Source organism: Leptodactylus fuscus, chromosome 1 (assembly GCF_031893055.1).
Source record: "Leptodactylus fuscus isolate aLepFus1 chromosome 1, aLepFus1.hap2, whole genome shotgun sequence".
NCBI lineage: Eukaryota > Metazoa > Chordata > Amphibia > Anura > Leptodactylidae > Leptodactylus > Leptodactylus fuscus.
This window is the reverse complement of record NC_134265.1, coordinates 366898796-366968633: the sequence shown is the minus strand read 5'-3', so window position 1 is coordinate 366968633 and position 69838 is coordinate 366898796. Positions and strand designations below refer to the sequence as shown.

Genomic DNA, 69838 nt, shown 5'->3' with positions numbered 1-69838 from the left:
AAGGGATATATAGGAGATATATAAGGGACATATAAGAGATATATAAGGGACATATAAGAGATATATAAGGGACATATAGGAGATATATAAGAGATATATAGGATATATGTAAGAGATATATAGGAGATATGTAAGGGATATATAGGAGATATGTAAGGGATATATAAGGGATATATAAGGGATATATAAGGGGATATATAAGGGGATATATAGGGGATATATAGGGGATATATAAGGGATATATAAGGGATATATAGGGGATATATAAGGTATATATAGGAGATATATAAGGGGTATATAAGAGATATATAAGGGATATATAAGGAATATATAGGAGATATATAAGGGATATATAGTAGATATATAGGAGATATATAAGGGATATATAGGAGATATATAGGAGATATATAAGGGGTATATAAGAGGTATATAAGGGATATATAAGGAATATATAGGAGATATATAAGGGATATATAGGAGATATATAGGAGATATATAAGGGATATATAGGAGATATATAGGAGATATATAAGGGGTATATAAGAGGTATATAAGGGATATATAAGGGATATATAAGGGATATATAGGAGATATATAAGGGATATATATGGGATATATAGGAGATATATAAGGGATATATAAGAGATATATAAGGGATATATAAGGAATATATAGGAGATATATAAGGGATATATAAGAGATATATAAGGGATATATAAGGAATATATAGGAGATATATAAGGGATATATAGGAGATATATATGAGATATATAAGGGATATATAGGAGTTATATAAGGGATATATAAGGGATATATAGGAGATATATAATGGATATATAGGAGATATATAAGGGATATATAAGAGATATACAGTATAAGGGATATATAAGGGATATATAGGAGATATATAAGGGATATATAAGGGATATATAAGGGATATATAAGGGATATATAAGGGGATATATAGGGGATATATAGGAGATATATAAGGGATATATAAGGGACATATAAGAGATATATAGGAGATATATAAGGGATATAGAAGAGCTATATAAGGGATATATAAGGGATATATAGGAGATATATAAGGGATATATAAGGGATATATAGGAGATATATAAGGGATATATAAGGGATATATAAGGGATATATAAGGGATATATAAGAGATATATAAGTGATATATAAGGGATATATATAGGGGATATATAAGGTATATATAGGAGATATATAAGGGATATATAGGAGATATATAAGGGATATATAAGGGATATATAAGGGATATATAAGGGATATATAAGGGGATATATAGGGGATATATAGGAGATATATAAGGGATATATAAGGGACATATAAGAGATATATAGGAGATATATAAGGGATATATAAGAGCTATATAAGGGATATATAAGGGATATATAGGAGATATATAAGGGATATATAAGGGATATATAGGAGATATATAAGTGATATATAAGGGATATATATAGGGGATATATAAGGTATATATAGGAGATATATAAGGGGTATATAGTAGATATATAGGAGATATATAAGGGATATATAGGAGATATATAGGAGATATATAAGGGATATATAGGAGATATATAATGGATATATAGGAGATATATAAGGGATATATAGGAGATATATAAGGGATATATAGTAGATATATAGGAGATATATAAGGGATATATAGGAGATATATAGGAGATATATAAGGGATATATAGGAGATATATAATGGATATATAGGAGATATATAAGGGATATATAGGAGATATATAAGGGATATATAAGGGATATGTAGGAGATATATAAGGGATATATAGGAGATATATAAGGGATATATAAGAGATATACAGTACAAGGGATATATAAGGGATATATAGGAGATATATAAGGGATATATAAGGGATATATAAGGAATATATAGGAGATATATAAGGGATATATAAGAGATATATAAGGGATATATAAGGAATATATAGGAGATATATAAGGGATATATAAGGGATATATAAGGGATATATAGGAGATATATAAGTGATATATAAGGGATATATATAGGGGATATATAAGGTATATATAGGAGATATATAAGGGGTATATAAGAGATATATAAGGAATATATAGGAGATATATAATGGATATATAAGGGATATGTAGGAGATATATAAGGGATATATAGGAGATATATAAGGGATATATAAGAGATATACAGTACAAGGGATATATAAGGGATATATAGGAGATATATAAGGGATATATAAGGGATATATAAGAGATATATAAGGGATATATAAGGGATATATAAGAGATATACAGTATAAGGGATATATAAGGGATATATAAGAGATATATAAGGGATATATAGGAGATATATAAGGGATATATAGGAGATATATAGGAGATATATAAGGGATATATAAGAGGTATATAAGAGATATATAAGGGATATATAAGGGATATATAAGAGATATATAAGTGATATATAAGGGATATATATGGGATATATAGGAGTTATATAAGGGATATAAAAGGGGTATATAAGAGATATATAAGGGATATATAGGAGATATATAAGGGATATATAAGAGATATATATGAGATATATAAGGAATATATAAGGGATATATAAGAGATATATAGGAGCTATATAAGGGATATATAAGGGATATATAGGAGATATATAATGGATATATAGGAGATATATAAGGGATATATAGGAGATATATAAGGGATATATAGGAGTTATATAAGGGATATATAAGAGATATATAAGGGATATATAAGAGATATATAAGGGATATATAAGGGATATATAAGGGATATACAGTATAAGGGATATATAAGGGATATATAGGAGATATATAAGGGATACATAAGAGATATATAAGGGATATATAAGGGATATGTAGGAGATATATAAGGGATATATAAGGGATATGTAGGAGATATATAAGGGATATATAGGAGATATATAAGGGATACATAAGGGATATAAGGGATATATAAGAGATATATAAGGGATATATAAGGGATATATAAGAGATATACATTATAAGGGATATATAAGGGATATATAAGAGATATATAAGGGATATATAGGAGATATATAAGGGATATATAGGAGATATATAGGAGATATATAAGGGATATATAGGAGATATATAGGAGATATATAAGGTATATATAGGAGATATATAAGGGATATATAAGGGATATATATGGGATATATAGGAGTTATAGAAGGGATATAAAAGGGGTATATAAGAGTTATATAAGGGATATATAGGAGATATATAAGGGATATATAGGAGATATATAAGGGATATATAAAGGATATATATGGGATATATAGGAGTTATAGAAGGGATATAAAAGGGGTATATAAGAGATATATAAGGGATTTATAAGGGGTGTATAGGAGATATATAAGGGATATATAAGGGATATATAAGAGATATATAAGGGATATATAAGGTATGTTAAAGGGATATATAAGAGATATATAAGGGATATATAGGAGATATATAAGGGATATATAGGAGTTATATAAGGGATATATAGGAGATATATAAGAGATATATAAGGGATATATAGGAGATATATAAGATATATAGGAAATTTACCATCAATCTATACTAAAACTATGTGTTTGATCTATATTTGAGCTATCACTCACCTCTTCAGCTTGGCTTTGTATCCAGGGTCCGCCTGTTCCGGGGTGTTACAGGTCTGTTCTGTTGACTATTCTGGGTACATTCAGTTCTGTTCTGTTGCTCTGTATCACAGAAAGAGCAAATCTAAAATATTACACGTAAATCACAGCACCAGCACCATATTACGCTTACTACGCTGGAGGATCCACCCATTGCACAATCATTGTACCCACAGCAAAACACTGGTAATAACCCTACAATGCTAGCGACAATCCCTGAAACAGATAAAAGCATAGCCGCTCAAGACAACACCAGTAAGGAACAAGTCATAAATTCTAACTATAATCGGGTTTGTCACAATCAACTTTAATCAAACACTCATTCACACACCACACCTACACCACATAGTGAATGTTTACCAACTTGTCATCAGCAAGAGTGGCAGCGAGAATCGCTGAACACATTATGCGTGATCGCTGGCGTATGCATCTATTTATCCAATTTGAGAAATGGGCTGAGGTATTTAGTAAATACTCATTCAGAATTGGGTTTCTCTATGTCAGACAAGGATACAATTAGTCAATTGTCTGAGCTGAAACAAAATATCACCTCTCTGTTTGCTACAACCCTGAGAAGGCCTCTGAGCCGGTTCCTGAGGACACATAAAAGTCCAGGCTGATGATCACAATCAAACACTCATTCACACAGCACACCTATATCATGTAGTGAATGGTCACCATCTGATAACCAGGGCTAGTGGCTGTGAGTGTTGTTGGGTAGGCAGCCTGGCATATGTCTATTTATTTTGATACTGGGGAAAGGCTACAGGGAGAATTGTGTATATCTTGTATCATGGCTGTCATTACTACGGAATCAAAAATATGAAGTGTTTTAATGGTGAGACAGTGAAAAGTGCAGTTCAGTGTTTCACTACAAAGACAACCAGTCGTGCCAATGTTTCTGCAGAGCCTGACAAAGAGACAATTGTGGTGAGAGTGTTGACCGACCACCTTGATGCCCCACTTGTCGTGTGTTTTGTCGTTCGGAGGCCTGTTTAGACTGTCACATCCTCTTAGTCAGAGATAAGCCTGAGTTTTTTAGACTTAAAACGATTTTGATTGTTGTTGATTTATGTACAATAGAGATGAAGAGCACAAATGTGGCGGTTTACATTGTAGTATTTGCGGTGCCCCCATGTATGAATTTGATGGGGATATTTGCTATATAAGCCTTACAAAGTAAAGAGACGGATCAATATGTTTTTATGACTCTAAGTGCATGCAGGAGACAGGGACGCACTAACCCAATGACAGTTATGCCACAACGTTGTACAGTGCTAATTTTGAGGGCAAAAAATGTACAAAGGAGTTTGTTAGCTTCTTTACCAGCGGTAAATTTGCCGGGTATACTTTGATTGTCCATAATGCCAGTAGGTATGACGGGTACTTTATTGTTAAGTAGTTGATTATGGAGAAGGTATGAGTAAAATTGATTAAAAAATATGCAAATCTATTCTCCAGGGTGTAATTAGGAGAACAGTGCCTCTGTATGCTACACTCTAGGGACAGGTTATTCAAGGTGGGTGACTCTTCTGTGTGACGCTACCTGACTTGAAATCATGGAAGATAGACTTGAACATTCTCAGTGAGCGCCCTCTATTGGTGTGCATGCTTGAGGCACTGACTTCCTAATTACATCATGGAAGTCAGATTTGCATATTCTTCCCATGTTCCTTTGCACAGTGGAACACTCATGGCTTAATAAAACTCCACACACCTAAATGGTGGTCTCTCCCTATGGAGTGACGATATCCCCTCAACCCTGTCTAAGCCTCTCACCTCTGCCAGGTCAGTCCTCTCTGCGCCAAGCTGACGAGATGCAAGAACATTGAAACAGCTGTCCTTGGCTGAGACACTGTACCTGGTAAAATCCCAACATCATTGCAAACAAAGGCCTCTGAGAAGGTCGGCATGATGGTAAAGGGAGCGCCCTCTATTGGTGTGCATGCTTGAGGCACTGGCTTCTTAATTACATCATGGAAGTCAGATTTGCATATTCTTCCCACGTTGAAATTAAGGTTCATAGATTCCCTTAACTTCCTGCCAATGAGATTAAGTCAGATACCAGAAGCGTTAGGCTTCTCGGGTTTAAAGGGTCATTTCCCCCATTTCTTCAACATGGAAGAAAATCAAAACTATGTGGGCCCTGAACATAACGGGGCTGACTATATGATGCCTAGTGACAAAAAGGATTTCTTGGAGTGGTACGAGATGCAGAAAGGATGTACTTTTGATTTTAAGGAGTTAAAAGTGTAGTGTAAGCAAGACGTTGATGTTTTTAGCAGCAAAACTCAGGGGGTCTCGTGCCCCCAACAGAAATTGTCACTCAACGTGAGGGCATCGATGATCGTTTGATGTGCAACCAATAGTGTACTGACCCACGCATCGACCGACTTGGAGAGGGGCCCGGAGGACCTCAGATGAATAAAACAGCGCTGGAGGTAAGTGTTTGATTTACCAAATGATTAATCTGAGTTCCTACGTGTCCCAGATCCTGTGTGTCGATAAGTGAGGTTAGTATTGCATATTCCATAAACAACCGATGCCATTTGTTTATATAGTATGGAAGAACCTAAAAGAGTATGTTGTCTGTAAAGGGGGTGGGAATGTTATATCTCATTCTTCGTATACTGTCCATGCTGTCATTTGATTGATACATCTGTTATAAAGTGTGTAGGGAGGCATAGAAGGGAGAGTCAGTCTCCATCCTTAGTCTCAGAGAAAAAGGGGGGTCTGTGTAGCCCTAGAGGGACAGAGATTAGTTCAGTGAAAACAGTAGTGACTGTTTGGGAGTTCCCACTAAGAGAGGTCGGTATGACCCCCAGAGCGATCTGTGTGACCCTGGGGAGAAATATGTATGACCCTCGAGTAGTCAAGACTGACCCTCTATTGTCTTAATAGAGGGGTGGGAAGCTCATAGCTGACTGGCCATCAGCGAAAATGGGGAGAAATCTGTGTGACCCCCAGATAGGTCTGTGTGGCCTTAGAGAAATATACCCCATATGAACTAATAGGGAGAGAGAGAGAGAGAGATGCCACCCAAGTAAGAAAAAAAAAGAAGAAGAAAAGAAAAAGGGAAAAATAAATAAATAAACAAAAATCCTTAAGAGAGCAGGGGTTCCTAAGAACAGGACTGTTTGATAGTAAATTTTGGAACCAATGGAGATTAGATCATATAGGACAGATACAGGAGCATAAGTTACAAAGGGGAATATATGCTCTGATTGAAGAACAGAATGGGAGGAGTGGAGAGTCAGCCGGTATGGAAATCAGCCCAAGAGATAGTTTAAAGAAAGAGCAGTTGGAAAAGGAGGTAATAAACTGTTGATAAGATGTTGGACAGTTGGATAAAATTAAGTAAGGGTATAGGAAAGAATAGTTACAGAAATAAGGTATTAAGTGTTTGTATATTTTCCTTAGTGTAAGGAAATGCATAGTGAGCACCCACTCAATCCAGTTAAAGGATCAATGCGGAATGCACATAGCATTGTGTTGTTAGTGCCATGTGAATGATGATGAAGGTCAGGCCCCACCCCCCCTCCCAGTGTGACTCGTATATCTCTACCAGAGGTATACAGGATACAGGTTTTGTTAGAATTCAGCAAGAAGGGGGAGGGAAGACACAGCAGGTAACTAAGATGTCAGCTATAAGTGATAAATTGTAACATCACTGGTATAATGTATGGAAAATTATGAATATATGGTTTAATAATTTGTAACTGTATAGTGTAAGCTAGCAAATTTTGACTTGCAAGTGATGTGTTACAGTGGTAAAACTTTGATTGGAATCTCATAAAGAAAAATGTTAAAAGTCTGGCAGTCGGCCCTTAAGGCAAACCTCAAATATAGTGTAAGAGGTTCTGAACATCCGTGGTAATTAGATGAGTGGAGTTTGCCATGGAAATATTCAAAAACTTCACAGAAATATTAATATGTAATGTTTGTGTCAGTATTGGCTGTTTAAATCATATTTAATGTCTGTAGAATTGGATTATTGCCATAAATGTTAGATAATCATTATTATGTTTATTTTACAGTGATATACACATTGATGAGAAGATGAAGGCATCTACTTACATGTTTTGTTTATTTTTCCTCAATATTCAGCTGTGCAGGAATTATAACTAACCCTGTGATTATTTGTAGGAAAAGAAGAATAAGATTTGGCCATCCTGAGACAATAAGTGATATCACTGTACAAAATATATGAAAATTTGATAAGTTCTTTATGAAATTAATGGATGTGTGTATGTCTGGAGCTCCAGTGTGAAGTTTGCATGGAAAGTGAATGGGCCCATATGTGTGTCAATTATATGTACATGTTCTGTTTTGTTACATTTTTAGTCTCCACAGCGAGCAGATGAAGATATTGACTGCTGATAACTAGAGATGAGCGAACACTAACATGTTTGAGGTTCGAAATCCGATTCGAACAGCCGCTCACTGTTCGAGTGTTCCAACGGGTATCGAACCCCATTATAGTCTATGGGGAACATATACTCGTTAAGGGGGAAACCCAAATCCGTCTCAGGAGGGTCACCAAGTCCATTATGACACCCCAGGAAATGATGCCAACACCTCTGGAATGACACTGGGACAGTAGGGGAAGCATGCCTGGGAGCATCTAACACACCAAAGACCCTCTATTACCCCAACATCACAGCCTAACAACTACACACTTTACACATTCCAAAAAAATTCTATCAAAGTGGGAAAATACCTGGAAACATGTGTATTTGGCCCTTGGAGTGAGGAGAGCTTGTCACCAGCAGTGAATTTGGCCCTTGTAATGAGTTGAGGTTGGCACCATCATTGCTTTTGAAAATCAGGGTGGATTGAGCCTCTAACCAGCAGAGTTTGGGAAAATTCATGGTGGAAGGAGCCTCTAACCAGCCCAGTTTTGTGAAATTCATGGTGGAGGGAGCCTCTAACCAGCCAAGTTTTGTGAAATTCATGGTGGAGGGAGCCTCTAACCAGCACAGTTTTGTGAAATTCATGGTGGAGGGAGCCTCTAACCAGCACAGTTTCGGGAAATTCATGGTGGAGGGAGCCTCTAACCAGCACAATTTGGGGAAATTCATGGTGGAGGGAGCCTCTAACCAGCACAGTTTTGTGAAATTCATGGTGGAAGGAGCCTCTAACCAGCAGAGTTGTGGGAAATCAGGGTGGAGAGAGCCTCTAACCAGCAGAGTTGTGGGAAATCACGGTGGAGGGAGCCTCTAACCAAGACAGTTTGGGGAAATTCATGGTGGAGGGAGCCTCTAACCAGCCAAGTTTTGTGAAATTCATGGTGGAGGGAGCCTCTAACCAGCACAGTTTGGGGAAATTCATGGTGGAGGGAGACTCTAATCAGCACAGTTTGGGGAAATCAGGGTGGAGGGAGCCTAGTAGTGGCAGAATTGTGCAACGCTTATGGTGGATGAGTATGAGGATGCAGAGGAAATGGAGAGGTTGAGCACAGACATGGAGTTTCATGTTGGGGTGCTTTACACAGGTGGGCACGAAAATGAAGGCTCTATCCAGTGGGTGTTCATTTTTATCAAAGTGAGCCGGTCGGCACTCTCAGCTGACAGACGGGTGCGCTTGTCAGTGATGATGCCACCGGCTGCACTGAACACCCTCTCAGATAGGACGCTGGTGGCAGGACAGGACAGCACCTCCAAGGCATATAGGGCAAGTTCAAGCCACAGGTCCAACTTCGACACCCAATACGTGTAGGGCGCAGAAGGATCGAAGAGGACAGGGCTGTGGTTGGAAAGGTATTCCCGCAACATGCGCCTATACTTCTCACGCCTGGTGACACTAGGACCCTCCGTGGCGGCACTTTGGCGAGGGGGTGCCATCAAGGTGTCCCAGACCTTACACAGTGTGCCCCTTGTTTGTGTGGACCGGTGAGCACTTGGTCGCCTACTGGAGGAACTGCCCTCCCTGCCGTCAATGTCACATGCTGGAAACATCTCCATCATATTCTGCACCAATTGCCTGTGGCAAGCATTGATGCGATTGGCCCTCCCCTCTACCGGAATAAAAGACGAGATGTTGTTTTTATATCGGGGGTCAAGGATAGCAAAGATCCAGTACTGGTTGTCCTCCATGATTTTGACAATACGCTTGTCAGTTGTAAAGCACCTCAACATGAACTCAGCCATGTCTGCCACAGTGTTAGTTGGCATGACTCCTCTGGCCCCACCAGAAAGTTCAATCTCCATTTCCTCCTGATCCTCCCTTTCTACCCATCCGTGCTGCAACAATGGGATGATTCGAAGTTGCCCGGAAGCCTCCTGTATCACCATCACATCATCGGACAACTCTTCTTCCTCCTCCTCCTCCTCCTCCTCCTCCTCCATTAAACGCAGTGAAGCGGACAGATGTGTGGACCTACTCTCCAACTGTGACGGATCGGATGCTATCCCTAACTCCTCTGTGTGATCTGAGTTATCCCTGATGTCAATCAGGGATTCTCTCAGAACACACAAGAGCGGGATTGTAAGGCTCACCATCGCATCTTCAGAGCTCACCCTCCTTGTGGACTCCTCAAACACCCGTAGGATGTCACAAAGGTCTCTCATCCATGGCCACTCATGGATGAGAAACTGAGGCAGCTGACTTTGTGGCACAAACTATATACAGGACCGCATAAAAAACCAATGCACTGTATATATATAAAAATTATTAAATATTTTATTATTAATCATACATAAAAAGTATAATCATCAGCAGATGAAGATAGAAAAGGTGTGTACACAGATATGCACCATGAACAATATGGACAACACTAATAGACAGGAGAACTGCATAGAGTGTAACAAGTGGTACAAAAAATGTTTACATTAATGTATTTAAATATATATCTCTCAAATAGATGATGCCAAACTAGCAACAGTACCCATATTTTAATGTGTATATAAAAATACAACTCCTAAACTAAAGAACTGCAGGAACTAATGAGAACAAATAAATACAATTGCATAACCCAAAAAGGTAAGCAACCACACCAACAGCAAAGAACAATTTAGTAAAGTATCCTAGCTGAAATGAATAATAAGATGTAGTTCTACAGAGGGATTTAACATACCTGGGATAAGACCAAATTTGAAATAATTATTCGAGGACCAACATCAAAAAATCCCAAAATAGCGAATGCTATGGGAACGGCTAAAATAGCCTATTTAAATAGAATACATAGAAGTGGTCCAGAATAGATACATAAATACCCCTAGTATAGAAAAAATCTACCTAAGAATGAGGGATACACAATTAGACACAATATACCTACAGAGAGTAAGTGAAAAGATATATATATATATATATATATATATATATATATATATATATATATATATATATATATATCAGCTGTGGTCATAAGTAAAGAGAAGTCCCATTACCTGCAGTCATGTTGTCCAAAATGTACTGGTGACACACAGAGCCCTTTGTCCGCGCCTCAAAGTTGTCCGGAAGCCTCCTGTATCACCATCACATCATCGGACAGGTCTTCCTCCTCCTCCTCCTCCTCCTCTTCCTCCATTAAACGCGATGAAGTGGACAGATGTGTGGACCTACTCTCCAGCTGTGACGGATCGGATGCTATTCCTGACTCCTCTGTGTGATCTGAGTTATCCCTGATGTCAATCAGGGATTCTCTCAGAACACACAAGAGCGGGATTGTAAGGCTCACCATCGCATCTTCAGAGCTCACCCTCCTTGTGGACTCCTCAAACACCCGTAGGATGTCACAAAGGTCTCTCATCCATGGCCACTCATGGCTGAGAAACTGAGGCAGCTGACTTTGTGGCACCCTAGGGTTTTGTAGCTGGTATTCCATCAAAGGTCTCTGCTGCTCAACCACTCTACTCAACATCTGATAAGTTGAGTTCCAGCGTGTGGGAACGTCGCACAAAAGCCGGTGTTGTGGCACATGCAGGCGTTGCTGGAGAGATTTTAAGCTAGCAGCAGCTACTGTCGACTTGCGAAAGTGGGCGCACATGCGCCGCACTTTCACCAGTAGCTCCGGAACATTTGGGTAGCTCTTTAAAAAACGTTTCACCACTAGGTCGAAGACGTGGGCCAGGCATGGAACATGTTGGAGTCCGGCAAGCTCCAGAGCTGCCACCAGGTTCTTGCCGTTATCACAAACGACCATTCCTGGGCCCAGGTGCAGTGGCTCAAACCATATTGCTGTCTCATCGAGGAGGGCATCCCTCACCTCGGAGGCAGTGTGCTGTCTGTCCCCCAAGCTGATCAGCTTCAGCACGGCCTGCTGACGTCTACCAACGCCAGTGCTGCAACGTTTCCAACTCGTAGCTGGGGTCAATCTAACAGCGGAGGAGGAGGTGGTGGAGACGGAGGAGGAGGAGGAGGGTTTTATTCTCGTGTCCCTGCCAGGAATGTTAGGCGGGGAGACGAGGTACACCGGGCCAGTTTGGGAAGCAGTCCCAGCCTCAACTACATTCACCCAGTGTGCCGTCAGTGAAATGTAGCGTCCCTGTCCGCATGCACTTGTCCACGCGTCGGTGGTCAAGTGGACCTTTGTGCAAAGCGCGGAACTAAGGGTCCGCCTGATGTTGAGTGACACGTGCTGGTGCAAGGCGAGGACGGCACACCGGGAGAAGTAGTGACGGCTGGGGACGGCATAGCGAGGTGCCGCAGTTGCCATCAGGTCCAGGAAGGTGGGAGTTTCAACAAGCTGGAACGCCAACATCTCCTGGGCCAGCAGTTTAGCGATGTTGGCGTTCAAGGCTTGCGCGTGTGGGTGATTAGTGGTGTATTTCTGCCACCGCTCCAATGTCTGAGAGATGGTGGGTTGTTGTAAAGAAGCCCCTGATGGTGCCTTTGATGATGCAGGAGAAGGAGATAAGACAGGAACAGGGGAGGATGAGGGAGAAGTCAACAAAGTGGCGGAGGCAGATGAAGTGGTGTCCTGGCTCGTCCTCTGGAGTGCATCACCAGCACTGTGAGCAGTGGCAGAGGCAGAGGCAGTGGCGTGAACGGCAGGCGGCCTTTGTCCTGCCGTTGCTGCCTGCCACTGATTCCAGGGCTTGGATTCCAAATGACGGCGCATTGAAGTGGTGGACAGGTTGCTCTTCTCAGAGTTCCTACTCAATTTCGAGAGGCAAATTGTGCAGACAACACTATATCTGTCCTCGGCGCATTCCTTGAAAAAACTCCACACCTTTGAGAAATGTGCCCTCGAGGTGGGAGTTTTGCGGGGGTGGGTACGAACTGGAACATCTTAGGAGATTCCGGGTGTGGCCTGGCTTCGCCTAAGCTGCTGACCTCTGCCTCTGCCTCTAGCTACCCTTTTTGGTGCTGCACCTGTCTCAACATCCACACTACTTTCCCCGCTTGACATCCCCCCTGTCCAGGTCGGGTCAGTGTCCTCATCATCCACCACTTCCTCTTCCAACTCCTGTCTCATCTCCTCCTCCCGCACAATGCGCAAGTCAACTGGCTGCCCTGACGGCAACTGCATCTCATCGTCGTCAATGAGGGTGGGTGGGTTGCTGGTCATCCGCCACCAAATCGAACGGAGGTGGAGGAGACTCCACTGTTTGAGCATCTGGACAAAGATGCTCGTCTTTTAGGTCCGTGGAATCGCGAAATGGAGGGGCAGGTTGAGGGACAATGAAAGGAGCGGAGAACAGCTCTGGGGAGCAGGGACAGTTGGGGTTATTGTTCTGGGAAGATTGGGAATTTTGGGAGGAAGGAGGACAAGACTGTTGGGTAAGAGGAGGAGAGAAGGCAGAGGCTGACTGGCTGGTGGACAATGTGATGTAAGCGTTATCTGACAGCCATTGCAAGACCTGTTCCTGGTTCTCGGGCCTACTAAGGTTTGTACCCTGCAGTTTAGTTAATGTGGCAAGCAACCCTGGCACTGTGGAGCGGTGCAATGCTTGCTGCCCCACAGGAGTAGGCACGGGACACCCTGTGGCTTCACTGCTAACTTGCTCCCCAGAACCATTCCCCCGACCTCGCCCACGGCCTCGTCCACGTCCCTTTCCGGGAGCCTTGCGCATTTCAATATGCTTTTCTTGCTTAAACACACTCAGAACCTGGGTGTTTATGCAAATATAAACAACTTAAGGGGGGGGATGCAACCCCCAATATATTAGGGGAATTCACACTCCAAAACTGGCACTATATGCCTATAGCAACAATTGAGGGTTGTATGAAGGCCCCAGTATATTTTGGGAATTAACAGTCAGAAACTGGCACTATATGGCAGTAAAACACCAAAAAAAATTTGTACCCAAAATTTCTCTTTGCTATACAGTTCTGAGAACCAATTTCAAATATACAAACAAAAAACACAGAACTAAATAAAGTAACATAAAAATTCAGAAATTTTTATTAAATACTCCAAAAAATAAAAAAACATAAGACACTGGAGGACAACAGAGGAGGATCCACCTAGATGTTTATAGGTGGACAAATACCACAACCCTCCCACAAATGACTAGCTGGGAGTAACCCAAAAAAATGACACAATATATATAGAGACCCCAACACTTGTAGGTAATAATGGAGATATGTCCATACATACACTGTCCTAAAGAAATAACATTCAGATGGTATCCTATATCCACAATATAATATAGTGACTAGTCCGAATAATAAATCATATTTGCCACGGCATTATATGTACACCGAAAGGATCAGACAAAGGTAACACTGATAAGAATATTTACAACAAAGAGACCAGTCATAATAAATAACAATACATACCAATTGACATGCTGACAGCGTAATACTATGCACAGGGGAACTCCCAGGGTGCCACTTGTGGGACAAAAGAAAAATGCCTGACGCGCGTTTCGCCTAGCGTGGCTTCATCAGAGGCAAGAAATTCTAAGCCATGATGCGATATATATATCCCACATATCAAACAAAACAATTCACCTGTAAAACGATTCATGTGTAAAGCCCCTGTGTAATGCTGCATTTCCGCATGTAGCCGTCGGTACGTGATGACGTCACCACGCACGCGTCACGCGGTGACGTCACCACACCCATCATTAAATAAATAAAGGTTTTCACAGAGGCCCCCAATCCCCGAGACGATAGGACGTCCCGGAGGATTGGAGGCACACTTGTGAACCTTCAGCAGTAAATAAAAAGTTGGATAGTAGAATTGGACACTTCAAGCCCAGCTGGGCTCAATGAAGCAGTCAGCTTTAAGTCCTTTTTGTAATTATTTGTTTTTGCGCGAATTTTAATGATTTTTTGTCTTTGTATATGTCCTTTGTTGTTTACTAATTTATATTTATAAATATATTTCTTAGGTTCATCTGTATTTGGATTTTCTTTGCCTCATCTGCGATTCGTTTAGGATGTTTGGAGAATTGGGAGCAGCTTTTTGGTGCTTTTTGGATCTTCTGTTTCTTCACGTTTTTTTTTTTTTTTTTCACATTTTTTTCTTATTTTTACATTTCCCATTTTTTTGGGGATCTTATTCACATACATTTATATTCTCCGAATAATTGGGGATCTTATTAATTTTTTCACTGTGTGTAAATGTCATATGAATAAAATTTATATATGTGTATACTCTATATTAGGGGTTATTTTATTAGATTATGTGAATACCTAGATGTATTGCCTATTTATTTTTAGCTATTTTCTTACTAATATTTGTAGCTTTCCCTTTAAATTAACTAGCAACATCCTATATATGCATTTGGCTATTTTTATTTATATTAATTGGTAGCCCTTTGACTGGTCATTTTTTGAGTATTGTAACATGAAATTATCTTTATTATTATTAAAATTGTCATTATTTGGGGGTTTCCTATATTTATATCTTTAAATTTTACCTTTGGGTAGTCACATGATTTCCCGGTGGCCATTTTAATGTAGTGCAGCATGAGAACAGCTGCCTCTACCTTTTGGATTCTGGCCGATGCGTGTACGCGTGCGCACTCGGCTGGCTTTATTTATTTAATGATGGGCGTGGTGACGTCATCACGTACCGACGGCTACATGCGGAAATGCAGCATTACACAGGGGCTTTACACATGAATCGTTTTACAGGTGAATCTTGTTTTGTTTGATATGTGGGATATATATATCGCATCATGGCTTAGAATTTCTTGCCTCTGATGAAGCCACGCTAGGCGAAACGCGCGTCAGGCATTTTTCTTTTGTCCCACAAGTGGCACCCTGGGAGTTCCCCTGTGCATAGTATTACGCTGTCAGCATGTCAATTGGTATGTATTGTTATTTATTATGACTGGTCTCTTTGTTGTAAATATTCTTATCAGTGTTACCTTTGTCTGATCCTTTCGGTGTACATATAATGCCGTGGCAAATATTATTTATTATTCGGACTAGTCACTATATTATATTGTGGATATAGGATACCATCTGAATGTTATTTCTTTAGGACAGTGTATGTATGGACATATCTCCATTATTACCTACAAGTGTTGGGGTCTCTATATATATTGTGTCATTTTTTTGGGTTACTCCCAGCTAGTCATTTGTGGGAGGGTTGCGGTATTTGTCCACCTATAAACATCTAGGTGGATCCTCCTCTGTTGTCCTCCAGTATCTTATATGTTTTTTTATTTTTTGGAGTATTTAATAAAAATTTCTGAATTTTTATGTTACTTTATTTGGTTCTGTACTATATGGCAGTAGCAAGAATTGAGGGTATTTGTAACCCCAATATATTCTTTGAATTCCCTGTCAGAAACTGGCACTATATGGCAGTAGCAAGAAATGAGGGTATTTGTAACCCCAATATATTCTTGGAATTCCCAATCAGACAATGGCACTATATGGCAGTAGCAAGAATTGAGGGTATTTATAACCCCAATTGTAGTGTTAGGGGACTTCCAGTGTATTGAAGTTAGTTTCTGGGGTGGAAGGGGGGCACAGCGTTGGAACGTGGATCGAGGGTATATATCGGGTATACGGGAATACACTGTCAGTGTATTCCATTCAGGATCCTGGGAAAGCTGGGTTGCGGCGATTGAGCCCATCAGTGCCACGTTACACTGACAAGCTTCTCCCTGGAATTTAGCTCTTACAAGAGCTGTTGGTTGTCTTCTCCTTCCTATCCTATTCTATCCCTGCCTACCAGAATCTAAGCCCTAGCTAAATGGACGGAAACTTCCGTCCCTGGTGAATTGCAAGCTAACAATGACGCAAACCTGGGCGGCGCTGTTCTTTTAAATCAGAGGTCACATGTTTTCGGCAGCCAATGGGTTTTTCCTACTTTTTTCAACGTCACCGGTGTCGTAGTTCCTGTCCCACCTACCCTGCGCTGTTATTGGAGCAAAAAAGGCGCCAGGGAAGGTGGGAGGGGAATAGAATAATGGCGCACTTTACCACACGGTGTTCGATTCGAACATGGCGAACAGCGTGATATCCGATCGTACATGTGTTCGATAGAACACTGTTCGCTCATCTCTAATAGACAGACGTGAACCTGATGTGTTTTCCTCTATCAGAACGGTGGTAAGGTAATCCTCATACAGGTAGACAAATGTCATATTTCCTTGGCAAGACAGAGCAAGATATGGCTCTACAATCTTCCTCAAACATCTCATTTCAGAGTTGTTTGACTTTTGAATCCTGCAACTCTATTACCAGTAGGAGTTCATGATTCAAAGAGGGGAGTAGATGATGAGAATTTTTAATTTTTTGTTAATTAATGAGATATTTTTTAAACTCCCTCTCAGAAGAGTCGGCTTCAGTCATGTTATTGATGCCCCATTGGAGAATCCTGACTATGAGATGTTTGTAGACGGTTCCAGATACCTAATAGAAAAAGGCAAATTTGTTACAGGGTATGCTGTAGTCACTATACATGACACCATAGTATAAGAAGCCCTTCCACCACACGTCAGTATAAGAGGCTGTATTAAAAGCCCCTATAGAAGCCTGCAAAGTAGCGAAGGATAGTACAGCAAACATTTACACTCACTCCTGGTATACTTTTGGCATTGCACATGGTTATGTTCCAATATGGAGGTCCAGGAACTTCCTGATGGCACAGGGCAAGCCAATTAAGATGGAAACTTAGTTGTGAAAGTCAGAGCTCACCCAAGGGGAAGAGACCATGAGGGTATTGGAAATGAGAAGGCTGATTGAGCAGCCAAAGCAGTGGCACTGCTGCCATGGAAAGGGTCTCAACCAGGTGAGCAAAGTGGATATTGACCTAGCAGACCCCAAGGGGCTGTACGCTAAGGTGATTAGTGAGGAATGTGAAAAATGGGGGAGATATTGTGTCTGCCCACAGCAGTATACCCCCAAATGGCTGGTTTGGCCCACGGTAAGGTGCATGCCTCTTGAAATGCCATGGAGTCACTAGTGGGTAAATTATGGTTGCCCCAAGTTTTGGAAGGGCTACAGGGAATCACGTAAAAGCATGTCACATATGTGCTCTACACAATCCAGGACAGGTAGTTAAAACACACCACATGCACACCAAAATCCCTGTATCCATACAATTGCCTGGATCTGGAACATACCAATATGTGTTGGTTTGTGTGGATTTATTCTCAGGTTGGATCCGGTCAGCCGAGCAACGACACAGGTAAATGCCAAGAAATTGATATCTGAGCTTGTGTGTAGATTGGGGATACCTGAAGTAATAGAGTCTGATAGAGGTACACAATTCACAGGTGAAATAATGAAGGAAATAATGTCTGTATTGGGAATTGAGCAGAGTTGAGGCAAAGTAGAAAGGTTAAATGGCACTCAATTTAAAAATCCAGAGTGCCTGTCTGTAGCATTATACTCAGTAGGAACCACCATCAAGGTCTGTCACCATCCAAGGTGCTTTATGGAAGTGTGCTTAGACTAAGGGTTGTATTTTCCCGAGTCTTCACAACTAAGTTATGATATTACTGCCAGCTATGTCCAGAACTTGTGTCAAAGACTGAAAGTAACATATGAACAGGTGTTTTCTTCTATTCTAGACCCTGTTGATTTTTCAGGAACACATAGCTTGCAGCTTGGTGATTGGGTGGTCGTGAAAAGACATATCAGAAAAACCTTGGACCCAAGATTTGATGGTCCCTTCCAAGTGCTGCTGACTACCAATATTTCTATGAAACTTGAAGGAAAGAGTAACTGTATCCATGCTTTACACTGCAAGGAAGTCTCCACACACAAAGCGATGAAGATTCTCCTGATGATACTGTTACAGATGGTCCTGGCGATAAGCCTGCATAGAATATTTGACAATGAGTGGGATAATACATTTCTTGAACATCATATGATCTTGAACGAAGATCTGAATGTGTCAGACTGTAGGATATGTACTCATAGCCCCATATTAGCCTCATTCATGTTATTTATATATAGCTGTTTTCATGACACAACAGGAAATGTTTGAAGTATGTAGGCAAGAAGATACCACCTTATATTTTAGGAACGATAGATAATATAAGCAAGTGAATATCAGTAAAGTTGCAGTAATAATCTTATGTTTATTTTGTTTGAGAGATACAAAGCAGACCGGAAATAAAAGGCCAGAACTATGATTGAGATTAGGTTGGAATACAGGAACACATGAGGGGAATCTGGAAAGGTCCAGCAGTAGACGTTAAGTCACTGAAGTACCTAAATATGAATTCCCGTATTCAACTAATCTCCAAAAATGGGGGACTGTAGGGGAACCTAAAATTATATATGAAAAATGATGTATAGAGGTAGAGGCAGAGATTGTTCTATCTGACCATTTTTCTCTCCCAGAGATGAGCAGTTTGGATCTTGCCAGATTGGTTATGTAAACACTATGCACTGTGTAGTGGATTGATGCTATTTTACAAAGAAACGGAGACAGTTTGGCTGGGACCAGGGGCATTGTTAGGAAAAGATCAAAGACAAAAGACCCATTTTAAGATAAAGGGACAAGAGAAGGGTAATTAAGCTAATTGTCTCCAACAAGGATGTAAACACAGGATGTCTATTGTCTTTAGAATACCATAAGATAGACATCTAGTGTGTGTGTGTGTGTGATCATCCCATATTGGAATGTACTAATTAGATGTAAATTATGTTAGGCCTTAGCCAATAACCATGTGCCATGTTATGTTACTATGTCATGATATTAGAACAACCCAACCTGTATAAGAACCATCTCTTTGTAACAATAAACTAGAATCCATTTGAAACACCAACCAACTAAGTGTGTCTCTGTTGCTTCTCCAGGCTTCAGGATGGGGGTAGCTCATCCAGGGCTGTGAATTTACAGACAGCAAAACTCAGGGGGTCTCATGCCCCCAACAATATCTTGGGGGCTTATCTGGTCTGTAATTGCCATTTGCTGTACTAGTGCACCCTCCTGCTAATTGATCTTGTTATCTCAGCAGGGTGGGGAGGCTGGTGTCAAATGGCAAAGTCTAATTACCTGTTGCAAGTTGCTAGGATCAAAGCCTATTGTCATCAGCTGGCCAATGCATTAACATACCTGTGCAAGCTCATTAGCTCCACAGGGGGCTTTCCTGCAACCCAAGAGTTGAATGGAATCCTCTTAGACTTTGCGGTGCCAAGCTGGAATAATAGGTAACTTCAAAGAGTTATGGTTTCATGATGATATTGCGACAGGGAGAGATGTTACCATTATGACAATTAATTCTTCAGGTGCACAGTACCAAGACGCATGTTTTTAACCCAAAAACTGTATGCCTGCGGGCCCAGGAAGAGCCCAGACGCTGATCTCATTACCCAAAGGGGTTTGGTGTATAGGTTTGGTGTCTATGTGTCAGGGACCTCACTGAGAACCCCGTCATGCCCCTGGTTTGACAGTATAATCATGTGATGAGGAATTATGACCATTTATAGTTATTTGATTGCTAAGATGGAGGGTGGGTCTGAAGTCCTGATGACATCATTCCAGGGTGGAGCCCGGGGTTAATATATGGTACTGTTACCCCAGAGCATCTTGGGGTGTCTATAGGCCTGATTTTGAAGTTGTCACCTAGTCAACAAGGAGAAGCTTTCCATTCAGTAAGAGTAGCATTGCCGCTTCTCCTACAGTGTCAACTTGGGAGCCCATAGATATATCTATGGACTTGTAGACACATTACGTAAGCAGCTTGAACACCACTATTATTGTCTGGTGAGAAGTTGCAGCTTAGGGTAATTTCCAGCTTCCAGACAGTGTTACCAGACTATATTACTTAGAGGTCCCAAAGTTACTGTCAATTGTAAATCTGTGATCTCCAGTTAGACAAGTTGCACATCACCAAAGAAAGCATCTGAATTTCTTCCACCGACCTCAAACAGGTGGATATTAGACTTTCCAGCCAGACAGTTCATAAGTCCGCATCTTGTTGGACAACCTTAGGGGAATACTCCTAGGTTTTTTGACCCTTGTACTATGAAGTTGTTCTTTTTTTTAGAGGGAGGGGAGGCTCCTACTCTGTTACCTCAAGCTTCTCAATACATCTTTCAAAATGTAAATAGTACATATTCCTGAATTGATTTTGGAGCTGGATGTTACATCCACCAAGTCACTTTGAACTACCCGGCCTATACAAGCCACAAAAATTATCATCCTGTGAGCCTGGAAAGATAAAGACCCATCCATAATCCACCAATGGTGGAAAAACATTCAAGTAACGAGGAACTGATTAACTGGAAATCTAAGACCTTAAAGAAAGATTCTTCAAAACACAAAGTCATTGAATCACTTCTCATGTCTCCAGAACAAACCCATGACCTTCCCCGGCCTCGCACTGAGCTCACGTATTCCTGGACCTGACAAATAATAATAAAGACTTATTCTATTCCAAGAAATAACAATGTCACAGAGACGATTCATTATAAACTATCAGGAACAAAGAGGAAACTGGATAAACCGGACATTGACAGTGGTTTTGTTTTAAAAAGTTCTCATGTCTTATTCTCAGGTTTTGGTTGAAAAAAATATTTTCTGATGGTGTTAAATACAGATTTTACATAAGTGTTACAATATATAAAAATTACATTAAGACACTCGAAGAAAAAAACCAAACACTAGAGATAACATTGCTGCAATTGTAGCCTCAGCAGTGTCAGGGGTTAATGTGAGTGATGACAATCTTTGTACAGGGCTGTGGAATATGTCTGTGGTATATTCTGTATAACACAAGGACGGCTGGGACTGGTTATTTCTTCTACAATTCTCTATAGTAAGGAATAGAGATGAGCGAACAGTGTTCTATCGAACTCATGTTCGATCGGATATTAGGCTGTTCGGCATGTTCGAATCGAATCGAACACCGCGTGGTAAAGTGCGCCATTACTCGATTCCCCTCCCACCTTCCCTGGCGCCTTTTTTGCTCCAATAACAGCGCAGGGTAGGTGGGACAGGAACTACGACACCGGTGACGTTGAAAAAAGTAGGCAAAACCCATTGGCTGCCGAAAACATGTGACCTCTAATTTAAAAGAACAGCGCCGCCCAGGTTCGCGTCATTCTGAGCTTGCAATTCACCGAGGACGGAGGTTTCCGTCCAGTTAGCTAGGGCTTAGATTCTGGGTAGGCAGGGACAGGCTAGGATAGGAAGGAGAAGACAACCAACAGCTCTTATAAGAGCTAAATTCCAGGGAGAAGCTTGTCAGTGTAACGTGGCACTGACGGGCTCAATCGCCGCAACCCAGCTTTCCCAGGATCCTGAATGGAATACACTGTCAGTGTATTCCCGTATACCCGATATATACCCCCGATACCCGTTCCAACGGTGTGCCCCCCCACCTTCACCCCAGAAATACCCTGCAAGTCCCCTAGCAATAGGATTGGGGCTATATACACCCACTATTTTTGCTACTGCCATATAGTGCCATTGTCTGACTGGGAATTCAAAGAATATATTGGGCTTACATATAACTTCAATTCCAGGGAGAAGCTTGTCAGTGTAACGTGGCACTGACGGGCTCAATCGCCGCAACCCAGCTTTCCCAGGATCCTGAATGGAACACACTGACAGTGTATTCCCGTATACCCCATATATACACCCCAAATCCCCGTTCCAACGGTGTGCCCCCCCACCTTCACCTCAGAAATACCCTGCAAGTCCCCTAGCAATAGAATTGGGGCTATATACACCCACAATTTTTGCTACTGGTATATAGTGCCATTGTCTGACTGGGAATTCAAAGAATATATTGGGGTGACGTGCACCCACAATTTTTGCTACTGCTATACAGTGCCATTGTCTGACTGGGAATTCAAAGAATATATGGGGGTTACGTGCACCCACAATTTTTAATACTGCTATACAGTTCCATTGTCTCACTGGGAATTCAAAGAATATATGGGGGTTATGTGCACCCACAATTTTTAATACTGGTATACAGTGCCATTGTCTGACTGGGAATTCAAAGAATATATTGGGAATACAAATACCCTCATTTCTTGCTACTGCCATATAGTGCCAGTGTCTGACTGGGAATTCAAAGAATATATTGGGGTTACGTGCACCCACAATTTTTACTACTGGTATACAGTGCCATTGTCTGACTGGGAATTCAAAGAATATATTGGGAATACAAATACCCTCATTTCTTGCTACTGCCATATAGTGCCAGTTTCTGACTGGTAATTCAAAGAATATATTGGGGTTACGTGCACCCACAATTTTTACTACTGGTATACAGTGCCATTGTCTGACTGGGAATTCAAAGAATATATTGGGAATACAAATACCCTCATTTCTTGCTACTGCCATATAGTGCCAGTTTCTGACTGGTAATTCAAAGAATATATTGGGGTTACGTGCACCCACAATTTTTACTACTGGTATACAGTGCCATTGTCTGACTGGGAATTCAAAGAGTATATTGGGAATACAAATACCCTCATTTCTTGCTACTGCCATATAGTGCCAGTGTCTGACTGGGAATTCAAAGAATATATTGGGGTTACGTGCACCCACAATTTTTACTACTGGTATACAGTGCCATTGTCTCACTGGGAATTCAAAGAATATATGGGGGTTATGTGCACCCACAATTTTTAATACTGGTATACAGTGCCATTGTCTGACTGGGAATTCAAAGAATATATTGGGAATACAAATACCCTCATTTCTTGCTACTGCCATATAGTGCCAGTGTCTGACTGGTAATTCAAAGAATATATTGGGAATACAAATACCCTCATTTCTTGCTACTGCCATATAGTGCCAGTTTCTGACTGGTAATTCAAAGAATATATTGGGGTTACGTGCACCCACAATTTTTACTACTGGTATACAGTGCCAATTTCTAACTAGGAATTCAAAATGCGCAAGGCTCCCGGAAAGGGACGTGGACGAGGCCGTGGGCGAGGTCGGGGGAATGGTTCTGGGGAGCAAGGTAGCAGTGAAGCCACAGGGCGTCCCGTGCCTACTCCTGTGGGGCAGCAAGCATTGCGCCACTCCACAGTGCCAGGGTTGCTTGCCACATTAACTAAACTGCAGGGTACAAACCTTAGTAGGCCCGAGAACCAGGAACAGGTCTTGCAATGGCTGTCAGAGAACGCTTACAGCACATTGTCCAGCAGCCAGTCAGACTCTGCCTCCTCTCCTCCTATTACCCAACAGTCTTGTCTTCCTTCCTCCCAAAATTCCGAAGCTTTACAGAACAATAACCCAAACTGTCCCTGCTCCCCAGAGCTGTTCTCCGCTCCTTTCATTGTCCCTCAACCTGCCTCTCCACGTCACGATTCCACGAACCTAACAGAGGAGCATCTGTGTCCAGATGCTCAAACACTAGAGTCTCCTCCATCTCCGTTCGATTTGGTGGTGGATGACCAGCAACCCACCCTCATCGACGATGATGTGACGCAGTTGCCGTCAGGGCATCCAGTTGACCGGCGCATTGTGCGGGACGAGGAGATGAGACAGGAGTTGGAAGAGGAAGTGGTGGATGATGAGGACACTGACCCGACCTGGACAGGGGGGATGTCAAGCGGGGAAAGTAGTGTGGATGTTGAGGCAGGTGCAGCACCAAAAAGGGTAGCTAGAGGCAGAGGCAGAGGTCAGCAGCTTAGGCGAAGCCAGGCCACACCCGGAATCTCCCAAGATGTTCCAGTTCGTACCCAGCCCCGAAAAACTCCCACCTCGAGGGCACGTTTCTCGAAGGTGTGGAGTTTTTTCAAGGAATGCGCCGAGGACAGATATAGTGTTGTCTGCACAATTTGCCTCTCGAAATTGATTAGGGGCTCTGAGAAGAGCAACCTGTCCACCACTTCAATGCGCCGTCATTTGGAATCCAAGCACTGGAATCAGTGGCAGGCAGCAACGGCAGGACAAAGGCCGCCTGCCGTTCACGCCACTGCCACTGCCTCTGCCACTGCCTCTGCCTCTGCCACTGCCACTGCTGACTGTGCTGGCGATGCACTCCAGAGGACGAGCCAGGACACCACTTCATCTGCCTCCGCCACTTTGTTGACTTCTACCTCATCCTCCCCTGGTCCTGTCTTATCTCCTTCTCCTGCACCATCAAAGGCACCATCAGGCGTTTCTTTACAACAACCCACCATCTCTCAGACATTGGAGCGGCGGCAGAAATACACTGCTAACCACCCACACGCGCAAGCCTTGAACGCCAACATCGCTAAACTGCTGGCCCAGGAGATGTTGGCGTTCCGGCTTGTTGAAACTCCCGCCTTCCTGGACCTGATGGCAACTGCGGCACCTCGCTATGCCGTCCCTAGCCGTCACTACTTCTTCCGGTGTGCCGTCCCCGCCTTGCACCAGCACGTGTCACTCAACATCAGGCGGGCCCTTAGTTCCGCGCTTTGCACAAAGGTCCACTTGACCACCGACGCGTGGACAAGTGCATGCGGACAGGGACGCTACATTTCACTGACGGCACACTGGGTGAATGTAGTTGAGGCTGGGACTGCTTCCCAAACTGGCCCGGTGTACCTCGTCTCCCCGCCTAACATTCCTGGCAGGGACACGAGAAGAACACCCCCCTCCTCCTCCTCCTCTACCGCCTCCTCCTCCGCCACCGCCTCCTCCTCCGCCACCGCCTCCTCCTCCGCTGTTAGATTGACCCCAGCTACGAGTTGGAAACGTTGCAGCACTGGCGTTGGTAGACGTCAGCAGGCTGTGCTGAAGCTGATCAGCTTGGGGGACAGACAGCACACTGCCTCCGAGGTGAGGGATGCCCTCCTCGATGAGACGGCAATATGGTTTGAGCCGCTGCACCTGGGCCCAGGCATGGTAGTTTGTGATAACGGCCGGAACCTGGTAGCAGCTCTGGAGCTTGCCGGACTCCAACATGTTCCATGCCTGGCCCACGTCTTCAACCTAGTGGTGCAACGTTTCCTAAAGAGCTACCCCAATGTTCCAGAGCTACTGGTGAAAGTGCGGCGCATGTGCGCCCACTTTCGCAAGTCGACAGTAGCCGCTGCTAGCTTAAAATCTCTCCAGCAACGCCTGCATGTGCCACAACACCGGCTTTTGTGCGACGTCCCCACACGCTGGAACTCAACGTTTCAGATGTTGAATAGAGTGGTTGAGCAGCAGAGACCTTTGATGGAATACCAGCTACAAAACCCTAGGGTGCCACAAAGTCAGCTGCCTCAGTTTCACATCCATGAGTGGCCATGGATGAGAGACCTTTGTGACATCCTACGGGTCTTTGAGGAGTCCACAAGGAGGGTGAGCTCTGAGGATGCGATAGTGAGCCTTACAATCCCGCTCTTGTGTGTTCTGAGAGAATCCCTGATTGACATCAGGGATAACTCAGATCACACAGAGGAGTCAGGGATAGCATCCGATCCATCACAGCTGGAGAGTAGGTCCACACATCTGTCCGCTTCACTGCGTTTAATGGAGGAGGAGGAGGAGGAGGAGGAGGAGGAAGAAGAGTTGTCCGATGATGTGATGGTGATACAGGAGGCTTCCGGGCAACTTCGAATCGTCCCATTGTTGCAGCGCGGATGGGTAGACATGGAGGATGAGGAGGAAATGGAGATTGAACTTTCCGGTGGGGCCAGAGGAGTCATGCCAACTAACACTGTGGCAGACATGGCTGAGTTCATGTTGGGGTGCTTTACAACCGACAAGCGTATTGTCAAAATCATGGAGGACAACCAGTACTGGATCTTTGCTATCCTTGACCCCCGGTATAAAAACAACATCTCGTCTTTTATTCCGGTAGAGGGGAGGGCCAATCGCATCAATGCTTGCCACAGGCAATTGGTGCAGAATATGATGGAGATGTTTCCAGCATGTGACGTTGGCGGCAGGGAGGGCAGTTCCTCCAGTAGGCAACCAAGTTCTCACCGGTCCACACAAACGAGGGGCACACTGTCTAAGGTCTGGGACACCTTGATGGCACCCCCTCGCCAAAGTGCCGCCACGGAGGGTCCTAGTGTCACCAGGCGTGAGAAGTATAGGCGCATGTTGCGGGAATACCTTTCCGACCACAGCCCTGTCCTCTCCGACCCCTCTGCGCCCTACACGTATTGGGTGTCGAAGTTGGACCTGTGGCTTGAACTTGCCCTATATGCCTTGGAGGTGCTGTCCTGTCCTGCCGCCAGCGTCCTATCTGAGAGGGTGTTCAGTGCAGCCGGTGGCATCATCACTGACCAGCGCACCCGTCTGTCAGCTGAGAGTGCCGACCGGCTCACTTTGATAAAAATGAACCACCACTGGATAGAGCCTTCATTTTTGTGCCCACCTGTGTAAAGCACCCCAACATGAAACTCCATGTCTGTACTCAACCTCTCCAATTCCTCCGCATCCTCATACTCATCCACCATAAGCGTTGCACAATTCTGCTAATACTAGGCTCCCTCCAACATGATTTCCCCCAACTCTGCTGGTTAGAGGCTCCCTCCACCCTGATTTCCACCAACTCTGCTGGTTAGAGGCTCCCTCCACCCTGCTTTCCCACAACTCTGCTGGTTAGAGGCTCCCTCCACCATGAATTTGCCCAAACTGGGCTGGTTAGAGGCTCCCTCCACCATGAATTGGTCCAAACTGGGTTTTTTAGAGGCTCCCTCCACCATGAATTGGTCCAAACTGGGGTTTTTAGAGGCTCCCTCCACCATGAATTGGTCCAAACTGGGCTGGTTAGAGGCTCCCTCCACCATGAATTTCCCAAAACTTGGCTGTTTAGAGGCTCCCTCCACCATTAATTGGTCCAAACTGGGCTGGTTAGAGGCTCCCTCCACCATGAATTTGCCCAAACTGGGCTGTTTAGAGGCTCCCTCCACCATGAATTTGCCCAAACTGGGCTGGTTAGAGGCTCCCTCCACCATGAATTGGTCCAAACTGGGTTTTTTAGAGGCTCCCTCCACCATGAATTTGCCCAAACTGGGCTGTTTAGAGGCTCCCTCCACCATGAATTGGTCCAAACTGGGCTGTTTAGAGGCTCCCTCCACCATTAATTGGTCCAAACTGGGCTGGTTAGAGGCTCCCTCCACCATGAATTTCCCAAAACTTGGCTGTTTAGAGGCTCCCTCCACCATTAATTGGTCCAAACTGGGCTGGTTAGAGGCTCCCTCCACCATGAATTTGCCCAAACTGGGCTGTTTAGAGGCTCCCTCCACCATGAATTGGTCCAAACTGGGTTTTTTAGAGGCTCCCTCCACCATGAATTGGTCCAAACTGGGCTGTTTAGAGGCTCCCTCCACCATGAATTTGCCCAAACTGGGCTGTTTAGCGGCTCCCTCCACCATTAATTGGTCCAAACTGGGCTGGTTAGAGGCTCCCTCCACCATGAATTTGCCCAAACTGGACTGTTTAGAGGCTCCCTCCACCATGAATTTGCCCAAACTGGGCTGGTTAGAGGCTCCCTCCACCATGAATTGGTCCAAACTGGGGTTTTTAGAGGCTCCCTCCACCATGAATTGGTCCAAACTTGGCTGTTTAGAGGCTCCCTCCACCATGAATTGGTCCAAACTGGGTTTTTTAGAGGCTCCCTCCACCATGAATTGGTTCAAACTGGGGTTTTTAGAGGCTCCCTCCACCATGAATTGGTCCAAACTTGGCTGTTTAGAGGCTCCCTCCACCATGAATTGGTCCAAACTGGGGTGGTTAGAGGCTCCCTCCACCATGAATTTGCCCAAACTGGGCTGTTTAGCGGCTCCCTCCACCATTAATTGGTCCAAACTGGGCTGGTTAGAGGCTCCCTCCACCATGAATTTGCCCAAACTGGGCTGTTTAGAGGCTCCCTCCACCATGAATTTGCCCAAACTGGGCTGGTTAGAGGCTCCCTCCACCATGAATTGGTCCAAACTGGGGTTTTTAGAGGCTCCCTCCACCATGAATTGGTCCAAACTTGGCTGTTTAGAGGCTCCCTCCACCATGAATTGGTCCAAACTGGGGTGGTTAGAGGCTCCCTCCACCATTAATTGGTCCAAACTGGGCTGGTTAGAGGCTCCCTCCACCATTAATTGGTCCAAACTGGGCTGGTTAGAGGCTCCCTCCACCATTAATTGGTCCAAACTGGGCTGGTTAGAGGCTCCCTCCACCATGAATTGGTCCAAACTGGGTTTTTTAGAGGCTCCCTCCACCATGAATTGGTCCAAACTGGGGTTTTTAGAGGCTCCCTCCACCATGAATTGGTCCAAACTTGGCTGTTTAGAGGCTCCCTCCACCATTAATTGGTCCAAACTGGGCTGGTTAGAGGCTCCCTCCACCATGAATTGGTCCAAACTGGGTTTTTTAGAGGCTCCCTCCACCATGAATTGGTCCAAACTGGGGTTTTTAGAGGCTCCCTCCACCATGAATTGGTCCAAACTGGGCTGTTTAGCGGCTCCCTCCACCATTAATTGGTCCAAACTGGGCTGGTTAGAGGCTCCCTCCACCATGAATTTCCCAAAACTTGGCTGTTTAGAGGCTCCCTCCACCATTAATTGGTCCAAACTGGGCTGGTTAGAGGCTCCCTCCACCATGAATTTGCCCAAACTGGGCTGTTTAGAGGCTCCCTCCACCATGAATTGGTCCAAACTTGGCTGTTTAGAGGCTCCCTTCACCATTAATTGGTCCAAACTGGGCTGTTTAGAGGCTCCCTCCACCATGAATTTGCCCAAACTGGGCTGTTTAGAGGCTCCTTCCACCATGAATTGGTCCAAACTGGGGTTTTTAGAGGCTCCCTCCACCATGGATTGGTCGAAACTGGGTTTTTTAGAGGCTCCCTCCACCATGAATTTGCCCAAACTGGGCTGTTTAGAGGCTCCCTCCACCATGAATTGGTCCAAACTGGGCTGGTTAGAGGCTCCCTCCACCATGAATTTCCCAAAACTTGGCTGTTTAGAGGCTCCCTCCACCATTAATTGGTCCAAACTGGGTTTTTTAGAGGCTCCCTCCACCATGAATTTGCCCAAACTGGGCTGTTTAGAGGCTCCCTCCACCATGAATTGGTCCAAACTGGGCTGGTTAGAGGCTCCCTCCACCATGAATTTCCCAAAACTTGGCTGTTTAGAGGCTCCCTCCACCATTAATTGGTCCAAACTGGGCTGGTTAGAGGCTCCCTCCACCATGAATTGGTCCAAACTGGGTTTTTTAGAGGCTCCCTCCACCATGAATTGGTCCAAACTGGGCTGTTTAGAGGCTCCCTCCACCATGAATTTGCCCAAACTGGGCTGGTTAGAGGCTCCCTCCACCATGAATTGGTCCAAACTGGGTTTTTTAGAGGCTCCCTCCACCATGAATTTGCCCAAACTGGGTTTTTTAGAGGCTCCCTCCACCATGAATTGGTCCAAACTGGGTTTTTTAGAGGCTCCCTCCACCATGAATTTGCCCACACTGGGCTGGTTAGAGGCTCCCTCCACCATGAATTGGTCCAAACTGGGGTGTTTAGAGGCTCCCTCCACCATGAATTTGCCCAAACTCTGCTGGTTAGAGGCTCAATCCACCCTGATTTTCAAAACAAATGTTGGTGCCAACCTCAACTTACTACAAGGGCCAAATTCACTGCTGGTGACAAGCTCTCCTCACTGCAAGTGCCAAATACACATGTTTCAAGGTGTTTTCCTACTGTCAGAGATGTGGTATTGAGTGTGTTAAGTGTGTAGTTGTTAGGCTGTGATGTTGGGGTAATAGAGGGTCTTTGGTGTGTTAGATGCCCCCAGACATGCTTCCCCTGCTGTCCCAGTGTCATTCCAGAGGTGTTGGCATCATTTCCTGGGGTGTCATAGTGGACTTGGTGACCCTCCAGACACGGATTTGGGTTTCCCCCTTAACGAGTATCTGTTCCCCATAGACTATAATGGGGTTCGAAACCCGTTCGAACACACGAACATTGAGCGGCTGTTCGAATCGAATTTCGAACCTCGAACATTTTAGTGTTCGCTCATCTCTAGTAAGGAAAGTTCAGAGCACAATCCTTGGAGAGCAGATCCAGAATGATGTGCGGTGAGAGCAGAGAATGTAACATCTATCCCATCATACTGTATAAAAGGAGGGGAGATGAGAGCAGTCACCATATAGCATGTCCCTGATCCTGGGGGCCGTGCTGTCTGTGTCACTGCTTCTATCCATCATGTCTCACTGAGGACTGGAGATACGTCATCTCATCATCATCATCAACATCATCATCATCATCATCATCATCATCATCATCATCATCATCATCCTGCTCCTACAAGGAGATGTGCAGTTTCCTTACTACGCTCCTTCTTTGGTTTCCTGTAACACAATTAGTCAGTGATCTCAGGATAAGAGAAGTTCATGAGCATCTACAGAAATGTTCCCAGGATGGAGATCTCATAATTGGGGGGTTATTGACGCTGTATAAATCTGCACTATATCATCAACCCCCAGGCTACAATTCCACAGGTTTTCGGTGTTATGAGTAAGTCCTTACTTAGAAGGGTCTCAAAAAGAAAAGAGACACCGAGCAACCCGTAGTGCAGATCGTACTGATAGTGATAATTTCAGATGACAAAAAACAGGCTCACCTTTTAGGTTGTGTGTATACACAACTGTTTTGGTGATGATGGGATCACTTGGCCAAGGATCTCTCTCAGGATTGTATGCAGCTGCAGGGTACCTCACACCTCACTGGTGTATGTATAGTACAAAGATGGACCAGATAACAGATTTGCGATTGCAAACCTGAACACAAAGGACCCGCGCTTGCCAAATGGATGAGTAGATATACGATTTTTATTGAACAACACACTACGCGTTTCGGGCTTAACTCCGCCCTTCTTCAGGTGTAAAAGTTCTTTACCGTCAGGCCAGGAAGCTTGTTAACCTTGCCTTCCGCCAGGTTTGCAATCACAAATCTGTTATCTGGTCCATCTTTTTACTTAGAAGGGTGGCGCAGAGATCCAAACTGGCAGTGACGTTACATATAGAGTCCTAGGAGTCCTGACAGTGTCATACACTATGTAATATAGATATATATAGTCCTAGGAGTCCTGACAGTGTCATACACTATGTATTATAGATATATATATATAGTCCTAGGAGCCGTGACAGTGTCATACACTATGTATTATAGATATATATAGTCCTAGGAGCCGTGACAGTGTCATACACTATGTATTATAGATATATATAGTCCTAGGAGCCCTGACAGTGTCATACACTATGTATTATAGATATATATAGTCCTAGGAGCCCTGACAGTGTCATACAGTCACAGAATAAGCTTTCTAGGGCCCCCGGTAGAGTTTATTTTGAGGGCCCACTATACAGCTATAAGTACAAATATTATTTGCCTCCCATTCACTTTCCAATTCATTAAGCAGCACCCACACACTATTTTCCAGTATAAGCCTTGTACCCAGTCCATACCTTGTACTGTTTCTCTCCTGTGGCCCTCACAGTAACCTCCTGGCCCATAGTTACCTCAGACTTGAGCCCCTTTACCTCTGTTATGAATATTATTGGCAATATGGCCCCCACAGTGACAATAAGGAAACAGGAGCCAGAAGGAGGATAATGAGCGGCCGCCTCTAGTCAGGGGAAGGCTATTAGCAAATCAGTAAGGGGGCAAATACTGTTACCCTCAATGTATGAGAAGAAGGGAGGAAAAACTCAACAGGTCTCTCTCATATTACTGAGGTTATGAAGTGAATAAATGGAGTCCAGATCTCTGGTCAGTTCCTCATCTTCATATATTTTTGTCTATTTACAGGTTGAATTTTGAGGGATTTGTATATTCTCTGATTTTTCTCTTTGCCATTGATAATATTAACCAGAATCCTGACATTTTACCCAATATTACACTGGGATATGATATTTATGACACATGTATGGATGAGCGTCTGGCGGTACACCATGTATTACATCTTCTATCTGGCCGGGGTAATGTAATACCTAATTACTCCTGTAGGGGACATGGCCAGCTGGCCGGTATCATTGGAGACCACCACTCATCTACCACTATTCCTGCAGCACAAATCCTTGGACTATATGGATATCCTCAGGTATTGGACACTCTAGACATTGTCTATTAGTGTAATATGAGTGAGATGGGATATATGTGAGTGTATACCTGACCTATAGAAAGCCACAAATCTACAACAATCACAAAGTGTCTTAGATAATGGAGAGATATTACTAGATGTATAGTGAATACTAGAGATGAGAGAACTGATTCGTATTGAGCCGGATTCAACCCCAATTTTCCAAAAGTTTTTTTTTTATTGAAAACAAATCCTTTGTGTTTCATTTTCTGCAAACTAAAGTGGTCGCAGTGACATTCATTGCAGATCACATCTGTGCTGTGACGTTGGCTGGCTTCTGGCATCACCTGACAGACTCTCAGCCAATAATGTAAGGTAGATGGCGACTTTACAGTCACATACACAATATCAGATGCTGCAGGCAGCGAGGAGAAGAGCCATTGTGTCATATTGTAGCGGCCAGGCTCATCTATCAGTCTAGACGCTACAGCGAGGCCTCTGGTCTGTGCCGGTCACTAAAGCGAGGCCTCTGGTCTGTGCCGGTCACTAAAGCGAGGCCTCTGGTCTGTGTCGGTCACTACAGCGATGCCTCTGGTCTGTTCCAGTCGTTACATTGGCTGCCTATTATTATCATTATAGAATAAAATATAAAGTTCTCCCCCTCCCCCACAAGGCTCTCCATAATGCCGCACCTCCCTACATTGCCTCCCTCTTCTCTGTATACCGCCCAACCCGTGCTCTCCGCTCACTCAATGACCTAACACTTCCATCCTCTATTATCAGAACCTCCAACACTCGTATACAAGACTTCTCCCGAGCTGCACCACTTCTCTGGAATGCTCTACCCCGGACAATCAGAGTAACTCCCAATTTCTACAGTTTCAAACGCAAACTAAAGACGCATCTTATCAGACCGGCCGATCACAATGTCTAACATAAACGCTCAACCCTCCTCTGTCCCCGCCCCCACATTACCCCACATGATATGAGGCCATCTCAGGATAACTTTATCTGTCCAAGCTCCATCCACATGTTACAGGACACGACTGTCGGTGGCTCATAAAGTCTTATGTTTGTGTAATGACAGTCACCTCTATTACAGAAGTGTCTGACCCCTGTATAAGCAATACCGCCCCTGCTACCTCTTGTGTCACCCCCTCTACCTCATAGATTGTAAGCTCTTGTGAGCAGGGCCCTCAGTCCCATTGTGTGAAATGACGTTCTTTGTTATGTATCTGTCTGTACTTGAACCCTACAAATTGTACAGCGCTGCGGAATATGTTGGCGCTATAGAAATAACATGTATTATTATTATTATTAGGATTAGGGGAAGCCTTGTTATCATCACTACAGGATCCAGAGCAATAGCTGCAGATTGTACTGGGTTATGTTTCTGCACCACATTGGTCTTGCCTGACATTTTTCATTTTAATAAAAGGTTAAAGAATAAAAGACACCCCCCCAGTATATTACACAGAAACCCCCCATATGTGATGGTGAACACCTGTACGGGCACATAACAGGCCTGGAGCATAAAAGAGCGTTATTTGGCTTTTGGAGGGCACATTTACTGGAATAGTTTTCAGGTAGCGGGGGCGGAGCCTGACTGCGCACAGTGATGGACACTTATTAATAGAGCTCCTCCACACTTAGCCCAAAAGAAGCCGTTATTGCTGTCTTATGTAAGCTGCCATGGTCAGAGCTAGTAGAGAGTGGACGGGAGACTCACCGGGCACACCAAGAGGTGCTCATCAGCAAGGAGACATGCAGAGATTTCTGTTTGAAAACAATTTTTATTGAAAAGTACAGAGGATAAAATAGTATACTAGTATATATATAGTATTATATACAAATAAGATGTCAATTTGGTTCCAATGAAATGGTGAGTTCTAGAGATGAGCGAACAGTAAAATATTCGAAGTTCGTTATTCGTTCCAAATAGCATCTCAATATTTGACTATTCAAATGGATATGGAACCCCATTATAGTCTATGGGAGAAAATGCTTCGTTTCAGGGGATCCCACCATTCCAGTCAGGAGGGGTCACCAAGTCCACTATGACACCCCAGGAAATGATGCCAACACCTCTGCAATGCAACTGGGACAGCAGGGAAGCATGTCTGGGGGCATCTAACACACCAAAGTCCCTCTATTACCCCAGTATCACAGCCTAACAACTACACACTTTCCACATTCAAAAAAACCTCTATCAAAGTGGGAAAAAACCTGGAAACCTTCTTTACTCCCCAATTGTATGGACATAAACCCAAATTTTAAGCTAAAGAAACATTATCAAGCACCCCTTTAAATCATGTTGTCCATGACAACTACAGATGGAATAGACAATGGGAAATCCTTCACTCCCCACCCTGACCTGTCATTGTGTGTGTGTGTGTGTGTGTGTGTGTGTGATATGGTAAGACCTTCCAAAATTCACTTTTATGACCCTTAATGTGAGCCTGGCTGAATGTAGTTAAGGCTGGGACCAGGTTGCAAACTGTGGCGGCCTGCTTTGTCTTCCCTGCCCAATATTCCTGGCAGGAATGCTGAAACACCATCCTCCTCCTCCTCCGCCATTGAATCGACCCCAGCTACTGGCGTGGGGAGATGTCAGCAGGCCGCGCTGAAGCTCATCAGCTTGGGGGACAGACAGCACAGTGCCTCCGAGGTCAGGGATGCCATCCTGGCTGAGATGGCATTTTTTTTTCCCTGCTACACCTGGGGCCTGGCATGTTTGTCTTGTGTGATAACAGCAGGAACCTGGTAGCGGCTCTGGAGCTTGCGAACCTCCAACACGTTCCATGCCTGGCCCACGTCTAACTTAGTGGTGCAATGTTTTTTGAAAACATACTCAAATGTACATGAGCTACTGGTGAAAGTGCGGCGCTTGTGCGCCGACTTTCGCAAGTGTACAGGAGCCGCTGCTAGCCTCTGAAGCCTCCAGCAATGCCTCCATCTGCCAGAACACCGGCTGATATGCGACGTTCCCACATGCTGGAACTCGACGTACCACATGTTGAGTAGAGTGTGTGAGCAGCAGAGACCCTTGATGGAGTACCATCTCCAAAACCCAAGGGTTCCTCAGAGTCAGCTCCTGCAGATTCTGCACCATGTGTTTCCATGGGTGGCAGACTTATGTGAAATCCTATCCCATCCTTTCCACTGCACACGAAACATTAGCATGCGCTTATCACAACTCTGGATATGGCAGCTGCGTTAAGCAGAGCGCAGGGTACAACGCAGACCAGGCCCAAGCTGTAGTTATGTGCGGTTTGCAGTAAGGGGACAGTGAGCAATTGGAAGAGGAGTTGGTGGACGACGAGGCCACCAACCCGACATGAACAGGGGTAATGTCTAGGGGCAAAAGCAGTGTAGATGTGGAGGGAAGCTAAATCAACAAAAAAGGTGGCTAGAAGCAGAGGCCTATCTCCTCTCCCAGCCCAAAATTCATGGCAGGAGTAGACTGAAACCCTACTACGCTGCAACCTCCACCCCAGCTACTAGCGGCAAATGCTGTAACACTGGCATGAGGAGATGTCAGCAGGACGTGCTGAAGCTCATCAACTTGGGGGACAGACAGCACAGTGCCTCCGAGGTCAGGGATGCCATCCTGGCTGAGATAGCAATGTGTTTTTCCCTCCTACACCTGGGGCCAGGCATGTTTGTCTTGTGTGATAATGGCTGGAACCTGGTAGCAGATCTGGAGCTTGCCAGACTCAAACACGGTCCACACATGGCCCACATTTTCAACTTGTTGGTGCAAAGGTTCTTTGAAACCTACACCATTGTGTCTGATATACAGGTCTAAGTGTGACCATTTTCGTAAGTGAGAAGTAGCCTCTGCTAGGCAGAAAACATTCAGAGCACACTCCTGTCATCTTCGCATCGTTGGCTGGCGGAGGAAGACGAGGGGGATGGAGTGGCATTTGATGTCACTGTCCCACACGAGGCTTGAGGGTGCACTTCAGTGCATCCCATTGCTTCACCACAAATGGTGTGAAGGGGAGTGGAAAATGGAGAGTGACCCTTACAGTTGGGGGCAGCAAAGTCATGCCAAGTAACACACTGGCACACATGGCTGACTTAATGTTGGGTTGCTTTTCAAGATACAAAGACATAGTTCACATCATGGAGTGCAAGCAATACTGGATTGAACAAAAAATTGGATTGAGCTGATATAGCGCGACTGAATTGCTGTGTATCACACTTACTTAGCTTTGGGGGGTAGACCCTTAGAAATTGGATTGAGCTGATATAGCCTGATTGAATTTTTGGGTCTCCCACTTAGCTTTAGGGGGTAGACCCTTAAAAATTGGAATGAGCTGATATAGCCTGACTGAATTTCTGGGTCTCCCACCTAAGTGTTGGGTTACACACCGTGAAAAACTGAAAAGAGCGGGCATAGCCTGACTGAAATTCTGTCTCTCCCACCTAGGTTTTGGGGTTGCACACCCTGGATATCTGGATTGAGCGGACATAGCCTGACTGAATTTCTGTCTCTCCCAGTTAGGTTTTGTGGGTACACACCCTGGATATCTGGATTGACCGGACATAGCCTGACCTAATTGCTCTGTATCCTTGTTTTGGGGTTACAAAGCCTAAAAAGCTGCTTTGCATGTATATAGCAAGAAGTAACTGCAGTGGATTGATGCAATTTTTCAAGAAGCAACAAAATTCAAGGTTTTAATTCAGCTATATGGACTTGTAAATGCAGTGGATTGCTGCTATTTTTCTGGCCCCCCCCAAAATTCAAGCATGCCCCCTTGCTTTTCCAGCAGCCGGTCAGCCACTACCTGCAGTCGTGTTCATACCCAAGAGTCTGCCCCTTCTTCCTCCCAACATGCCCAATCTTCCCAACAGAGTCATCCCACCCTTGCCTCCTCCCAGGATATCTTTCCAGGTCCTTTTACTGTCTCTCCCTCTGTTGAACCACTTCCCCTCAATACGGTGTGATACTAAACAATATATTTGATACTCGGATCGCTGATGTCTACCTATTCTCAATGGAAACTGGTGGCTTTCTTCCCAGTCACACAAGTACAGTTCAGGATTGTTTGATGCCATATCTCTCAACCTTTCACCCTCACAAGTTTATTTCCTAAAGTATAAGGAAACTTTAATGAAGGACAATCCGAACATCTGGTGTGACCGTCCATTGGCAACTGCAGCACTGAAGTTACTATCTCTGGAAGTGGTACACTTTTTTTTCTCTGTGTTTAGCCCTGCTCGCTGCTATGCTAGCTGACTACACTTGGTTGGTCGATGGTTCTCTTAATGCATATCGCCAAGGGACATCAGATGTGTTTCTCAGCACTGAGGCCACCTCCTCTGAGCTCCCAAAGGAACTTCAGCAGATTTGTGTATTATAGCAAAAGAGAAGAGAAAAAGCCTTGAAAGTATATCAAGTGAATGGTGCGGGTTTCCTCAAAAGGGCGGAGAAGTAATGGCTGCAGTTGTACTACATTTATAGAGCAGTTTTCAGTGTTCTAGTACCAGTGTCCGGTGCTTGTACTGCTTGAGTTATTGGTTGAAATAATGTCACAGAAATAAATGAAAAATACAAGGGGTAGACCCTTAAAAATTGGATTGAGCTGATTTAGCCTGACTGAATTTCGGTGTCTCCCACCTAGGTTTTGAGGGTACACACCCTGGATATCTGGATTGAGTGGACATAACCTGACTGAATTTCTGTCTCTCCCACCTAGGTTTTGGGGTTACACACCCTGGATATCTGGATTGAGCGGACATAGTCTGACTGAATTTCTGTCTCTCCCACCTAGGTTTTGGGGTTACACACTGTGAACAACTGTATTGAGCGGACATAACCGGACTGAATTTCGGTGTCTCCCACCTAGGTTTTGGGGTACACACCCTGGATATCTGGATTGACCGAACATAGTCTGGCCTAATTGTTCTGTATCCTTGTTTTGGGGTTCAACAGCCTGAAAAGATGCTTTGCATGTATATAGCAAGAAGTAACTGCAGTGGATTGATGCAATTTTTCAAGAAACAACAAAATTCAAGGTTTTTTTCAGCTATATGGACTTGTAAATGCAATGGATTGCTGCTATTTTTCTGGCCCCTCCAAAATTGAAGTTTTTTTTATTTTTCAGCTATATGGACTTGTAATTGCTGTGGATTCTGGCTATTCTGTGTGCGCACAGCCAACAATGAAACCTGTTTCTCCGCTATACATGAACTTGTATCTGTTCTGTATCCCTGTTTTCCACCGTCCGGGGAAAGCTGGACTGATGTCACTATAGTGTGTTAGGAGCACGAGACCCCTGAGTTATGTTGTCTGTACTTAGATATCAGGCCTGGAGAAGTCACCCCCATCATCAGGCCTGAAGAAGTCACACACACAGCTGATAGTGTATTAAGTGAGTTCTAATTTTAATGGTAGGAAAAGGTAGTTTAAATACAATACAGACAAGAGCAGGTTGGACTATAACATAACATGATTGGTTGTAGAGTTGTAACATAAACCTAGCATGTGACTATTGACTAAGGCCTGATGTAATCTCCATCTCATTATTACATGGCAAGAGAGATAATGATCACATGCTGGTCAGACCACTCCAGCCTTGGGGCTAACGATCAATAGGCTATAGAATAAGTGATTATGAGGATAATATTGTTTCCCTTAGTCCTAACAGCGACACAATGTGGGGTATTTCTGCCCCTGTGTGCTGGTAGGACAGGCGGATATCTAATTAGCCAATAAACGCGTGGCAGGCCCTATAAGAGGGCACAAGAACCTCCCCTCTGCGTGTAAATACAAAAGTACCTCCAATATATATATATATATATATATATATATATATATATATATATATATACAGTTTCATACATAAGATATGATTCCCAGGGTGGGAAATCTTGTGCCGCTGTTAGGACTAAGGGAAACAAGATTATCCTCATAATCACTTGTTCCCTGTCATCCTCAACAGCGGCACAATGTGGGGATATAGCAAGTAGGTCCCCAAGATGGGTGGGATTTAACCCATAACTGAACTTAAGACGGTATGGGCAAAGGCAGTGGAGTCTCCAATATATGCCCTGACTCATTTGTATGAGCTGAACAAACCAAGCCCTTTTTGGCCAGAACAGGATTATGGCAATTCCCGAGGCTTGGTCCTGTCTTATTTTTATCAATACCTTTGGTATGACTGGAATTGGAGGGAATATGTAAAACAGCCTGAACCTCCATGGGATGGACAGGGCATCCACTGCCAAGGGATTGTCCTCCTGGTACAGGGAGCAGAAGGTCCCTACCTTGGCGTTGAGTCAGGTAGCCATAAGATTGACCTCCGGGAGACCCCATCTCTGGACGATCTGTTGAAATATGTCTGGATTGAGAGACCATTCTCCTGATACGATAATACCCCGACTCAGCTGATCCGCTACTATGTTCAGGGAGCCCTTTATGTGAACAGCGGATAACTGGACTAGATTCTTCTCTGCCCAGGCGATTAGGAGATTCGTCTCTCTCAGCAAGGCTGGTGACCTGGTGCCCCCTTGTTTGTTTATGTAGATTACCACCATCATATTGTCTGACCGGACCTTGACTGACTTGCCTTTCAATTCCGGGGCAAAGTGTACTAGGGCCAGGTACACTGCTCTGAGTTCCTTGAGATTGGATGACCCCAGCTCCGGACATCTCCATCGTCCCTGAACAGTTTTGTCCTGACAATGGGCTCCCCATCCCCACTGGGATGCTTCTGTTGTCAACAGGGTCCACACTGTCGGGACCGTGGACCTTCCGTCTTTCAGGTGTATCCACCATCTGAGGGAAAGATGGGAAGCGGGAGAAAGGCAGATCTTCTTGTGCAATCCCCGTGGAGACCTGTTCCAGGTTCTCAACACTTCCATCTGTAGGGGATGCAAATGCCATAAAGCCCAAGGGACCGCCCTGGCCGAGGATGACATCAGGCCCAGAACTCTCATGGCAGTGCGGATGGTTACCTGCCGAGTGCGCAATAGGAATCGCGCACTGGCCTGGATCCTTTCTTTCCTTGGACTGGAGAGGAAGATCTGCATCGCTTCTGAATCCACAAGAAAACCGAGGAATTTCCTTCGGGTGGATGGAACGACTTCAGATTTCTCCCAATTGATAATCCATCCTAATTCTTGTAGGAAGTTGGTGGCAAGGTTGAGCTGCTGGAGGAGGGCAGCAGGAGACTGAGCTTTCAGTAGCCAGTCGTCTAGATAATGAACGATGAAAAGACCGTAAAGTCTGAGGGCCGCGGCGACCGGAGCGATCACCTTGGTGAATACCAGTGGGGCGGATGTGATGCCGAAAGGCAGAGCTGTGAATTGATAGTGCTCCCTGTGACCGGCCATAGAGACGGCAATCCTGAGAAACTTCCTGTTTGAACAAGCAATGGGGACATGTAGGTAGGCGTCCTTCAAGTCGAGGGTAACCATCACCTCTCCTGGTTGAAGAAAAGCAGCCACGGAATCCACGGTCTCCATTCGAAATGACCTCTTCCTGATAAACTGGTTGAGGTACCTCAGGTCTTGTAAGGATTGGAGTCAGGGTCAGGCAGTGCAAAGTGACACAGCTGGAAAGCAACACTGTGCAGCTAATGACAAAAGGGGTTGTAGGCCCTGCAGCTATAACTATGTTGTAATATCTGAGATGAGGCAGACCAATGCACTTCCTAATTGAAGTGCGCCTACCACAGCTCCTGACCTTCTATCCGGCGGCTAGGATAAGGGGAGAGGAGGCCCTGAAAGTCCTAGGGACTGGAGTCACGGGGTCACACCTAAACAGAAAGCACAGTGTCAATGCCATGCAAAACAAAAGACTAAACAGCATGGAACCAGGGAGGACCACAAGTCTCAGCAAGACACAGAAGAGAAGGCGAGGTCAGACGAGCAAGAGGTCAAGCCAGGAGATATAATAAAAGGTACCAAATCAAAAGACAAGGGATAGTCAAAAATACAAGCCGGGTAAATAAACCAAGAGTACAGACCGAATACAAACAGACAGGGAATCAGACTGAGCAGAGGAACCAGGAACCACAAAGTGAATGGCTGGCAAGGATCCATGCCTGGGTGGGGTTTAAATAGCAGCAGAGAACACACCTGATGGCTAACGGCATGGAGACTGAAGGCAAGGAAAAGATTAACCCTTAATGACCTAAGCACACCCAATAGAACTCCTAACACGTCTCCCAGGGAGACGCCGCGCAGCAAGGAGACCGCGGCGACTCCGTATCTTTTGGGGACCAGAAAGACGGGGGAGTAAACTCCCAGACCGTGATCTGAGGCTGGTACCTTCTCCAGGGCGCCCTTGGTAACATATTCGGCAACCAAGGCTTCTAGACTGGCCTGCTGAGAAGGTGGAAGAATTCGGGTGGAGACGAACCGATCTGGAGGTGGAAGGTGAAAATCGATGAGATACCCGTGCTGTATGATCTTCAACACCCATGGGTCTTGAATATGGGTGAACCATGCTTTGAAAAAGGAGGAAAGACGTCCTCCCACAGGAAGGGGGGCCACAGGGAGCTGCCCCACGTCAAAACTCAGGCTTCCTCTTGGTGTCCTCCTTAGAAGCGCCACGACCGGCTCCCCTAGGGCGGTATCTAGAACGCCGTTGCTGAGCTGGGCATCTGTAATTAGAGGAAGAACCTCTGCCTCTAGAGGGAGCCCGTCTGCCCCTGGATGCTTGAGGTAGGGACTTTCCCCTACCTTCAGCTAATCCCTCCATAATGGCATCCAAACTTTGGCCAAACACTCTTCCCGGCTCAAAAGGGAGAGCGCAGAGAGCCGCCTTAGATGCAAAATCTGCACGCCAAGGCTTTAGCCACAGGGGTCTACGGGCCGCAGTAGACAATGCCATAGATTTGGCGGAGATCTTCAATTGATGGCGGGAAGCTTCCGCCAGATAATCTGTAGCCCTATGAACTCTCTTCATAGAGGCCAGAATTTCATCTCTATCCACGCCTGCATCTATTTCCCGTTCCAAGATGGCTAAACGGTTGCGCAGAAAGTCGCCAACCGTGGAGGAGGCTATGGCCACAGAGGCTTGTGCAGAAGAAGCGGAGTAGATCTTTTTTAGAACGGAGTCCGCCCAACGGTCCAGAGGGTCTTGAACATTTGAACCGTCCTCTAGGGGCACCAGGGTTCTGCGGGACAGCTTGGCTATGGCCAAATCCACCTTCGGGGGAGGCCCCCAGGAATCCCACTGGGCAGTGTCAACAGGAAACAGAGTCTTGAAAATCCTGGAGAGCGAGTGTCCCTTCTCTGGCTGTTTCCACTGCTGCGCCATAAGGTCGGACAGTGTGGCGTCCGCATGGAAGGCAATATGTCCCCCAGAGGCAGACGTGGAGGCTTCCCCGTCAACATCTCGGCCCACTGTAGACCGGATGGACTTCAGCAGCCTGCCTGTTTGTTCATAATGGAACACAGGTCTGCCGGAAATTACTGAGTCGTCCTCGGAGGAATCATCCTCTGCCACTCGCAGGTGTTCCAAGGGAGGGAGGGGGGAGGAACGGTGCTCAGAGCATGGTCTCTTGCTGAGCTGAGACAAGGTGGAATGGATTACTTTGAGAGAATTATCCTGTAAGACAAAGAAGGAGAGTACAAGCAAGGGAAAAACTAATTACCCAAGCAATGCCCAAACTCACCATCTCCTTGACCCAAGCCATCATATCTCTGGGAGAGGGCTCCTCAGGTGGAGGGCCTCTGCACCCGCGACAACGGGCCCATTCGTAGCCTAAAAATAATAGGCAAGTTATAGGACCACAGTACATCAAAGGGAATAACCCCTTAAGCCGCTACCTACCATCAGGGAGCGGAGTGTCGCAATTGAAACAGGAAAGATGTTTCCTCTTAGCAGAGGTTTTCCTCCTACCATCCCCAGGAGGGGTAGTAGAGGATGACATATCCTGCAGAAAGATATAAAAGACCATGCAATACTGTCACCATGATAACATGCCATGAGTTAAAAAAAAAAAAAAAAAAGGTAGATCTTACCAGGTTCAGTAGACCGGAAAGTAACGGTGACAGACCAATAGGGTTAACAACAACAACCCCAACTCACAAGTTCACAAGCTCCTTGAATAAAACAGTGGAGCCTGGAGCGATTTGCTGACCTCGGCTACCGCGCTGCGAACTTCCGGTCAAAACCGGAAGTGCGTGCAGGCAAAATGCGGACGCCGCGAATGCAGCCGAGAACAATAGTTCCGGCTGCCGCCTGGACCCGCCGCAATCACGAACCTGAGCGGCGTGGTGAAGGGACGTCCTGGAGATCAGCGCTCCGGCTTCCTGCAGACGCTGGAGGTGAGGGGGAAGGGAAGGGGGGAGAGGCGAAGGAGGATTAGGGAAGTTAACCAATGCAGGCTAATCAGCTTCCCAAAGGAAAGAGGGAGACTTTTAAAAGAAAACAACATGCTCAGCCCAGCTGAGCCCTGTAAGAGGACACAAGTCCTCCCACCTGTCCTCTGTCCACACAGGACAGAAAAAAAACATGCAGAGGGGAGGTTCTTGTGCCCTCTTATAGGGCCTGCCACGCGTTTATTGGCTAATTAAATATCCACCTGTCCTACCAGCACACAGGGGCAGAAATACCCCACATTGTGCCGCTGTTGAGGGCGACAGGGAACCTATTTCTACACACCCAGTACATCTTCAATGGTGAGGCTTTAAAGACAAACAGAGTGATAAGGATTAGAGATGAGCGAACACTAAAATGTTCGAGGTTCGAAATTCGATTCGAACAGCCGCTCAATGTTCGTGTGTTCGAACGGGTTTCGAACCCCATTATAGTCTATGGGGAACAGACACTCGTTAAGGGGGAAACCCAAATCCGTGTCTGGAGGGTCACCAAGTCCACTATGACACCCCAGGAAATGATGCCAACACCTCTGGAATGACACTGGGACAGCAGGGAAAGCATGTCTGGGGGCATCTAACACACCAAAGACCCTCTATTACCCCAACATCACAGCCTAACAACTACACACTTTACACACTCAATACCACCTCTCTGACAGTAGGAAAACACCTTGAAACATGTGTATTTGGCACTTGCAGTGAGGAGAGCTTGTCACCAGCAGTGAATTTGGCCCTTGTAGTAAGTTGAGGTTGGCACCAACATTTGTTTTGAAAATCAGGGTGGATTGAGCCTCTAACCAGCAGAGTTTGGGCAAATTCATGGTGGAGGGAGCCTCTAAAAACCCCAGTTTCGACCAATCCATGGTGGAGGGAGCCTCTAAAAACCCCAGTTTGGACCAATTCATGGTGGAAGGAGCCTCTAAACAGCCCAGTTTGGGCAAATTCATGGTGGAGGGAGCCTCTAAACAGCCCAGTTTGGGCAAATTCATGGTGGAGGGAGCCTCTAAAAACCCCAGTTTGGACCAATTCATGGTGGAGGGAGCCTCTAAAAACCCCAGTTTGGACCAATTCATGGTGGAGGGAGCCTCTAACCAGCCCAGTTTGGACCAATTCATGGTGGAGGGAGCCTCTAAAAAACCCAGTTTGGACCAATTCATGGTGGAGGGAGCCTCTAACCAGCCCAGTTTGGACCAATTCATGGTGGAGGGAGCCTCTAAAAAACCCAGTTTGGACCAATTCATGGTGGAGGGAGCCTCTAACCAGCCCAGTTTGGGCAAATTCATGGTGGAGGGAGCCTCTAAAAACCCCAGTTTGGACCAATTCATGGTGGAGGGAGCCTCTAAAAACCCCAGTTTGGACCAATTCATGGTGGAGGGAACCTCTAAAAACCCCAGTTTGGACCAATTCATGATGGAGGGAGCCTCTAAACAGCCCAGTTTGGGCAAATTCATGGTGGAGGGAGCCTCTAAAAACCCCCAGTTTGGACCAATTCATGGTGGAGGGAGCCTCTAAAAACCCCAGTTTGGACCAATTCATGGTGGAGGGAGCCTCTAAACAGCCCAGTTTGGGCAAATTCATGGTGGAGGGAGCCTCTAAACAGCCCAGTTTGGGCAAATTCATGGTGGAGGGAGCCTCTAAAACCCCCAGTTTGGACCAATTCATGGTGGAGGGAGCCTATAAACAGCCCAGTTTGGGCAAATTCATGGTGGAGGGAGCCTCTAAAAACCCCAGTTTGGACCAATTCATGGTGGAGGGAGCCTCTAAACAGCCCAGTTTGGACCAATTCATGGTGGAGGGAGCCTCTAAAAACCCCAGTTTGGACCAATTCATGGTGGAGGGAGCCTCTAAAAAACCCAGTTTGGACCAATTCATGGTGGAGGGAGCCTCTAAAAACCCCAGTTTGGACCAATTCATGGTGGAGGGAGCCTCTAACCAGCAGAGTTGGTGGAAATCAGGGTGGAGGGAGCCTCTAACCAGCAGAGTTGTGGGAAAGCAGGGTGGAGGGAGCCTCTAACCAGCAGAGTTGGTGAAAATCAGGGTGGAGGGAGCCTCTAACCAGCAGAGTTGTGGGAAAGCAGGGTGGAGGGAGCCTCTAACCAGCAGAGTTGTGGGAAAGCAGGGTGGAGGGAGCCTGTAACCAGCAGAGTTGTGGGAAAGCAGGGTGGAGGGAGCCTCTAACCAGCAGAGTTGGGGGAAATCAGGGTGGAGGGAGCCTAGTATTAGCAGAATTGTGCAACGCTTATGGTGGATGAGTATGAGGATGCGGAGGAATTGGAGAGGTTGAGCACAGACATGGAGTTTCATGTTGGGGTGCTTTACACAGGTGGGCACAAAAATGAAGGCCCTATCCATTGGTGGTTCATTTTTATCAAAGTGAGCCGGTCGGCACTCTCAGCTGACAGACGGGTGCGCTTGTCAGTGATGATGCCACCGGCTGCACTGAACACCCTCTCAGATAGGACGCTGGCGGCAGGACAGGACAGCACCTCCAAGGCATATAGGGCAAGTTCAAGCCACAGGTCCAACTTCGACACCCAATACGTGTAGGGCGCAGAGGGGTCGGAGAGGACAGGGCTGTGGTCGGAAAGGTATTCCCGCAACATGCGCCTATACTTCTCACGCCTGGTGACACTAGGACCCTCCGTGGCGGCACTTTGGCGAGGGGGTGCCATCAAGGTGTCCCAGTCCTTAGACAGTGTGCCCCTCGTTTGTGTGGACCGGTGAGAACTTGGTTGCCTACTGGAGGAACTGCCCTCCCTGCCGCCAACGTCACATGCTGGAAACATCTCCATCATATTCTGCACCAATTGCCTGTGGCAAGCATTGATGCGATTGGCCCTCCCCTCTACCGGAATAAAAGACGAGATGTTGTTTTTATACCAGGGGTCAAGGGTAGCAAAGATCCAGTACTGGTTGTCCTCCATGATTTTGACAATACGCTTGTCGGTTGTAAAGCACCCCAACATGAACTCAGTCATGTCTGCCACAGTGTTAGTTGGCATGACTCCTCTGGCCCCACCGGAAAGTTCAATCTCCATTTCCTCCTCATCCTCCATGTCTACCCATCCGCGCTGCAACAATGGGACGATTCGAAGTTGCCCGGAAGCCTCCTGTATCAGCATCACATCATCGGACAACTCTTCTTCTAGTGTTTGGCCATCAAATGGGCTCTGGAGTCCCTACGGTATTATTTGCTAGGCCGACAGTTTCGGTTGATTACTGACCACTCCCCTCTCACATGGATGTCTCAGGCTAAAGAAAGAAATGCCCGGGTTACGAGATGGTTCCTTACTTTACAAAATTTTAAATTTGAGGTCGAACACCGGTCCGGTAAATTACAGGGGAATGCAGACGCTTTGTCCAGGACACATTGTATGGTGGCGAAAGGTGTTCGCCCCTATAGGTTCGAACAAAGGGGGAGGGTATGTAAGAAAGTGACAGGAAAAGTCCTGGAAGGACGCTATATCTCCCCCAGAGTCCTCTCATATGTGTGGTGAGTGAGGGCTTCATATAGCGGTAGCAAGGCATCTAGCAGGTTAACCTCTTCTCATCCTACTGCAGGAAGGAGCTTGTGTGCACAGGTGGGAACAGTTAGGCCTAATCACAGGCCTATAAAGCCTCTCAAAACTTCTGTCCTGGGCAGTTCCTGGGGGAGAGTGGTGGAGCCAGGTCCTGTCCATCCAAACTGAAAACTGGTGAGACCAGTGGGTGCTCCACAGCTTGTATTTTTTGTTGCTTTGTTTTGTCCGTGTGGTTGAAGCAAGCCACACGTATAGACAGATTGCTTCTGTGTAGTTAGTCGCCTAGCCGGGCAGGTATTTATGTTTCTGTTTTTGCCTGAAGTAAAGGCCTGTTTTTGTTTGCCAACACCTTTTTGCAAAATAAACACACAGGGCTAAAACCCTGTTTAAACTGATTTTGGTGTCTGTCTCTGACTGTCTGGGTCCGCTGCTGCTACCGCTGAGCCTACCTCCCCCACAATATATATATATATTTTACCATGTTCAAACTATTTTTTTTAACCTTTGTTTCCTAAAAGGGAATGACAAAATGACTGTGACCCCAATATATAGTAACCCCCTGAGGATCGCCGTGGCATTGCCTTCCTGGTAGTGCTGTACTATTATAGCGGATGTCAGGAAAGTGTTATAGGTGACATCACTTATTAGAGAATGTATAAAGCTGCCCCTAGTGGTGACCGGGAGGATTATTGGTCTTTATTAACATGTCACATGGTAAAATAATGAGCCTTCCCCTCCCCCACACTCACTATTATTACCTATATGTAGCTATATACACTCACCGGCCACTTTATTAGGTACACCTGTCCAACTGCTCGTTAACACTTAATTTCTAATCAGCCAATCACATGGCGGCCACTCAGTGCATTTAGGCATGTAGACATGGTCAAGACAATCTCCTGCAGTTCAAACCAAGCATCAGTATGGGGAAGAAAGGTGATTTGAGTGCCTTTGAACGTGGCATGGTTGTTGGTGCCAGAAGGGCTGGTCTGAGTATTTCAGAAACTGCTGATCTACTGGGATTTTCACGCACAACCATCTCTAGGGTTTACAGAGAATGGTCCGAAAAAGAAAAAACATCCAGTGAGCGGCAGTTCTGTGGGGGGCGGAAATGCGTTGTTGATGCCAGAGGTCAGAGGAGAATGGCCAGACTGGTTCGAGCTGATAGAAAGGCAACAGTGACTCAAATAGCCACCCGTTACAGCCAAGGTAGCCAGAAGAGCATCTCTGAACGCACAGTACGTCGAACTTTGAGGGAGATGGGCTACAGCAGCAGAAGACCACACCGGGTGCCACTCCTTTCAGCTAAGAACAGGAAACTGAGGCTACAATTTGCACAAGCTCATCGAAATTGGACAATTGAAGATTGGAAAAACGTTGCCTGGTCTGATGAGTCTCGATTTCTGCTGCGACATTCGGATGGTAGGGTCAGAATTTGGCGTCAACAACATGAAAGCATGGATCCATCCTGCCTTGTATCGGTAACGGTTCAGGCTGGTGGTGGTGGTGTCATGGTGTGGGGAATATTTTCTTGGCACTCTTTGGGCCCCTTGGTACCAATTGAGCATCGTTGCAACGCCAAAGCCTACCTGAGTATTGTTGCTGACCATGTCCATCCCTTTATGACCACAATGTACCCAACATCTGATGGCTACTTTCAGCAGGATAATGCAATGCCATGTCATAAAGCTGGAATCATCTCAGACTGGTTTCTTGAACATGACAATGAGTTCACTGTACTCCAATGGCCTCCACAGTCACCAGATCTTAATCCAATAGAGGAGCATCTTTGGGATGTGGTGGAACAGGAGATTCGCATCATGGATGTGCAGCCGACAAATCTGCGGCAACTGTGTGATGCCATCATGTCAATATGGACCAAAATCTCTGAGGAATGCTTCCAGCACCTTGTTGTATCTATGCCACGAAGAATTGAGGCAGTTCTGAAGGCAAAAGGGGGTCCAACCCGTTACTAGCATGGTGTACCTAATAAAGTGGCCGGTGAGTGTATCTCTTGTATTCAGTAGGAATCTGCTGAGCCTGAACGCTACATTGTCTATGTATAGTGTATATTCATTCAGTCCTGACATATCGCTGGCTGTGTAATTTGTGACGTCACATGTATTTCGATCATTAGAGATGAGCGAACACTGTTCGATTGAATAGGTATTCGATCAAATATCATGGCGTTTGATGTAGTTATTCCCAATTGAATACCACGCGGCATACGAAGTAAAAATTTGTGTCCCCTCCCACCTTCCCTGGCATGTTTTTTGCACCAATAACTGTGCAGAGGAGGTGGGACCGGAACTACGACAACGGAGGCAGTGAAATAAATTGAAAAAACCCATTGGCTGCCGAAAACATGTGACCTCCCATTCATAAGAACGGCCGCCGCCCTATTTGCCATTTTTGCGGTCAGAAAGAGAAACGTATCTGCTGAGGGCTAGATAGCGATTAGCTTCAGATAGGCAGGGAAGAACTAAAGAAGAAAACCAGCAGCTCTTCTCAGAGCTATACACTGTAGGGACATCAGTCCAGCTTTCCCCAGACGGTGGAAAACAGGGATACACAACAGATACAACTTCATATATAGTGGAGAAACAGCATTCATTGTTGACTGTCCGCACACAGAATAGCCGGAATCCACAGCAGTGACTAGATCATATAGAGCTGGAAAAAGCCTTGATTTGAAGGGGGGCTGAAGCATAGCAGCAATCCACAGCAATTACGAGTTCATATAGCTGAAAAAAAACCTTGAATTCTGTTGTTTCTTGAAAAATTGCAGCAATCGACTGCAGTTACTTCTTGCTATATATGTGCAAAACAGCTTTTCAGGCTGTGTAACCCCCAAAGAAGGATACAGAGCAATTAGGTCAGGCTATGTATGCTCAATCCAGATATCCAGGGTGTGTAACCCCAAAACCTAGGTGGGAGACACCGAAATTCAGTCCGGTTATGTCCGCTCAATACAGTTGTTCACAGTGTGTAACCCCAAAACTTAGGTGGGAGAGACAGAAATGCAGTCAGGCTATATCAGCTCAATCCAATTTTTAAGGGTCTATCCCTTGTATTTTTCATTTATTCCTGTGACATTATTTCAACCAATAACTCAAGCAGTACAAGCACCGGACACTGGTACTAGAAATTCAGTCAGGCTATATCAGTTCAATCCAATTTTTTGTTCAATCCAGTATTATTTGCTCTCCATGATGTGAACTATGTCTTTGTATCTTGAAAAGCAACCCAACATTAAGTCAGCCATGTGTGCCAGTGTGTTACTTGGCATGACTTTGCTGCCCCCAACTGTAAGGGTCACTCTCCATTTTCTACTCCCCTTCACACCATCTGTGGTGAAGCAATGGGATGCACTAAAGTGCACCTTCAAGCCTCGTGTGGGACAGTGACATCAGATGCCACTCCAACCCCCTCGTCTTCCTCCACCAGCCAATGGTGCGAAGATGAGGAGTGTGCTCCGAATGTTTTCTGCCTAGCAGAGGCTAGTTCTCATTTACGAAAATGGCCACACTTTGACCTGTATATCAGGCACAATGGTGTAGGTTTCAAAGAACCTTTGCACCAACAAGTTGAAAACGTGGGCCATGTGTGGACCGTGTTTGAGTCTGGCAAGCTCCAGATCTGCTACCAGGTTCCTGCCATTATCAAATACGGAAAAAGGCCCCAGGCCCCAGGTGCAGCAGGGAAAAACACATTGCCATCTCAGCCAGGATGGCATCCCTGACCTCGGAGGCAGTGTGCTGTCTGTCCCCCAAGTTGATGAGCTTCAGCACGTCCTGCTGACATCTCCCCACGCCAGTGTTACAGCGTTTACTGCTTGTAGCTGGGGTGGAGGTTGCAGCATAGTAGGCTTTCAGTTAACTCTTTCCATGAATTTTGGGCTGGGAGACTAAATAGGCCAACCCAGTTTGCACCCCGGGCTCAGATTCCACTACATTCACCCTGCCTGTAATCAAAGATAAGCAACATCCCTGACCACAGGCACTAGTCCATGCATTGGTGGTCAAATGGACCTTGCAGCAAAGCGTGGAGCTCTGGGCCCGACTGATGTTATGGGACACATGCTGTAACGATTCTGGTTATCAGATTTGGAGTCCAAATGGTGGGGCAAATGGTACAGTACTTAAATAGTAATAAATGAAGGATAAGTACCTCAGAAGTAGAAGAAACCGTGGTCAGACGTTAGCAAGGTTCGGTACACGGTAGGAGCAGATCAATCGTAGTCAGGCGTTAGCAAGGTTCGGTACACAAGAGCAGCAAGGCAGTGGTGAGGTTCAGGGCAACAGGAAGCAGACAGCCAGAATAATCAGGCACAGGATGGAGTGAGCTGTGAGTTTATATAGGACGGGCTAAACTGTGATTGGCCACAGAACAGGTGATCTTAATAAACCAATTACTCCAACAGAAGAGACCAGACAAGGTAAAGCACAGAACAAAACAGGTTTCCAAATAGTGCAATGGTTAAGGCCGCAGAACATAGTCAGGAAGTCATGGGTTCAAGACCCAGTGAGTTCAGTTCGTGACATTACTCCCCCTTCTCCAGGAGCGTCCTCTGGACGGTACATGGCTTGGCTTTTCTGGATAGCGCTGATGAAATTCTCTTACCAGTTGTGGAGCATGGATGTTGTTTATGGGTTCCCATGAATTGTCTTCAGTACCATACCCTTGCCACTTTATCAAGTACTGTAACTGATTTTGATGAATACGAGAATCCAAAATAGCCTCTACCAGATATTCCTCTTCTCCCTCAACAATAACTGGGTCAGGTGGAGGCAAGTTACGTCCCGGGAATGGATTTTCCACAAAAGGCTTGAGAAGAGAGGAATGAAAAACAGGGTGAATCCGCATAGATTCTGGGAGTTTTAAACGAAATGCTACAGGATTAATTTGAGCCACAATCTCAAAAGGTCCAATAAATTTCTGACCTAGCTTGGCTGAAGGTACCTTGAGCTTCAAATTCCTTGTAGAGAGCCATACCTTATCTCCTATACCAAAGGAAGGAAAAGACTTGCGATGTCTATCAGCAGTCTTCTTATAGCGATCTTGGGCTTCATGCAGAGCGTTTGTCAATTTTTCTTGAACTTGCTTCAAAGTAGACAGTCTGTCGGAGACAGCAGGAACTGAAGAAGAAATTGGAAGGTTGGGAATGAATGTAGGATGGAAACCCATATTGGCAAAAAATGGACTCTGGGATGTAGAAGAATGCTGGGAGTTGTTATAAGCAAATTCCGCTGTAGGAAGGAAATTAACCCAGTCATCCTGGAGGTAACTTGTGTAACACCGCAAATACTGTTCAAGGGTTTGGTTAGTGCGCTCAGTTTGCCCATTAGATTGTGGATGAAAGGCAGAAGATAAGTTTACTTCAATTCCTAGAGTGGCACAAAAACTCTTCCAGAACTTTGAGGTAAATTGTACCCCACGGTCAGAAACTACATTGTCGGGTATGCCATGTAGGCGGAAAACTTCTCGGATGACTAATTCTGCAGTCTCTTCAGCAGAGGGTACCCCCTTTGTTGGTATAAAATGAGCCATTTTGGTCAGACGGTCTACCACTACCAGAATTGTACGCATATCTCTTGAAGATGGTAGTTCAACAATAAAATCCATGGAAACAGAACCCCAAGGACGAGATGGAATAGGAAGGGGTTGAAGTAATCCCACTGGTGAGGATCGAGGGGCCTTATTCCTAGCACAGGTTTGACAGGAAGAAACATACTTCTTTACATCCACTTGATATTTGGGCCACCAAAATGAACGAGACAAAAGTTCTTTGGTTTTTTCGACTCCCATGTGACCTGCGGGTTTAGAGTCGTGAACAAGGCGCAGAATTTCTAATCGAGTAGTCTCAGGAACATATACACACTGATCAAGAGTCCAAACCCCATCTCTAAACCCCAAATCAATATCTGTGGGGGGATGATTAAGGAAGGGATCTCCATTATAACCTTCTTTGATCTTCTGAAGTATATCCTTAGAAATGATTGCCCCTACAAAATTCTTAGCAGGTAAGATGGTGGTTTCGGATGTGTCATCTTGTGTTATGTCAGAACACATCCGGGATAGGGCGTCTGCTTTTCCATTGCGGGATCCCGGTCTGTAGGAAATAATGAAATTAAATCTTGAAAAAAATAAAGACCATCTAGCCTGTCTACCAGAAAGTCTCTTGGCTGATCTAATAAATTCTAGATTTCGGTGATCTGTAAGAACCTGAACCACATGAGATGCTCCTTCAAGAAGATGCCTCCATTCTGTGAATGCTTTCTTAATTGCAAGTAATTCCTTATTCCCAATGTCATAGTTTCTTTCTGGAGGAGACATCAGGCAAGAAAAAAAAGCACAAGGATGAAGCAACTGTTTATCTCCAACTCTTTGGGACAACACTGCTCCTACTGCTGAATCTGAAGCATCCACTTCAACTATAAATGGGAGGTCTGGATTAGGATGAACTAAGATAGGAGCAGAAGTAAAAAGTGTCTTTAATTGGTTAAATGCTTCGTCGGCACTTGAAGACCATTTATAAGGAATCCCTTTCTGGGTTAATTTTGTTATCGGACTAATAACTTTTGAGAAATTCCTAATAAATTTGTGGTAGAAGTTTGCAAAGCCGACAAATCTTTGGATCTCCTTGACATTCTTGGGAGAAGGCCAGTCTAAAATAGCTTGGATCTTACTAGGGTCCATGCGCAATCCTTCCGTAGAAATGATGTACCCCAAAAACTGAATTTCTGTCTTTTCAAATTCACATTTTTCCAGTTTAATATATAGTTGGTTCTCTCTTAGACGGCTCAAAACCATGGTAACCTGCTTACGATGTTCTTCAAGGTTCTCAGAGTATATTAATATGTCATCCAAATACGCCACCACAAATTGATCCAGCAGATCTCGGAAGACATCATTAATAAAATGTTGAAAAGTTGCTGGGGCATTGCAAAGTCCAAAAGGCATAACAAGGGATTCAAAATGGCCGTAGCGTGTTCGGAATGCTGTCTTCCACTCGTCCCCAGGTCGTATATGGACAAGATTGTATGCCCCTCGTAGATCCAACTTAGTAAAGATCTTTGCTGACCGTAATCTCTCGAGTAACTCTGGAATAAGCGGAAGAGGATAACGATTTTTAACGGTTATTTGATTTAGTTCTCTATAGTCAATACAAGGACGTAATGTGCCATCTTTCTTTGGTACAAAGAATATAGGTGCACCTGCTGGAGAAGTGGAATGCCGTATAAATGCTTTGGCCAGATTTTCTTTGATGTACTCATCCAGGACCTTCAGCTCCATCTCTGCAAGTGGATAGATGCGTCCATAAGGTATGGATGCACCTGGTAACAGTTCAATAGGACAATCATATGCGCGGTGAGGGGGTAGTTGGTCGGCATTCCTTTTGTCACAAACATCTTTAAAGTCTTTATAAGGTTCAGGTAATTCGACAGCGATAGTGCTGGATCTTTCAGTAGCTCCCACCTGTGAAAGAATAGGCTGCTTCAGATGACAATTTTGTTGACAATATTCAGAAGTGAAAGTTACATTTCCTGACTTCCAGTCTACTGAAGGATTGTGGATGCTGAGCCATGGTATGCCCAAAATTACTGGAAATTTTGGTGAAGAGATTAACTGGAAACAAATCCTCTCCTGATGACCGGGATCAATCAATACTTCCAGTTCAGTAGTTTCATGAGTAACAGGACCAGAATTTAAAGGTGACCCATCAACAGTTACTAATTCAACTGGTGAAGATCTTGCACTGTGCTCAATATGATTATCAAATGCAAACTTAATGTCCATGAAATTTCCAGCTGCACCGGAATCCAACATTGCTGTAGTGGACAACTTGTAGGAACCATATGAAAGCTGAACTGGTAAGGTGAAATGAGGTCGGTTAGAGGTCATTTTGTCAGGACATGGTGTGGTGGAAAACAGAGGCTGTGTCACCAGACTAAGAGAAGCACAGTGGGGACAAGATTCCAAATTTGGTTGAATCTCAGTTGCCGCAACTGCCCGTTGAGGTTTCTTAGGGCAGTCAAGAACATAATGTCCAGGTTGTCCACAATAAAGGCATAATCTTTCAGCAAGGCGGCGACGTTTTTCAGCAGTTGAAATTGGTCCCCGGATGGCATCTACTTGCATAGGTTCTGGGGCCGAACCTGTTTGAGAAGGTGTCTGCATCTTTGGGAGAAACCGTCCCTCAGGTAAATGAGAGAAGGTGCCTGCATCATAATAGCCTCGTCTTTCTCGCTTCCTTTCCAGGAGTCTTTGGTCAATACGGACGCATAACCGTATATACTCCTCAAAGTCAGCTGGAAGTTCTACTTTAACAAGTTCATCTTTAACAGATTCAGAAAGTCCTCCATAGAACCGCCATTTTAGTGCAGAGGTGTTCCAGGAAACATCAGAAGCCCAGCGCCGAAACTCTGCAGCATATTCCGCAACAGAGCGTCTTCCCTGGCGAAGATCCCGCAGAGCCCCCTCAGCAGTGGCGCAACGATTGGGGTCATCAAATACTAAGTCCATTGCTGCAAGAAAGTCCTTCAGATTGTCCAAAATCTCATCATCCTGTTCTAAATAAGGTGATGCCCATGCTTGTGCATCGTCTATTAGCAGGGCAATGATGAACACAACTTTGGACCTATCAGTAGGGAACTGTGAGGAATGCGTAGAAAAAATCATCCGGCAATGATTAAGGAATCCTCGGTACAAGTGTCTCTTTCCACCAAATTTTTCTGGTAGTGGAATCCGGTAAACTTGAGAGGTGGCACTGACAGCAGCAGAATTTGCACGCAATTCATTTACTTGTTGTTGTAATTCAGTGACTTGACTTTTCATTTCATTTAATTGTCCTTGAAGGCCATACACAAGGTTATGCAATTCCGAGATCTGGAAGGCATGCTGTGACAAAGCAGACTCCGCCCCTCCGGCCTCCATGTTGGGCCTGATTATTATGTAACGATTCTGGTTATCAGATTTGGAGTCCAAATGGTGGGGCAAATGGTACAGTACTTAAATAGTAATAAATGAAGGATAAGTACCTCAGAAGTAGAAGAAACCGTGGTCAGACGTTAGCAAGGTTCGGTACACGGTAGGAGCAGATCAATCGTAGTCAGGCGTTAGCAAGGTTCGGTACACGGTAGGAGCAGATCAATCGTAGTCAGGCGTTAGCAAGGTTCGGTACACGGTAGGAGCAGATCAATCGTAGTCAGGCGTTAGCAAGGTTCGGTACACAAGAGCAGCAAGGCAGTGGTGAGGTTCAGGGCAACAGGAAGCAGACAGCCAGAATAATCAGGCACAGGATGGAGTGAGCTGTGAGTTTATATAGGACGGGCTAAACTGTGATTGGCCACAGAACAGGTGATCTTAATAAACCAATTACTCCAACAGAAGAGACCAGACAAGGTAAAGCACAGAACAAAACAGGTTTCCAAATAGTGCAATGGTTAAGGCCGCAGAACATAGTCAGGAAGTCATGGGTTCAAGACCCAGTGAGTTCAGTTCGTGACACATGCAGGTGCAAGGCAGGGACAGCACACCAAGAGAAGTAGTAACGGCTAGGCCCAGCATAGGGAGGTGCCCCAGCTGCCATCTGCTGACGTTAGGCCTGGGTATCCAGAAGCATAAACAAACACCAACATCTCCAGGGCCAGCAGTTTTGAGATGAGGCCGCTAAAGACTTGGGCATGTGGGTGGCTTGTGCTGTACTTCTGCCTGCAATGAAACGCCTGGGAGATGGGGAGTGGCTGGGAAGAGGCGCATGATGGTGCAGGCCAAAAGGGTGGATGAGGGTGAACTCCCTAATGTGTCAGAGGCAGATGTGTAGGTGTCCTTGCATCATATCCTTGCACCATACTTGGCTGGATTGCACTTTCATTTTGTGCCAAAAAGTGGTCAAGACAGCGATCCCTCAGCTAATCCCGTTACACCGTCCATTGCCAACTGCAGTACTGAAGTTACCATCTTTGTAAGTGGTACAACTTGTTTCTCTGCATTTATCCGTGCTGGATGCTATGGTAGCTGCCTACAGTTGGTTGCTTCAGGGTTCTCTTAACGCTAATTGCCAAGGGAACTCAGATGTGTTTTTCAGAACTGAGGACACCACCTCTGAGATCCCAAAGGAAGTTGAAAAGAGATGTGTATTGCAGAAAAAATGATGAGAAAATACAGTAAGTGTAGGGCACAGAGGGATCGGAGAAGACAGAGCTGTGGTCGGCCAGGTACTCCCTCAATATGTGCCTATACTTGTTCCTCCTGGTGACACTAGGCCCCTCAGTGGCAGTAATTTGGCCAGGGGGGGCCATTAATGTGTCCCAGACCTAGGAATAAGTCTTGCAACAGGGTAGAGTTTTGCATGCCTTTGTCTCTAGGCATCATTTTTGCTGCTTAGCTCCCCTTCACATCTACACTGCTTTCGCCCCTAGACATCACCCCTGTTCATATCGGGTCGGTGGCCTCGTCGTCCACCAACATCTCACAATTGCTCACTGTCCCCTTACTGCAAACCGCTCATAACCACAGCTCGGGCCTGGTCTGCGTTGTACCCTGCACTCTGCTTAACGCAGCTGCCATATCTGGAGTTGTGATGAGTGCATGCTAATGTTTCGTGTCCAGTGGAAAGGATGGGATAGGATTTCACATAAGTCTACCAACCATCTCTGCTGCTCACACACTCTACTCAACATGTGGTACGTCGAGTTCCAGCGTGTGGGGACGTTGCACAGCAGCCGGTGTTCTGGCAGATGGAGGCGTTGCTGGAGGCTTCGGAGGCTAGCAGCGGCTCCTGTACACTTGCGAAAGTGGGTGCACAAGTGCGCACTTTCAGCAGTAGCTCGTGTACATTTGGGTATGTTTTAAAAAAATGTTGTACCACTAAGTTAGAAGTAGGACAGGCATGGAACGTGTTGGAGGCTGGCAAGCTCCAGAACCGTTACCAGGACAAACATGCCTGGCCCCTGGTGTAGCAGGGAAAAACACACTGTCCCCCAAGCTGATGATCTTCAGTGCAACCTGCTGACGTCTCCCCACGTCAGTAGCTGGGGTCAATTCAATGGCGGAGGAGGAGGAGGGTGGTGTTTCAGCACTCCTGCCAGGAATATTGGGGGAGACAAAGCAGGCCACCACAGTTTGCGACCCGGTCCCAGCCTCAACTACATTCATCCAGGCTCACGTTAAGGGCTATAAAAGTGAATTTTGGAAGGTCTTACCATATCACACACATCCACAATGACAGGTCAGGTGGGGACTGATGGATTTCCCATTGCCTATTCCATCTGTGGTTGTCATGGACAACATGATTTAAAGGGGTGCTTGTTAATGTTTGTTGAGCTTAAATTTGGGTTTGTGTCCCTCCATTTGGGGAGTAAAGAAGGTTTCCAGCTATTTTCCCACTTTGATAGAGGTTTTTTGAGTGTGTAAAGTGTGTGATAGTGGGGTAATACAGGGACTTTGGTGTGTTAGATGCCCCCAGACATGCACCCCCTGCTGGCCCAGTTACATTGCAGAGGTGTTGGCATCATTTGCTGAGATGTCATAGTGGACTTGGTGACCCTCCTGAGTCGAATGGTGGGATCCCCTGAAACGAAGCATTTTCTCCCATAGACTATAATGGGGTTTGATATTCATTCGAATAGTCGAATATTGAGATGCTATTTGGAATGAATAACGAACATCAAATAATTTACTGTTCGCTCATCTCTAGCGATCATCTGCAGGGCACTCAGCACTAAGGATTGTGACCCTGCATTGCAACAGCACTAAAGTAACCCCCCCCCCCCCCCTATATGTATCACTGCAGCAGCATCTTCAGGGGTATAGGGGCAAAAGCTTTATAATAGAATATAATACAGAGATATTCTGCCTAGCACAGTGTATAATAGTGGTGTGGGGGAGGGGCATTATGTTACCACATGGCACATTACACACCATCATTTATTACTATTATTACAGTCATTCCTTTCTTCTCCCCAGCAGATCAGTTTTTCTGTTCATTTCTGATCTAAATAAAATAATAAAACATTTTGGGAAAAACACACAAGCTAAAAGTCCAGCACTGGAAGCCATTACTGCAAATATCTCCACGGCCACCATGTATTTCCCTCTGGTGCTCAGATAAGCCGGGATCATGGCCATCCAGACACTACAGAACAGCAGCATGCTGAAGGTGATGTACTTGGCCTCATTAAAACTGTCCGGTAATGTCCTCACCATGAAAGCCAGAAGAAAGCTGACAGCGGCCAGGAGCCCCATATAACCCAACATGGAGTAGAACCAGAGATCTGAGCCCTCATTACACTGAATGATGATCTTCTCAGGATAAGACTGAGTGTCCAGGTCCTGGAATGGGGGAGAAATAGACAACCACAGAACACAGATGACAACCTGGAAGGAGGAACACAACAACACTATGGTATAGGGCAGCTTCACACTCAGCCATTGTCTCCAGGGGCTTCCAGGCTTGGTGGACTTAAAAGCAACACAGACCATAACAGTCTTGGCCAGAAGTGAAGAGACGGCCACTGAGAAGAAGACTCCAAAACTGGTTTCACGTAATCTACAAGTGACATCACATGGACGACCAAGAAACAAGAAGACAGAGAGGAAGCTGAGGATGATGGAGACCAGGAGGAGATAACTCAGGTTCCGGTTATTAGCTCTAACAATAGGAGTGTCCCGGTAGGAAATAAATATTCTAAATATGGAGCCGGTCACAAGACATCCGAAGAGCGAGACGGAGGAAGATACAGAAGCAATGGTGTCATTATGGTAAGAGATGAATTCCATTACTTTGGGCAGACATCGGTCTCTCTTCTCATTCGGCCACTTGTCACTTTGGCACTTACTGCAGCTGTCGGCATCTGTAGGGAGATTTCATTACATATTAGATATTATAAAGGACCGATCTGTCTGATAACAACAAAAGTCAGGACTCTCAGGACCTGCAGGAACAAATAGTAAATGTAACAAACTAGATATTTAGTATCAATGGAATCCTGTGACACATCGTATAAAGGTAACATATCTTATCTATGTCCCATGGGGAAATGTAGAGAAAGATAATGGAAGACTTGGTGCAGAAATAGTTACTACAAGCTAATAAGTAAGTTCATACAACTCAGTGTGAAGGAAACGTCCCAATATGGGAACAATGAGAAAAATGAAAAAATTATAATTCCTAGAATGTTACAATGACAAGACAAGGCAAAGAACACTTAGCCATTATGGTCTTATAACATTGAGGAGGTTAGATGGATGACATGGTCTTACAGATGTGTCCTGCCTTACCTTTACTATTGGCCGAACCTGTAATCCCAATAGAAAACAAGGAGCTCACCCATTTTACTCCAAACATAAAATACCAATGCTTATAAACATGAGACCACAGCGGTTTCTTGTCACCACCCCGAGAATAGATATACATGACAATATGAGGGCGGCTCTGAGATTAGTTATTATACATACACTATGTCATTGCTTATTGGACTTATCTCATCACTAGTAGAGATGAGCGAACAGTGTTCTATCGAAGCCCAGCACCGCCCAGGTTCGCGTCATTCTGAGCTTGCAATTCACCGGGGACGGAGGTTTCCGTTCAGTTAGCTAGGGCTTAGATTCTGGGTAGGCAGGGACAGGCTAGGATAGGAAGGAGAAGACAACCAACAGCTCTTATAAGAGCTAAATTCCAGGGAGAAGCTTGTCAGTGTAACGTGGCATTGACGGGCTCAATCGCCGCAACCCAGCTTTCCCAGGATCCTGAATGGAATACACTGACAGTGTATTCCTGTATACCCTATATACCCCCGATCCACGTTCCAAAGGTGTGCCCCCCCACCTCCACCCCAGAAACTAACTTGAATACACAGTAAGTTCCCTAACAATAGGACTGGGCCTACATACACCCTCAATTCTTGCTACTGATATATAGTGCCAGGGTCTGACTGGGAATTCAAAGAATATATTGGGGCTACATACAACCTCAATTCGGTTGAGCGGAGGGGCCAGATCGGAGTGGAGGGGGTGGCGCGGGCGGTGTGAGCAGGCAGGGAGAGGACCTGCTCTCTGCTAAGTGTGAGGGGCGGCCGCTGCAGCAGCGTTGCGTCCACAAGGCTGCCCCAATCCACCGCTCAGTAACGGTGATGCTAAGCCAGTCCAGGACAGCTTGTCCTGGACTGGCTTAGGACAGCAAAAATGCCGCCCTCTCCGGAGCGGTCGCTTCAGGTCGCCTCATGAGAGGTGCAGCGCTGTTGGCATATAGTGTCTGACTGTAAATTCAAAAAAGATATTGGGGCTTGCCTTTCATACCACCCTCAATTCCTTCTATTGGCATATAGTGCCACTTTCTGACTGTTAATTCCCAAAATATATTGGGGCCTTCATACAACCCTCAATTGTTGCTATAGGCGTATAGTGCCAGTTTTGGAGTGTGAATTCCCCTAATATATTGGGGGCTGCATCCCTCCTTAAGTTGTTGATATTCGCATAAACACACAGGTTCTGAGTGTTAATCCCACCCAATAAATTAGGGCCTGCATACACTCTCAATTTATTGGTTTTGGCATATACACCCAGGTTCTGAGTGTGTTTAAGCAAGGAAAGCATATTAAAATGCGCAAGGCTCCCGGAAAGGGACGTGGACGAGGCCGTGGGCGAGGTCGGGGGAATGGTTCTGGGGAGCAAGTTAGCGGTGAAGCCACAGGGCGTCCCGTGCCTACTCCTGTGGGGCAGCAAGCTACTGGTGAAAGTACGGCGCATGTGCGCCCACTTTCGCAAGTCGACAGTAGCCGCTGCTAGCTTAAAATCACTCCAGCAATGCCTGCATGTGCCACAACACCGGCTTTTGTGCGACATCCCCAAACGCTGGAACTCAACGTTTCAGATGTTGAGTAGAGTGGTTGAGCAGCAGAGACCTTTGATGGAATACCAGCTACAAAACCCTAGGGTGCCACAAAGTCAGCTGCCTCAGTTTCTCAGCCATGAGTGGCCATGGATGAGAGACCTTTGTGACATCCTACGGGTGTTTGAGGAGTCCACAAGGAGGGTGAGCTCTGAAGATGCGATGGTGAGCCTTACAATCCCGCTCTTGTGTGTGCTGAGAGAATCCCTGATTGACATCAGGGATAACTCAGATCACACAGAGGAGTCAGGAATAGCATCCGATCCGTCACAGCTGGAGAGTAGGTCCACACATCTGTCCGCTTCATCGCGTTTAATGGAGGAAGAGGAGGAGGAAGAGGAGGAAGAAGAGTTGTCCGATGATGTGATGGTGGTGCTTTACAACTGACAAGCGTATTGTCAAAATCATGGAGGACAACCAGTACTGGATCTTTGCTATCCTTGACCCCCGGTATAAAAACAACATCTCCTCTTTTATTCCGGTAGAGGGGAGGGCCAATCGCATCAATGCTTGCCACAAGCAATTAGTGCAGAATATGATGGAGATGTTTCCAGCATGTGACGTTGGCGGCAGGGAGGGCAGTTCCTCCAGTAGGCGACCAAGTGCTCACCGGTCCACACAAACAAGGGGCACACTGTCTAAGCTCTGGGACACCTTGATGGCACCCCCTCGCCAAAGTACCGCCACTGAGGGTCCTAGTGTCACCAGGCGTGAGAAGTATAGGCGCATGTTGCGGGACTACCTTTCCGACCACAGCCCTGTCCTCTCCGATCCCTCTGCGCCCTACACGTATTGGGTGTCGAAGTTGGACCTGTGGCTTGAACTTGCCCTATATGCCTTGGAGGTGCTGTCCTGTCCTGCCGCCAGCGTCCTATCTGAGAGGGTGTTCAGTTCAGTGTCAGTTCATCACTGACAAGCGCACCCGCCTGTCAGCTGAGAGTGCCGACCGGCTCACTTTGATAAAAATGAACCACCACTGGATAGAGCCTTCATTTTCGTGCCCACCTGTGTAAAGCACCCCAACATGAAAGTCGATGTTTGTGCTCAACCTCTCCAATTCCTCCTCCGCATCCTCATACTCATCCACCATAAGCGTTGCACAATTCTGCTCCTACTAGGCTCCCTCCAACATGATTTCCCACAACTCTGCTGGTTAGAGGCTCCCTCCACCCTGATTTACCCAAACTCTGCTGGTTAGAGGCTCCCGCCATCCTGATTTCCCAAAACTCTGCTGGTTAGAGGCTCCCTCCATCCTGATAGTTTGCAGAAGAGAAGGCTGAGGGGAGATTTAATAGCAGTCTACAAATATCTGAAAGGTAGTCACAGTGCAGAGGGATCTACCCTATTCTCATTAGCACAAGGAAGTACAAGAAGCAATGGGATGAAACTGAAGGGAAAGAGATACAGATTAGACATTAGGAAAAACTTTCTGACAGTGAGGGTAGTGAGAGAGTGGAATAGGCTGCCACGGGAGGTGGTGGGCGCTCCATCAATGGAAATCTTCAAGCGGAATCTGGATAAACAAATAGCTGGGATGATTTAGGAAAACCTGCACCCTGATTTCCAACAACTCTGCTGGTGAGAGGCTCCCTCCACCCTGATTTCCCACAACTCTGCTGGTTAGAGGCTCCCTCCACCCTGATTTCCCACAACTCTGCTGGTTAGAGGCTCCCTCCACCCTGATTTCCCACAACTGTGCTGGTTAGAGGCTCCTTCCACCATGAATTTCCCCAAACTTGGCTGGTTAGAGGCTCCTTCCACCATGAATTTCCACAAACTGTGCTGGTTAGAGACTCCCTCCACCATGATTTCCCCAAACTGGGCTGGTTAGAGGCTCCTTCCTCCATGAATTTCCCCAAACTGTGCTGGTTAGAGGCTCCCTCCACCATGAATTTCCCCAAACTGTTCTGGTTAGAGGCTCCCTCCACCATGATTTTCCCTAAACTGTGCTGGTTAGAGGCTCCTTCCACCATGAATTTCCCCAAACTGTGCTGGTTAGAGGCTCCCTCCACCATGAATTTCCACAAACTGGGCTGGTTAGAGGCACCCTCCACCATGAATTTCCCCAAACTGTGCTGGTTAGAGGCTCCCTCCACCATGATTTTCCCCAAACTGTGCTGGTTAGAGGCTCCTTCCATCATGAATTTCCACAAACTGGGCTGGTTAGAGGCTCCTTCCACCATGATTTTCCCCAAACTTTGCTGGTTAGAGGCTCCTTCCATCATGAATTTCCACAAACTGGGCTGGTTAGAGGCTCCTTCCACCATGAATTTTGCCAAACTGGGCTGGTTAGAGGCTCCTTCCACCATGAATTTTGCCAAACTGGGCTGGTTAGAGGCTCTTTCCACCATGATTTTCCCCAAACTGTGCTGGTTAGAGGCTCCTTCCATCATGAATTTCCACAAACTGGGCTGGTTAGAGGCTCCTTCCACCATGAATTTTCCTAAACTGGGCTAGTTAGAGGCTCCCTCCACCATGAATTTCCCCAAACTGTGCTGGTTAGAGGCTCCTTCCACCATGAATTTCCCCAAACTGGGCTGGTTAGAGGCTCCTTCCACCATGAATTTCCCCAAACTGTGCTGGTTAGAGGCTCCTTCCACCATGACTTTCCCCAAACTGCACTAGTTAGAAGCTCCCTCCACCATGAATTTCCCAAAACTTGGCTGGTTAGAGGCTCCTTCCACCATGAATTTACCCAAACTGTGCTGGTTAGAGACTCCCTCCACCATGATTTTCCCCAAACTGTGCTGGTTAGAGGCTCCCTGCACCATGAATTTCCCCAAACTGGGCTGGTTAGAGGCTCCTTTTCCATGAATTTCCCCAAACTGTGCTGGTTAGAGGCTCCCTCCACCATGAATTTCCCCAAACTGTGCTGGTTAGAGGCTCCCTGCACCATGAATTTCCCCAAACTGTGCTGGTTAGAGGCTCCTTCCACCATAAATTTCCCAAAACTGTGCTGGTTAGAGGCTCCTTTCACCATGAATTTCCCCAAACTGGGTGTTATGGTTCTGGATATTTATATAAAAATAATATTTTTAAACCGCAGAATCTCTTGGGCTGCAAGGCACTGCAGCGAGGTCCACAGGCCCTATGGGCGGCTGTATGTCAAAATGCGACAGTACAGCGGTACAGCACAGTGTGAATTGGGAGCAACACAAGTTCACCAGTTAGACTCACTGAGTGAATGGACAGTGCAGCTCCCAATGTGAACAGGTTGGAAACAAACACAAGCTAGCTGCCCAGGGTTAACACTCACCCCAGGTCAGCGACAAACATAATCCCCTGCAGTAGCTAGGGGTGCTCCTGCACACAGCTAGGAGCTACCAACGGTGTTAGACAGGGCGGGCACGGCTAACTTGGAAACCACACCTGCTGCAGCTCCACAGGCTGGAACAATGTCTATTGCTCCAGGCCTTGGTGTAGAGCTGACAGTCCTTCAGGATTTACAGGTCTATCTACTAGCACCCTAGACTGCCACCTGCCTAAACATTGGAGACTCTCCCTGGGACTACTGTCTTTAGGACTGGTAGTATCAGATAAAGTGTGAGCACCGGGCGGGCGTCGACTCACTACTTTTAAAGGAAAGTCCCCGCCCAATAAGGGCGGTGGCCATGACCTCACCGCTCATGCTCAGTCAGAGAGAACTGGCACTTAGGCTGTGAGCGACTCCAAAAAGACCGAGCATGCTCAGTCGGAGAAAACTGAGTCTTAGTCTCCAGAGACTTCACCACACGCCGCCGGGAACGAGGGTTGGATTGGCCCGCAGGTGGCGCTGTGCGCCGGAAGGCAAATCTGCGGGACCCCATCCTAACACTGGGCTGGTTAGAGGCTCCTTCCACCATGAATTTCCCCAAACTGGTCTGGTTAGAGGCTCCCTCCACCATGAATTTCCCCAAACTGTGCTGGTTAGATGATCCCTCCACCATGAATTTCCCCAAACTGGGCTGGTTAGAGGCTCCCTCCACCATGAATTTCCCCAAACTGTGCTGGTTAGAGGCTCCCTCCACCATGAATTTCCCCAAACTGGGCTGGTTAGAGTCTCCCTCCACCATGAATTTCCCAAAACTTGGCTGGTTAGAGGCTCCTTCCACCATGAATTTACCCAAACTGTGCTGGTTAGAGGCTCCCTGCACCATGAATTTCCCCAAACTGGGCTGGTTAGAGGCTCGTTCCACCATAAATTTTCCCAAACTCTGCTAGTTAGAGGCTCCTACCACCATGAATTTCCCCAAACTTGGCTGGTTAGAGGCTCAATCCACCCTGATTTTCAAAAACAATGTTGGTGCCAACCTTATCTTGTTACAAGGGCCAAATTCACTGCTGGTGACAAGCTCTCCTCACTCCAAGGCCCAAATACACATGTTTCAAGGTGTTTTTGCTCTGTCTGAGAGGTGGTATTGAGTGTGTAAAGTGTGTAGTTGTTAGGCTGTGATGTTGGGGTAATAGAGGGTCTTTGGTGTTAGATGCCCCCAGACATGCTTCCCCTGCTGTCCCAGTGTCATTCCAGAGGTGTTGGCATCATTTCCTGGGGTGTCATAGTGGACTTGGTGACCCTCCAGAGACGGATTTGGGTTTCCCCCTTAACGAGTATATGTTCCCCATAGACTATAATGGGGTTCGAAACCCGTTCAAACACTCGAACAGTGAGCGGCTGTTCGAATCGGATTTCGAACCTCGAACATTTTAGTGTTTGCTCATCTCTAATCACTAGCCATCTCCTGGTTTGTTATGTTATATATTGTAATGTATATATATTCTGGGGGTGTTTTCAAATAACTGCTGTGGTCTTCATGTATATAAGGATTGTATTTTTGTATTGATTTTGGACTGAGATCCTTTTATTCTATTGAGATTCTGTCACTTTCTGTAATGATTGGCTTTGTTCTTGTAGCTTTATGATGATCAGATATGTGTAACATGAGATGACCAGATAGAACATCATCACACTGGTAAGACAGTACTACTACTCCTACTAGAGCATCGTCACACTGGTAAGACAGTACTACTACTCCTACTAGACCATCATCACACTGGTAAGACAGTACTACTACTCCTACTAGAACATCATCACACTGGTAAGACAGTACTACTACTCCTACTAGAGCATCATCACACTGGTAAGACAGTACTACTACTCCTACTAGACCATCGTCACACTGGTAAGACAGTACTACTACTCCTACTAGAGCATCATCACACTGGTAAGACAGTACTACTACTCCTACTATTGTCAAGTCTGAGAACATGAATCAAGTTTCATATACTTTATATGTATGATGTGTTTTGGAAATACTAATTTTTCCTACAACTCTGAGACAAAGGAATTTCCAAGAGGGAACTTGTTTGCCATGCCTCGTGGAAGAAGTCTTCAAATTACAGCAAGGGGGGTCGTCTGGGTGGACGAAGGAAGGCTGGACATCAAAGGACTGAAACCAATAGAAGCTGGACAACTCAGGAATGCCAAGGGGGCAGTGACCCCTCCTTTCTTTGTCTCTAAAGTGTGTGTACTTTCAATAAAGAGCCAGTAATGCTGAGGTGGGCGAAGAGCATGGCTGGTTTGATACGGAACTCTGTGTCTGTCTCATTATTAGCAATTTGTGCACAAACATGCTCATTTAATTTGGACTGACTGATTGATCCATGATATAGTCAATATTTTGACGTTAACACTAGAACATCATCACACTGGTAATACAGTACTACTACTCCTACTAGAACATCATCACACTGATAATACAGTACTACTACTCCTACTAGAACATCATCACACTGGTAATACAGTACTACTACTCCTACTAGAACATCATCACACTGATAATACAGTACTTATACTCCTACTAGAACATCATCACACTGGTAAGACAGTACTACTACTCCTACTAGAACATCATCAGACTGGTAAGCCAGTACTACTACTCCTACTAGACCATCATCACACTGGTAAGACAGTACTACTACTCCTACTAGAACATCATCACACTGGTAAGACAGTACTACTACTCCTACTAGACCATCATCACACTGGTAAGACAGTACTACTACTCCTACTAGAACATCATCACACTGGTAAGACAGTACTACTACTCCTACTAGAACATCATCACACTGGTAAGCCAGTACTACTACTCCTACTAGACCATCATCACACTGGTAAGACAGTACTACTACTCCTACTAGGACATCATCACACTGGTAAGACAGTACTACTACTCCTACTAGAACATCATCACACTGGTAAGCCAGTACTACTACTCCTACTAGACCATCATCACACTGGTAAGACAGAACTACTACTCCTACTAGAGCATCATCACACTGGTAAGACAGTACTACTACTCCTACTAGACCATCGTCACACTGGTAAGACAGTACTACTACTCCTACTATTGTCAAGTCTGAGAACATGAATCAAGTTTCATATACTTTATATGTATGATGTGTTTTGGAAATACTAATTTTTCCTACAACTCTGAGACAAAGGAATTTCCAAGAGGGAACTTGTTTGCCATGCCTCGTGGAAGAAGTCTTCAAATTACAGCAAGGGGGGTCGTCTGGGTGGACGAAGGAAGGCTGGACATCAAAGGACTGAAACCAATAGAAGCTGGACAACTCAGGAATGCCAAGGGGGCAGTGACCCCTCCTTTCTTTGTCTCTAAAGTGTGTGTACTTTCAATAAAGAGCCAGTAATGCTGAGGTGGGCGAAGAGCATGGCTGGTTTGATACGGAACTCTGTGTCTGTCTCATTATTAGCAATTTGTGCACAAACATGCTCATTTAATTTGGACTGACTGATTGATCCATGATATAGTCAATATTTTGACGTTAACACTAGAACATCATCACACTGGTAATACAGTACTACTCCTACTAGAACATCATCACACTGATAATACAGTACTACTACTCCTACTAGAACATCATCACACTGGTAATACAGTACTACTACTCCTACTAGAACATCATCACACTGGTAAGACAGTACTACTACTCCTACTAGAACATAATCACACTGGTAAGACAGTACTACTACTCCTACTAGAACATAATCACACTGGTAA

At 45.4% G+C, this 69838-nt stretch overlaps 1 protein-coding gene and 1 pseudogene across 1 annotated transcript in view; one reads left to right on the top strand and one right to left on the bottom strand.

Annotated features, from left to right (window-relative positions):
* Nucleotides 1-17787: 17787 nt before the first annotated feature.
* Nucleotides 17788-38467, top strand: LOC142186585 (piRNA biogenesis protein EXD1-like; annotated as a pseudogene).
* A 21369-nt stretch (nucleotides 38468-59836) lies between these two features.
* Nucleotides 59837-69838, bottom strand: part of LOC142184553 (vomeronasal type-2 receptor 26-like) — a 13071-nt gene continuing 3069 nt past the window's right edge. The window contains exon 3 of the mRNA XM_075259895.1: nucleotides 59837-60744. Coding sequence (XP_075115996.1) covers nucleotides 59837-60744 — 908 coding nt within the window. The remainder of the gene's footprint in view (nucleotides 60745-69838) is intronic.